The sequence below is a fragment of the Phoxinus phoxinus genome (assembly GCF_949152265.1).
Source record: "Phoxinus phoxinus genome assembly, chromosome: 8".
Classification (NCBI taxonomy): Eukaryota; Metazoa; Chordata; class Actinopteri; order Cypriniformes; family Leuciscidae; genus Phoxinus; species Phoxinus phoxinus.
In genome coordinates this window covers 16,413,595-16,485,683 of record NC_136883.1, presented here as the reverse complement: position 1 = coordinate 16,485,683, position 72,089 = coordinate 16,413,595, and the positions used below count along the sequence as shown (strand labels likewise).

The 72,089-nt window shown below is 37.6% G+C and overlaps 1 protein-coding gene across 4 annotated transcripts; it reads right to left on the bottom strand.

Annotated features, from left to right (window-relative positions):
• Positions 1 to 28,307: 28,307 nt before the first annotated feature.
• On the bottom strand, positions 28,308 to 42,039 carry LOC307002913 (uncharacterized protein). 4 transcript variants are annotated; one of them, XM_079620890.1, is made up of 11 exons: positions 41,932 to 42,039; positions 40,557 to 40,620; positions 39,710 to 39,909; positions 39,389 to 39,584; positions 36,898 to 37,770; positions 36,721 to 36,801; positions 36,544 to 36,624; positions 36,367 to 36,447; positions 36,190 to 36,270; positions 29,313 to 29,335; positions 28,308 to 28,939 (listed from the first exon to the last, which is right to left on the bottom strand). In XM_079620890.1, exons 3-11 carry the CDS (start codon positions 39,886 to 39,888, stop codon positions 28,477 to 28,479), a joined length of 2,058 nt encoding a protein of 685 aa, XP_079477016.1. In that variant the 5' UTR covers positions 39,889 to 39,909; positions 40,557 to 40,620; positions 41,932 to 42,039; the 3' UTR covers positions 28,308 to 28,476. The 4 variants fall into 4 exon arrangements, with proteins under 4 accessions (XP_079477016.1, XP_079477017.1, XP_079477019.1 ...); XM_079620891.1 differs by lacking the exon at positions 41,932 to 42,039 and adding an exon at positions 41,245 to 41,272; XM_079620892.1 differs by lacking the exons at positions 28,308 to 28,939; positions 29,313 to 29,335 and adding an exon at positions 35,289 to 35,894.
• Between the last annotated feature and the right edge of the window lie 30,050 nt (positions 42,040 to 72,089).

Here is a 72,089-nt window from a genome sequence, read left to right as displayed (position 1 = left end):
ACACCAATTTTGGTGTCTCCAACTCATTCCCTCTAGCGCCACCAACAGTCCAAAGTTTCACTCATGTCTATGCTGATAACTTTTGAACCGTAAGGGCTAGAATCAAAATTCTTTTTTCCTCTGATTCCTGAGCTCACGACGATTCGATTGCATCCTATGACGTAATTTTCCGTCATAATAGTTTTCCCGCCATTTTGAATTTTCCAAAAAACCTACTTTTTCGAACTCCTCCTAGACCGAACGTCCGATTTTCACCAAAATCGGATCGTGTCATCTCCAGACTGTGCCGAGTAAAAGTTATGGATTTCGTGTCGATAGACAAAACCGTTTTCGTATACCGCAGTGGCAAAGTTGAGGCATGATGCCAAAATGACTATTCAGGCTTTATATCTGCAATGCCTTGACATATTGACACCAAACTTTGTATGTGTCATTGTCACTTCACTCTGACCACATCACATCAGTTTCGTAACTGCGCCACCTATTGGTCGAAAGTGATAATCATATTTTTAGTTATTGTATATGATTTTTCAACCATTTTGCCAAAATTCATCTTCAAATGTCTTTAATTGCTCCTTGCTGCAGTGGGTCTCACACTCCCAGCCACTTTGGCATGTCTTGTCGTCTTGCTTGCGCTTGGCCCCGGTGATTGCTGCTTGCAGCTATATTTCTTCTTTTTTTTCTTCCGACTGGGCGTCTATGGCAGCCCATAGAAGCGTATGCGGGAAAGTTGTTTTGGTTTGACATTCTGATAGAGGACATTCCCAACATCAAATACACCAATTTTGGTGTTTCTAACTCATTCCCTCTAGCGCCACCACCTGTCCAAAGTTTCAGAAATTGTATGCTAATAACTTTTGAACCGTAAGGCCTATCAACAAAATTCTTTTTTCCTCTGATTCCTGAGCTCATGCCGATTCGATTGCACTCTATGACGTCATTTTCCGTCATAATAGTTTTCCCGCCATTTTGAATTTTCCAAAAAACCTACTTTTTCGAACTCCTCCTAGGCCGTTGCTCCGAATTTCACGAAAATTGAACCAGATCAACTCCAGACCATGACGACAAAAAGTTATGGAATTCAAGTTGATTCGAATTACCGTTCTCGAATACCGCGCAAATAAATTTTACGTAGCGCTTGCAAAAACAGACGTAAGGCCGTATCTCCACAACGCTTTATCGGATTCAGACCAAATTTGGTACATGTCATCACAAGCATGACCTGAGGCTACATGCTGCGTTTCGGCGCAGCGCCACCTACTGGTCCGGAGATATGAAGAATTTATATTTTTGCTTATAACTTCTGAACGGTTTGTCCAAAAATCACAAAAGTGGTCTCGTTAGATTCAGGGCATCGTGCTGAGTCGACTGATATCCAATTTTCCCATATCGGCCATTTTGGCTGTCGGCCATTTTGAATTATGTGCTAAAATGCTGTATTTTATGAACGCATGAACGTATCGTTACGAAACTCAGTATGGGTCATCAGTACAACGCCCTAAAAGTACTCAAAAATTTATGAGACAGCGCCACCTTTTGGTCAAAAGTTATAATGAAATTTCCAAAAATGCTAATAACTTTTGAATAAATTTGCCTATAGTAATGACACTGATCTCAATAGATTCCTTGGGTTATGCTGAAAACATAGATACCAATTTTGCCATAGTCAATCAAAGTTCCTGTCCGCCATCTTTATTTTCTTTTAAAACCTACTTTTTCGAACTCCTCCTAGACCGAACGTCCGATTTTCACCAAAATCGGATCGTGTCATCTCCAGACTGTGCCGAGTAAAAGTTATGGATTTCGTGTCGATAGACAAAACCGTTTTCGTATACCGCAGTGGCAAAGTTGAGGCATGATGCCAAAATGACTATTCAGGCTTTATATCTGCAATGCCTTGACATATTGACACCAAACTTTGTATGTGTCATTGTCACTTCACTCTGACCACATCACATCAGTTTCGTAACTGCGCCACCTATTGGTCGAAAGTGATAATCATATTTTTAGTTATTGTATATGATTTTTCAACCATTTTGCCAAAATTCATCTTCAAATGTCTTTAATTGCTCCTTGCTGCAGTGGGTCTCACACTCCCAGCCACTTTGGCATGTCTTGTCGTCTTGCTTGCGCTTGGCCCCGGTGATTGCTGCTTGCAGCTATATTTCTTCTTTTTTTTCTTCCGACTGGGCGTCTATGGCAGCCCATAGAAGCGTATGCGGGAAAGTTGTTTTGGTTTGACATTCTGATAGAGGACATTCCCAACATCAAATACACCAATTTTGGTGTTTCTAACTCATTCCCTCTAGCGCCACCACCTGTCCAAAGTTTCAGAAATTGTATGCTAATAACTTTTGAACCGTAAGGCCTATCAACAAAATTCTTTTTTCCTCTGATTCCTGAGCTCATGCCGATTCGATTGCACTCTATGACGTCATTTTCCGTCATAATAGTTTTCCCGCCATTTTGAATTTTCCAAAAAACCTACTTTTTCGAACTCCTCCTAGGCCGTTGCTCCGAATTTCACGAAAATTGAACCAGATCAACTCCAGACCATGACGACAAAAAGTTATGGAATTCAAGTTGATTCGAATTACCGTTCTCGAATACCGCGCAAATAAATTTTACGTAGCGCTTGCAAAAACAGACGTAAGGCCGTATCTCCACAACGCTTTATCGGATTCAGACCAAATTTGGTACATGTCATCACAAGCATGACCTGAGGCTACATGCTGCGTTTCGGCGCAGCGCCACCTACTGGTCCGGAGATATGAAGAATTTATATTTTTGCTTATAACTTCTGAACGGTTTGTCCAAAAATCACAAAAGTGGTCTCGTTAGATTCAGGGCATCGTGCTGAGTCGACTGATATCCAATTTTCCCATATCGGCCATTTTGGCTGTCGGCCATTTTGAATTATGTGCTAAAATGCTGTATTTTATGAACGCATGAACGTATCGTTACGAAACTCAGTATGGGTCATCAGTACAACGCCCTAAAAGTACTCAAAAATTTATGAGACAGCGCCACCTTTTGGTCAAAAGTTATAATGAAATTTCCAAAAATGCTAATAACTTTTGAATAAATTTGCCTATAGTAATGACACTGATCTCAATAGATTCCTTGGGTTATGCTGAAAACATAGATACCAATTTTGCCATAGTCAATCAAAGTTCCTGTCCGCCATCTTTATTTTCTTTTAAAACCTACTTTTTCGAACTCCTCCTAGACCGAACGTCCGATTTTCACCAAAATCGGATCGTGTCATCTCCAGACTGTGCCGAGTAAAAGTTATGGATTTCGTGTCGATAGACAAAACCGTTTTCGTATACCGCAGTGGCAAAGTTGAGGCATGATGCCAAAATGACTATTCAGGCTTTATATCTGCAATGCCTTGACATATTGACACCAAACTTTGTATGTGTCATTGTCACTTCACTCTGACCACATCCCATCAGTTTCGTAACTGCGCCACCTATTGGTCGAAAGTGATAATCATATTTTTAGTTATTGTATGTGATTTTTCAACCATTTTGCCAAAATTCATCTTCAAATGTCTTTAATTGCTCCTTGCTGCAGTGGGTCTCACACTCCCAGCCACTTTGGCATGTCTTGTCGTCTTGCTTGCGCTTGGCCCCGGTGATTGCTGCTTGCAGCTATATTTAGGGGCCAAGCACTGAAGGTGCGGGCACCTATTGTATCTGTTCCGGTTCTTCTTCTTCTTCTTTTTCTTCCGACTGGGCGTCTATGGCAGCCCATAGAAGCGTATGCGGGAAAGTTGTTTTGGTTTGACATTCTGACAGAGGACATTCCCAACATCAAATACACCAATTTTGGTGTTTCTAACTCATTCCCTCTAGCGCCACCACCTGTCCAAAGTTTCAGAAATTGTATGCTAATAACTTTTGAACCGTAAGGCCTATCAACAAAATTCTTTTTTCCTCTGATTCCTGAGCTCACGACGATTCGATTGCACCCTATGACGTCATTTTCCGTCATAATAGTTTTCCCGCCATTTTGAATTTTCCAAAAAACCTACTTTTTCGAACTCCTCCTAGGCCGTTGCTCCGAATTTCACGAAAATTGAACCAGATCAACTCCAGACCATGACGACAAAAAGTTATGGAATTCAAGTTGATTCGAATTACCGTTCTCGAATACCGCGCAAATAAATTTTACGTAGCGCTTGCAAAAACAGACGTAAGGCCGTATCTCCACAACGCTTTATCGGATTCAGACCAAATTTGGTACATGTCATCACAAGCATGACCTGAGGCTACATGCTGCGTTTCGGCGCAGCGCCACCTACTGGTCCGGAGATATGAAGAATTTATATTTTTGCTTATAACTTCTGAACGGTTTGTCCAAAAATCACAAAAGTGGTCTCGTTAGATTCAGGGCATCGTGCTGAGTCGACTGATATCCAATTTTCCCATATCGGCCATTTTGGCTGTCGGCCATTTTGAATTATGTGCTAAAATGCTGTATTTTATGAACGCATGAACGTATCGTTACGAAACTCAGTATGGGTCATCAGTACAACGCCCTAAAGGTACTCAAAAATTTATGAGACAGCGCCACCTTTTGGTCAAAAGTTATAATGAAATTTCCAAAAATGCTAATAACTTTTGAATAAATTTGCCTATAGTAATGACACTGATCTCAATAGATTCCTTGGGTTATGCTGAAAACATAGATACCAATTTTGCCATAGTCAGCCAAATTTCCTGTCCGCCATCTTTATTTTGTTTTAAAACCTACTTTTTCGAACTCCTCCTAGACCGAACGTCCGATTTTCACCAAAATCGGATCGTGTCATCTCCAGACTGTGCCGAGTAAAAGTTATGGATTTCGTGTCGATAGACAAAACCGTTTTCGTATACCGCAGTGGCAAAGTTGAGGCATGATGCCAAAATGACTATTCAGGCTTTATATCTGCAATGCCTTGACATATTGACACCAAACTTTGTATGTGTCATTGTCACTTCACTCTGACCACATCACATCAGTTTCGTAACTGCGCCACCTATTGGTCGAAAGTGATAATCATATTTTTAGTTATTGTATGTGATTTTTCAACCATTTTGCCAAAATTCATCTTCAAATGTCTTTAATTGCTCCTTGCTGCAGTGGGTCTCACACTCCCAGCCACTTTGGCATGTCTTGTCGTCTTGCTTGCGCTTGGCCCCGGTGATTGCTGCTTGCAGCTATATTTAGGGGCCAAGCACTGAAGGTGCGGGCACCTATTGTATCTGTTCCCGTTCTTATTCTTCTTTTTCTTTTTCTTCCGACTGGGCGTCTATGGCAGCCTATAGAACCGTTTGCGGGAAACTTATACAAATTGGCACAGTGATAGAGAACAGCCTGAACTATCACCATAGCAAATTTGGAGTCTCCAACTCATTCCCTCTAGCGCCACCAGCTGTCCAAAGTTTCACTCATGTTTATGCCAATAACTTTTGAACCACAAGTGCTAGAAACAAAATTCTTTTTTCCTCTGATTCCTGAGCTCATGACGATTCGATTGCACCCTATGACGTCATTTTCCGTCATAATAGTTTTCCCGCCATTTTGAATTTTCCAAAAAACCTACTTTTTCGAACTCCTCCTAGGCCGTTGCTCCGAATTTCACGAAAATTGAACCAGATCATCTCCAGACCATGACGACAAAAAGTTATGGAAATCAAGTTGATTCGAACAACCGTTCTCGAATACCGCGAAAATAAATTTTACGTAGCGCTTGCAAAAACAGACGTAAGGCCGTATCTCCACAACGCTTTATCGGATTCAGACCAAATTTGGTACATGTCATCACAAGCATGACTTGAGGCTACATGCTGCGTTTCGGCGCAGCGCCACCTACTGGTCCGGAGATATGAAGAATTTATGTTTTTGCTTATAACTTCTGAACAGTTTGTCCAAAAATCACAAAAGTGGTCTCGTTAGATTCAGGGCGTCGTGCTGAGTTGACTGATATCCAATTTTCCCATATCGGCCATTTTGGCTGTCGGCCATTTTGAATTATGTGCTAAAATGCTGTATTTTATGAACACATAAACGTATCGTTACGAAACTCAGTATGGGTCATCAGTACAACGCCCTAAAAGTACTCAAAAATTTATGAGACAGCGCCACCTTTTGGTCAAAAGTTATAATGAAATTTCCAAAAATGCTAATAACTTTTGAATAAATTTGCCTATAGTAATGACACTGATCTCAATAGATTCCTTGGGTTATGCTGAAAACATAGATACCAATTTTGCCATAGTCAATCAAAGTTCCTGTCCGCCATCTTTATTTTCTTTTAAAACCTACTTTTTCGAACTCCTCCTAGACCGAACGTCCGATTTTCACCAAAATCGGATCGTGTCATCTCCAGACTGTGCCGAGTAAAAGTTATGGATTTCGTGTCGATAGACAAAACCGTTTTCGTATACCGCAGTGGCAAAGTTGAGGCATGATGCCAAAATGACTATTCAGGCTTTATATCTGCAATGCCTTGACATATTGACACCAAACTTTGTATGTGTCATTGTCACTTCACTCTGACCACATCACATCAGTTTCGTAACTGCGCCACCTATTGGTCGAAAGTGATAATCATATTTTTAGTTATTGTATGTGATTTTTCAACCATTTTGCCAAAATTCATCTTCAAATGTCTTTAATTGCTCCTTGCTGCAGTGGGTCTCACACTCCCAGCCACTTTGGCATGTCTTGTCGTCTTGCTTGCGCTTGGCCCCGGTGATTGCTGCTTGCAGCTATATTTATTATTATTATTCTGCTTCTTCCGACTGGGCGTCTATGGCAGCCCATAGAAGCGTATGCGGGAAAGTTGTTCCGGTTTGACATTCTGATAGAGGACATTCCCAACATTAATTGCACCAATTTTGGTGTCTCTAACTCATTCCCTCTAGCGCCACCACCTGTCCAAAGTTTCACTTATATTATGCTAATAACTTTTAAACCGTAAGGCCTATCAACAAAATTCTTTTTTTCTCTGATTCCTGAGCTCACGACGATTCGACTGGACCCTATGACGTCATTTTCCGTCATAAAAATATGGCCGCCATTTTGAATTGTCCAAAAAACCTTCTTTTGCGAACTCGTCCTAGACGGTTTGTCCGATTTGCACCAAAATTGCACCAGATCATCTTCAGGCTGTGGGGACAAAAAGTTATGGAATTCAAGTTGATTCGTCAAACCGTTTTCGATAAACGCGCAAACAAATTTTACGTAGCGCTTGCGAAAACAGACATAAGGCTGTATCTCCGCATCGCTTAATCGTATTCAAACCAAACTTCCTACATGTCATCACAAGCATGACTTGAGGCTACATGCTGCGTTTCGGCGCAGCGCCACCTACTGGTCTGGAGATATGAAAAAAGGCTATTTTTGCTTATAACTTCTGAACGGTTTGTCCAAAAATCACAAAAGTGGTCTCGATAGATTCAGGGCGTCATGTTGAGTTGACTGATATCCAATTTTTCCATATCGGCCATTTTGGCTGTCGGCCATTTTGAATTATGTGCTAAAATGCTGTATTTTATGAACGCATGAACGTATCGTTACGAAACTCAGTATGGGTCATCAGTACAAAGCCCTAAAGGTACTCAAAAGATTATGAGACAGCGCCACCTTTTGGTCAAAAGTTATAATGAAATTTCCAAAAATGCTAATAACTTTTGAATAAATTTGCCTATAGTAATGACACTGATCTCAATAGATTCCTTGGGTCATGCTGAAAACATAGATACCAATTTTGCCATAGTCAGCCAAACTTCCTGTCCGCCATCTTTATTTTCTTTTAAAACCTACTTTTTCGAACTCCTCCTAGACCGAACGTCCGATTTTCACCAAAATCGGATCGTGTCATCTCCAGACTGTGCCGAGTAAAAGTTATGGATTTCGTGTCGATAGACAAAACCGTTTTCATATACCGCAGTGGCAAAGTTGAGGCATGATGCCAAAATGACTATTCAGGCTTTATATCTGCAATGCCTTGACATATTGACACCAAACTTTGTATGTGTCATTGTCACTTCACTCTGACCACATCACATCAGTTTCGTAACTGCGCCACCTATTGGTCGAAAGTGATAATCATATTTTTAGTTATTGTATGTGATTTTTCAACCACTTTGCCAAAATTCATCTTCAAATGTCTTTAATTGCTCCTTGCTGCAGTGGGTCTCACACTCCCAGCCACTTTGGCATGTCTTGTCGTCTTGCTTGCGCTTGGCCCCGGTGATTGCTGCTTGCAGCTATATTTATTAGGGGCCAAGCACTGAAGGTGCGGGCACCTATTGTATCTGTTCCCGTTCTTCTTCTTCTTCTTTTTCTTTTTTTTCTTCCGACTGGGCGTCTATGGCAGCCTATAGAACCGTTTGCGGGAAACTTATACAAATTGGCACAGTGATAGAGGACAGCCTGAACTATCACCATAGCAAATTTGGAGTCTCCAACTCATTCCCTCTAGCGCCACCAGCTGTCCAAAGTTTCACTCATGTTTATGCTAATAACTTTTGAACCACAAGGGCTAGAAACAAAATTATTTTTTCCTCTGATTCCTGAGCTCATGACGATTCGACTGCATCCTATGACGTCATTTTCCGTCATAATAGTTTTCCCGCCATTTTGAATTTTCCAAAAAACCTACTTTTTCGAACTCCTCCTAGGCCGTTGCTCCGAATTTCACGAAAAATGAACCAGATCATCTCCAGACCTTGACGACCAAAAGTTATGGAATTCAAGTTGATTCGAATTACCGTTCTCGAATACCGCGCAAATAAATTTTACGTAGCGCTTGCGAAAACAGACGTAAGGCCGTATCTCCACAACGCTTTATCGGATTCAGACCAAATTTGGTACATGTCATCACAAGCATGACCTGAGGCTACATGCTGCGTTTCGGCGCAGCGCCACCTACTGGTCCGGAGATATGAAGAATTTATGTTTTTGCTTATAACTTCTGAACGGTTTGTCCAAAAATCATAAAAGTGATCTCGTTAGATTCAGGGCGTCATGCTGAGTTGACTGATATCCAATTTTCCCATATCGGCCATTTTGGCTGTCGGCCATTTTGAATTATGTGCTAAAATGCTGTATTTTATGAACGCATGAACGTATCGTTACGAAACTCAGTATGGGTCATCAGTACAACGCCCTAAAGGTACTCAAAAATTTAAGAGACAGCGCCACCTTTTGGTCAAAAGTTATAATGAAATTTCCAAAAATGCTAATAACTTTTGAATAAATTTGCCTATAGTAATGACACTGATCTCAATAGATTCCTTGGGTTATGCTGAAAACATAGATACCAATTTTGCCATAGTCAGCCAAACTTCCTGTCCGCCATCTTTATTTTCTTTTAAAACCTACTTTTTCGAACTCCTCCTAGACCGAACGTCCGATTTTCACCAAAATCGGATCGTGTCATCTCCAGACCGTGCCGAGTAAAAGTTATGGATTTCGTGTCGATAGACGAAACCGTTTTCGTATACCGCAGTGGCAAAGTTGAGGCATGATGCCAAAATGACTATTCAGGCTTTATATCTGCAATGCCTTCACATATTGACACCAAACTTTGTATGTGTCATTGTCACTTCACTCTGACCACATCACATCAGTTTCGTAACTGCGCCACCTATTGGTCAAAAGTGATAATCATATTTTTAGTTATTGTATGTGATTTTTCAACCATTTTGCCAAAATTCATCTTCAAATGTCTTTAATTGCTCCTTGCTGCAGTTTGTCTCACACTTTCAGCCATGTAGGCATATCTCGTCGTCTGCTTTTGCGCTTGGCCCCGTAATGGCTGCTTGCAGCTATATTTAGGGGCCAAGCACTGAAAGTGCGGAGGCACCTATTGTTTTCGTTCCGGTTCTTATTATTATTATTATTAGGGGCCAAGCACTGAAAGTGCGGAGGCACCTATTGTTTTCGTTCCGGTTCTTATTATTATTATTATTATTATTATTCTGCTTCTTCCGACTGGGCGTCTATGGCAGCCCATAGAAGCGTATGCGGGAAAGTTGTTCCGGTTTGACATTCTGATAGAGGACATTCCCAACAGTAATTGCACCAATTTTGGTGTCTCTAACTCATTCCCTCTAGCGCCACCACCTGTCCAAAGTTTCACTTATATTATGCTAATAACTTTTAAACCGTAAGGCCTATCAACAAAATTCTTTTTTCCTCTGATTCCTGAGCTCACGACGATTCGACTGGACCCTATGACGTCATTTTCCGTCATAAAAATATGGCCGCCATTTTGAATTGTCCAAAAAACCTTCTTTTGCGAACTCGTCCTAGACGGTTTGTCCGATTTGCACCAAAATTGCACCAGATCATCTTCAGGCTGTGGGGACAAAAAGTTATGGAATTCAAGTTGATTCGTCAAACCGTTTTCGATAAACGCGCAAACAAATTTTACGTAGCGCTTGCGAAAACAGACATAAGGCTGTATCTCTGCATCGCTTAATCGTATTCAAACCAAACTTCCTACATGTCATCACAAGCATGACTTGAGGCTACATGCTGCGTTTCGGCGCAGCGCCACCTACTGGTCTGGAGATATGAAAAAAGGCTATTTTTGCTTATAACTTCTGAACGGTTTGTCCAAAAATCACAAAAGTGGTCTCGTTAGATTCAGGGCGTCATGTTGAGTTGACTGATATCCAATTTTTCCATATCGGCCATTTTGGCTGTCGGCCATTTTGAATTATGTGCTAAAATGCTGTATTTTATGAACGCATGAACGTATCGTTACGAAACTCAGTATGGGTCATCAGTACAAAGCCCTAAAGGTACTCAAAAGATTATGAGACAGCGCCACCTTTTGGTCAAAAGTTATAATGAAATTTCCAAAAATGCTAATAACTTTTGAATAAATTTGCCTATAGTAATGACACTGATCTCAATAGATTCCTTGGGTTATGCTGAAATCATAGATACCAATTTTGCCATAGTCAGCCAAACTTCCTGTCCGCCATCTTTATTTTCTTTTAAAACCTACTTTTTCGAACTCCTCCTAGACCGAACGTCCGATTTTCACCAAAATCGGATCGTGTCATCTCCAGACCGTGCCGAGTAAAAGTTATGGATTTCGTGTCGATAGACAAAACCGTTTTTGTATACCGCAGTGGCAAAGTTGAGGCATGATGCCAAAATGACTATTCAGGCTTTATATCTGCAATGCCTTGACAGATTGACACCAAACTTTGTATGTGTCATTGTCACTTCACTCTGACATTATCACATCAGTTTCGTAACTGCGCCACCTATTGGTCGAAAGTGATAATCATATTTTTAGTTAATGTATCAACCATTGTGCCAAAATTCATCTTTAAATGTCTTCAATTGCTCCTTGCTGCAGTGGGTCTCACACTCCCAGCCACTTTGGCATGTCTTGTCGTCTTGCTTGCGCTTGGCCCCGGTGATTGCTGCTTGCAGCTATATTTATTATTATTCTGCTTCTTCCGACTGGGCGTCTATGGCAGCCCATAGAACCGTTTCCGGGAAAGTTGTTCCGGTTTGACATTCTGATAGAGGACAGTCCCAACAGTAATTGCACCAATTTTGGTGTCTCTAACTCATTCCCTCTAGCGCCACCACCTGTCCAAAGTTTCACTTATATTATGCTAATAACTTTTAAACCGTAAGGCCTATCAACAAAATAATTTTTTCCTCTGATTCCTGAGCTCATGACGATTCGATTTCATCCTATGACGTCATTTTCCGTCATAAAAATATGGCCGCCATTTTGAATTGTCCAAAAAACCTTCTTTTGCGAACTCGTCCTAGACGGTTTGTCCGATTTGCACCAAAATTGCACCAGATCATCTTCAGGCTGTGGGGACCAAAAGTTATGGAATTCAAGTTGATTCGTCAAACCGTTTTCGATAAACGCGCAAACAAATGTTATGTAGCGCTTGCGAAAACAGACATAAGGCTGTATCTCCGCATCGCTTAATCGTATTCAAACCAAACTTCCTACATGTCATCACAAGCATGACCTGAGGCTACATGCTGCGTTTCGGCGCAGCGCCACCTACTGGTCTGGAGATATGAAAAAAGGCTATTTTTGCTTATAACTTCTGAACGGTTTGTCCAAAAATCATAAAAGTGGTCTCGATAGATTCAGGGCGTCATGTTGAGTTGACTGATATCCAATTTTTCCATATCGGCCATTTTGGCTGTCGGCCATTTTGAATTATGTGCTAAAATGCTGTATTTTATGAACGCATGAACGTATCAATACGAAACTCAGTATGGGTCATCAGTACAAGGCCCTAAAGGTACTCAAAATATTATGAGACAGCGCCACCTTTTGGTCAAAAGTTATAATGAAATTTCCAAAAATGCTAATAACTTTTGAATAAATTTGCCTATAGTAATGACACTGATCTCAATAGATGCCTTGGGTTATGCTGAAATCATAGATACCAATTTTGCCATAGTCAGTCAAACTTCCTGTCCGCCATCTTTATTTTCTTTTAAAACCTACTTTTTCGAACTCCTCCTAGAACGAACGTCCGATTTTCACCAAAATCGGATCGTGTCATCTCCAGATCGTGCCGAGTAAAAGTTATGGATTTCGTGTCGATAGACAAAACCGTTTTCGTATACCGCAGTGGCAAAGTTGAGGCATGATGCCAAAATGACTATTCAGGCTTTATATCGGCAATACCTTGACATATTGACACCAAACTTTGTATGTGTCATTGTCACTTCACTCTGACCACATCACATCAGTTTCGTAATTGCGCCACCTATATTATTCTGCTTTTTCCGACTGGGCGTCTATGGCAGCCCATAGAACCGTTTCTGGGAAAGTTGTTCCGGCTTGACATTCTGATAGAGGACAGTCCCAACAGTAATTGCACCAATTTTGGTGTCTCTAACTCATTCCCTCTAGCGCCACCACTTGTCCAAAGTTTCACTTATATTATGTTAATAACTTTTAAACCGTAAGGCCTATCAACAAAATTCTTTTTTCCTCTGATTCCTGAGCTAATGACGATTCGATTGCATCCTATGACGTCATTTTCCGTCATAAAAATATGACCGCCATTTTGAATTGTCCCAAAAAATCTACTTTTGCAAACTCGTCCTAGACGGTTTGTCCTATTTTTACCAAAATTGAACCAGATCATCTGCAGGCAGTGCCGACAAAAATGTATGGAATTCAAGTTGATTCGTCAAACAGTTTTCGATAAACGCGCAAACTAATTTTACGTAGCGCTTGCGAAAACAGACGTAAGGCTGTATCTCTGCAACGCTTAATCGTCTTCAGACCAAACTTGGTACATGTCATCACAAGCATGACCTGAGGCTACATGCTGCGTTTTGGCGCAGCGCCACCTACTGGTCCGGAGATATGAAAAATGGCTATTTTCGCACATAACTTCTGAACGGTTTGTCCAAAAATCATAAAAGGGGTCTCGTTAGATTCAGGGTGTCATGCCGAGTCGACTGAAATCCGATTTTCCCAGATCAGCCATTTTGGTTGTCGGCCATTTTGAATTATGTGCTAAAATGCTGTTACAAAACTCAGTATGGGTCATCAGTACGATGCCCTGAAGGAGCCTGAGAAGTTTTGAAACGGCGCTACCTAGTGGTAAAATATTTTTTTCAAATGCTTATAACTCTGGTTCTGGTTGACTTATTCTCACGGGAGTCATCTCCTTAGACTCCTGAATCATTGCTGAGTCCAACGATACCAGACTTGCCAGGTTTCGGCATATGGTTTGTGCAGTGTTTTAATTTAGAGCTTAAAAAACATTTGCGCATATCTTCGAAACCGCTAGTCCGATCGAGACAAAACCACCCTCAGAAGTTTGGAAACATAGGTCGATAGCTATACACCAATGCCCAAATGCGAAAATATTGATAGTAAGGGGTAGTAAAATTTAATCAAAGTCACGTGTCAGTCGTTTTTGACGCGTTTTTTCACATAAATGTCTATAACTTTGAATCGAATTGAGATATTTTCACCAAAATTGACACACAGATGCATGGGCTCAGTCTGAGGACACGCAAAAATTGTGGGATTGAGCCTCTTGGTGGCGCTAAAACGAAACAAAACATGAAATTCCCATTGACTTCAATGCAGTTTAGTGATGTAAAATGCTATACTTAACAAATGCATTGCTGTAACATTATGAAACTCAGTATGTGCCATCAGCACCATGCCCTGAAGGTGCTCCAAAGATTTAAAGACAGCGCCACCTTTTGGTCAAAAGTTATATTACAATTTCCAAAAATGTTAGTAACTTTTGAATAAATCTGACTATTGTAATGACATTAGTCTTAATAGATTCCTTGGGTCACACCGAGGACATAGATAGCAAGTTTGCCGTATTTGGTAGAACATTTGGTAGAATTTCCTATTTGCCATCTTGATTTTCATTTAATACCTACTTTTTCTACTTCTAGACCGTTTGTCCGATTTTCGCCACAATCGAATCGTATCATCTCCAGACCGTGCCGAGTACAAGTTATGTGTTATATAAAAGTATATTTTGCGTTGGTAGATGAAACTCTTTTTGTATAGCGCCGCAACAAATTTGAGGCATGATGCAAAAATTACTCTTGAAGCTGTATCTCTGCAATGCTTTGGCATATTGATAACCTTGCATGTGTAATTGTCATCTTACTGTGACCACATCACATTCATTTCATAACAGCACCACCTATTGGTCAAAAGTGATATACCATAAATCATTACTAGTGACTGTATTTATTATTTTTTTCAGGCATTTTTCCCTAAAAACATCTTATGCATCTTATGCTAGAAATGTTGGTGTGACTAATTTTCAAATTTGGCATGTATTGTCTTTGTGTGCATTGTTATCTAATTATGTGTACTTTGAGAAACATGGCTGCTATAGGTTAATTACATTTCAGCATTTATTAGACTGGGATAATAAAAGCTGAATAGAACAGTCATACTGTCTACTATAGTCAAGTCATCTTCATTTATATAGTGCTTTTAACACTGTAGATTGATTCAAAGCGGCTTTACAGTAATAAACGGATAATTTAAGGTAACAGAGATTGTCTATCAATCAAAAAAATGAAAAAATAAAGTGAAGAACATTCTATCTATATCTAGGTTTTTCAAGCATGCATCAATGTGAAATAGAGGTGTAAAATGTATATACTGTATATATATATATATATATATATATATATATATATACAGTATATATATATATATTATACTCTCCTTAAAAAACTGCCATTAGGTAGTAGCAATTTTTAATTAGAGAGTTATTGAATTATTCCTTAAAATTGCTGATATTGAAACAGCACTCTTGTTCACATGATAATGCTTTACTGTATCTTATGTTATTAATATAAAAATCAACAAGTCATTACTGTGGCATTTTTGCTCTCATAACTTAGAAAATAAGAACATTTATATTATCTTGAAGAGACCAATAAAAGTGTCTATTCATTTTAAATGGACAGCAATATATTTAATTATGTCAACTTGAAAAATATGAATTTTGAATATGTTTAATTGTTTTATTTTATTTATAAAGGTTTAACATCTAATGATTTTTCAACATGAGTTCTAGTTAGCACTAGTTATATAAAACTATGTTGACAGTACACCTTAGTTATTCAAATTAATTATATATATGCATTTATTTCCATTTAAATGGATGTTAACTGATAAAAAACAAAAAAACATTGGGCTTAAAAGTTTCCTTACACTGTGGCTCCCTCTATTGGACAACATTAATACCACAGCCTTTATATTTTAGTTGAAATGACATGTATTCAGTAGGGATTCAATTTGCCCTTTGTGCTTGGAAACCTCATTACAAAATATTACTTATTGCACCAAGATAAGACACTCTTTATACCATAGTCCAGTGGTTCACAAACTTTTTAGAGTGCTGTACCCCCCAACACATTTTTTTACTTTTACAAATTAATTAATATTTTAAATAAATAATATTCAATGGACAAATATGCAATGTATGATTTAAGTATTAAACTATAAACAATAGGTGGCAGTAAATCAATATCTTTATGATTGAGTCATCTACTGCTTGCCTGTATGTGTGTGCTTGTGTAGATTCAGTCACTTGTTCTGACCGCAAAAGAAATTAGATGGGATGTCATGTTATGGCATTTTGCCTGTTAGATATACGCACTTGGGTTAATATTATAAGCTGAGGTAGAATTAATGAATGGCAAAAATATAGTCCAGATTCTATGGATAAGATAATGATTTTATATAAATAGCAATACATGCTTTAAAGCTACCCTATTCATTTAATTGATGTTATAAATGAATGTGCTGCCTTCACTGAAGCACAGGCGCACACACTCACACACACAGTACATAGATAGTCACTGGATTTACAGCTGTGAACGAAACATTCAAGATCTCAAAATAAGTTCAAAAACAAAACAACCCTTTTCATAATTAACAATAAAAATAATGCATTGACAAGTTGCATTTCTGTATTTATTTAATTAATTTAATGAATATAATAATGAAAATACATACATTTATATCATCAGTCTGTAGAGGCATACAGTTTTTAAGTACGATAAATAATAAATAATTTTACAGTTTTAAAAATGCACATTGTAAGTAGACTGCTAGTTTATGTTTTAAAGTAAAATAATTTTATAGTACACCGTTTCAAATACAAAACTCCTGTATCCAGCCATGTTTAAGTGATTTGCTCAAGGATATTGTAAAATACAAGGCAAGGGGACTAGATGCTCAGTAAACAGTCATTTTATTAATCCAATACACAAAAGAGGATTCAAAGTACAGGCAAGAGAAACCTAACCAAAACAATATAGCTTAGCAAAGCTAAGACACTGATCTTAAATGGGAAAAAATAGTATAAATACATGGAAATAATGAATTCACCAGACACAGGTGATCACAATGGACATTGGATGAAACAAAAGAGAACACACTAGAAACATAGGCCCCTCAGAAAACAGGAAATAAACTTAAGTATAAACTATTGAATTTTTTTTTTTTTTTCAAAATATGAGTCCTAGAACAGACACAGAACATGACAGTACCTGCACTTCCGAAAGGCAGCTCTTCATGCCTAAATACAACAGGTGGTGTTGGGAAGAAGAGACTAAGATGGAGCGACAGAGGAAGAGACCACTGCACTACTAGTGGAGGATAAGCCCATGGGTGTGCAGTGGAGGAAGAGACATCTGCAAAATCAAGGGAGTTGCCACGGCAGAAATGGCATAGTGGGATGCCTTGATGGAGCCGAAGTAATGGAGGCTCATGGTAGAGGTGGTGCAGACCAGTGCAGATCATATGCAGACCAAAGGGGAGTCTGGAAGGCTGTAGAATCAGGGTAATATCACTGTACTGGAGGGCCACGGTGGACATAGAAGATCTTCAGATTGAGGTACAGATGGTGGGAGTGACAAAGATGGTGGAGCTGGAGGGATGGACTATAGTGTTTTGTAGCATTCATGCAGAGCCAGTTGTTTTAACTAGAGGGTGACAGATGATGTGTAGTGTCCTCATAGTCCTACAACACAATAAAACAAAATGTAGTTGTTTATTGCAGTTTTATATGATGTTAAGCAGATTTAAAAATAGTATACATATGACAAATATATGCAAAACAGCAATTATACATACTAAATATACTCACATCAAGACATTTTAAAGATGTTTTTGTTCAGTGAGAATGACACGGTGGGATGCGTTGATGGAGCCAGAGAGTTGGAGAATCAGTTTGATACCAGTGGACCAGACGACCAAGTGGAGATGGAAGATGTGCAGGCCAAGGTGAAGCTGGTGGGAATGAGGATGATGGTGAAGCTGGAGGGATGAAGTTCCCTGCGGAGCTGAAAGATCGGAGGGTGCAGGCATAGCGGTAGGCCTGGAAGTCTGTTGTGGAACCAGGCGGATCACAGACCAGGGCAGAGTCTGAATGATGAGGAACCCCGTTGAAGCGGAGTAACAACAGGCCATAGTAGAGCCAACGGAGTGAGAAGCCAAAGTGGAGCCAAGGCAACAGAAATCAAAACCAAACAGCTTATCAAAATAAGAAAATCGCTAGCAATGAGCTGAAAAAACAGAGGACTTTGAATATAGAAATAATAATGAACTAAAATAGACATAAGTAAGCATAATGTCTAACCAAGGAAACCAATAAGAACACACTACAAACATAGGCAACTCAGAAAACATGAAGTAACACAGGACAATTTGAACCAAATTAACATTACAATAGGAGTTCTAAAACAGAAACAGAACAAGACTTATAATGTTGATGCCTAATGGCTTCCTTGACCTGACTTAAGCTTGAACCAGCAAGTTTTCAGTCCTACTCTTGAGCCTTGACTATTATGCAAAACCACACCTATGGGATTTGTCACTACATAGTAGGTACATTTGTAATGTAGTTTTAAGAAACTAACAGTATCTACACACTTGTAAGTGCAATATAAATTTGTACACATTGCAGTTACAAGTATTCATCCAAATAATACATTTTATTAAAAAAAAATGCATTGAATATACATTGTATCCACATTTAAATACAAAGTCTATTGAAAATGTGTTATTTTTTGTACTACTGTCATTTTGTGAACTGTGTCTGCTGTGAATGACCTTAAGGAAGTATGCATGTTGTCATTGTTGTCATGACTATGCCACATCTGTGTATCATCCTGTATAATGTTGAAATGCCCTCATAGCATACCTACAAAATTTAATAAAACAAAATAGTTTTCAATTATGCTTTAAGTTAACAAAATACTGAATATTCAACTTAAAAGTTTATGAAAGATAGCATTACTAAAAAAACTATAAATACTCACATCAAGTCTGTATTTAGTAGCATAGTTTTAACGAAATGCAGTCTTTTTGTTGTGTGCTATGCATTAAATGGAGTGTTTTTTTTTTCTCTTAAATAGAAGATCAGATGGTCAGTTGTTTTGAACTAGAACGTGACGGATGACTTGTAGTGTCCTCATAGTCCTACAAAACAATAACACAAAATGTTGTTTTTTGATGTAGTTATATGCAATATTAAGAAAAATTAATACAGTATTTAATGAATAATATACTCACATCAAGTCTCTCTGAAGATGATGCTTTGTTCAACAAGAAAGCCTGCTTATCTTTTTTTTGTTTCCCTGTGTATGTAAATGGTAAGACATAAAATGTTCTTTTTTTAACAGGAGAAGGTCACTTGTTTTTGTTCAGATGAAGGATGAGATGGCAACATTTTTGAGCAGAGATTGAGAAGTTCAGTTGTCCATGCCCTCCAGATTGTTTGTGGCTTTAAAAAAGTTTCTGCTAAGGAATGTGGAAATAATACAAAAATTTTGGCCATCTTACATAAAAAAATAAATATTAAATGAATAAATAAAATCACCTGTATACAAAATGTATTAAGAGTATTACATCATAGGGAATGAAAACAGTGTTGTAAGTAGAACTACACAGCTTCAAAGTACTCAGCATAAAATTTCCTGTATGGTAATATTAAAGAAAAACATTTAGCTAGTTCAGGAAAATCACATTATAAGTCTCTAATTTACAATGTAATTTGATGTCAATTTATCTGACATTGGACCGTTTATTTTAAAACATTTTAGAAAATAAAAAATTATCACTTGCTAAACTGAAGATTGCTTGTTCTACTTACAAACTGAGAAGATTTTCACCAAATGCAACTACTTTACAGTATGGACATAGCTTGTGAGGAAGCCATTCTGAATATATTTTCAGAACTGATGCAAAAAAAGCCTGTTATTTAAAAATTTCAAGTAAATATGTAATTTCAATCCAAAAAATATGATAGTCTGGCCCCATAGTCAAAATGACAAGCTACAGCCATATTATAAAGTTATAACACTAATGGGTGTGTTTGCATAATAGCCAAAACTTGCTGATTCAAGCTTAATAAACATGCAGTGAGAAGAAAAAAAGAGGAGACTTGGGTTGGCTGACACAATTTAAAAAAAAACTTTTAAATAACCCCAGCAAAAAAAATAAAAAATAATAATATATAAAATATAAATAACCCATTGTACTGAATTCGGAACAAATGTCTCAACAAAATAAAAACTGTTAAATGGACAATAAGTCATTGGCATTTTAAGACAGCTGTAGTTTTGATCATTGCAAGTCCAGTCTTGTAATTTTAGACTCTATATCTATGTCTATAAATAAACATTATTTGCAGTTGCTAACATAATTTTATCCCCCAATTCCTGCAGCATGCCCAACTCAAAATCCACTATGGATTATGGGGTTGATTGGCACAGTTTTAAACTATAAAACAAATATATATATAAAAATAATATAAGTTAAACATTTTTAGAGTGGCCTCATGCCTGACTCATTGGCCCAAAAGCGTTGGTGAATTTAGATAACCTCAAGTTGATCACGTCCTCAAACAGTGGCAATAACTTATTCAAATGTCTGCCCTATAAACTTTTAGTGAAAATGTACACATGATGGTGACCACGGTAAAGGTGAATTAGGATTTCTATTCCAGAGAGGGAGCCTGATAAATGGCTAATATATAGGTTTACTCAAAATTAAAAAGACATTCAGTAGTTTGGAACAAACTTAAAAAGATTTTAAAATGAACCCTGTGCCAATCAACCGCTGTGCCAGCCAACCTGGTCTCCATCCTTCCCTCCCCCAGGGAGCCGCCTTGTCTGTTGCCTCCCTACCCACCCCCTCCCCCAATGGCAGGCGGAATCTTTACCACAAATTTGATCACAACAGTGAAATGAGTATTGCCTGATGAAAACTATAGTAAGTTTGCACAACGTCAACACTTATACCTTCCATATCTTTCGTATAAACGTGATCTATTAATGTACCTTTTTCTGTGGTTGGATATTGTACATGTTGACTATATCCATGGGCTTCCATTAATTTCACAACTGTAGATGAAGTAAAGATGTCTTCATTAAAGTCTCCCATGATTAGTTTCTTTCCTGGATGCTGTTCTATCTCTTCAATAACCTGTAATAGCTGCTGTCTGAACATGTCAGTTTTATAGGAATTGGGCCTATACAAGAGCACAGCAGTCAAATTGACATGTGGAACTGTAAAGGATAAACATTCTAAGTTCCGGTTCTCAGGAGTAAATATGTTACACTCAATTTTGTCAGAACAATATATTCCAACTCCACCTCCTCTCTGATGTTTTATTTCAGTAAAAACAGCAGTACTGTTGTCATAACACTTAGCTCTTGGGTTGTGCTTGAACACAAATTCTGGTATTTGTGGTTCCTGTGCTTGGTCCTCCGCATTTAGCCATGTTTCTGTCAAGCAAATACAATCAGCATTCATTAGAGCTTTATGCGCAAGAACATCCTCAAAGTGAGCTTTCAAGCTTTGTACATTAACCAGCGCTATTCTGAATGTACCGAGTGATTTAGTGGAACTGTTGTCTTCCAAAGGGAATTTTGGCATATCTTTCAAGGCCAACTCAATTTTGTCATTGCAAAATATAGCCGATTCTTTAAAGTCCTCAATTATTAAACCACTCAGAGATCTTACACGGCTCAATGCAACATATGCTTGCCCTGCAGTAAAGATTTTCTTAAGTGATACAACCGCTTTATCTACTGTGAGTCCTTGCACTTTGTGAACTGTACATGCCCATGCTAATCTGAGAGGAAACTGACGCCTTATACCACCATCATTTGTGACTTGGTCTTCTTGTACTTCAATTACTGTTGAATTTTGGGAAAATCTCTGGTGCGTTTTAGATCTCTGAATTTTACCAACATTTGGATTATCAAATTCCACATGAATAGCTGACGGGAAATCATCATCATTGTTTCGACTTTTACTGATATGAACAACCGTCCCACAAGCTCCGTTCACTAAACCATCAGTAACATCAATATTTTTTTTTAACATAACTTTTGCTCCAATACCCAGGGAAACGCATGCAGACAAAGATGAGTTGAAAACTTTCGTATGAAATCCAACTTTACGTTCCATTCGTCCAGTTTTTGAATTTTTCACATAATCATGGGCATGTATACTGATTGCCTCTGGGCAACATTCATGTAGTCTTTCAATGTTGTATTTATCAACTTCGGCATTTGTAGCAAATATGTGAAGATCATTACAATTCTCCCCTGTTTCACAGTTTTTCAACATAGCAATATCAGCTGTAGCAAGACATTCATTTTTCTTACGTACTCTGAGCCGATTTAACATTTCAGCAAAACTTGAATCTTGTTGTCGAACAACTTTAGTTAATTCAGCAAGTTCAAAGTTATTCTCCCAGAGGTTTACTCCTTTTGCATCAGCATAGAGAGCGGTTCCTTTAACAGGCGGAAGCTGAAAATAATCTCCAACTACAAGAATGTTCACTTTTCCAAAGAGAGAGTAGTCACCAGTTTGTTTTATTTGTCGCAACCTTCCGTGAATATATGACAAAAGACGATGGTCAACCATAGACACTTCATCAATAATCAAAATTTGCAAAGTACCCAATTTTGTCCTTAAAGAATTTATTTTGTCATCACCAAGAGGCTGATATGGCAGTCTGACGTTTGCACCAATTGAAAATGTATGATGTATGGTGGAAGCTCCGATGCTATATGCGGCGACTCCAGTAGATGCGGTCAAAAGTACAGTAATGTCATCAGGATTCTCAGACAGCTGAGATAACAGTCTGGAAGATTCATACTGTATTGCCTTAATTAGATGACTTTTTCCTGTGCCTGCTCCACCAGTAAGAAATATTCGAAATGGTTCAGGGTTTTGTCCAAGTATTTTCTCTAGACACCACTTTTGCACTTTATAAAACACGGCAGATTGTTCCTCATTTAGTGACCTCAGTAAATGCAGTGCATCATCTCTTGGCATTGTAGTGTGGTTTGTTTCAATGGTACACACAGTTTGAGGATTTCCTGTAAGATCTGGAATATGTTCTTGAGTGTCATTTTCATCAGCTAACAGTTTATCCTTCATCAGTTCTATGCATTCATCGCGCTGTTTTTCTGTTTCAGGACAAATCTGGGCCCAAGCATCTTCTAAATCCACATCTTGTTCTAAAAGCTGTTTAGCTCGCTCTAGTTTGTCACTTTCCTTTTCAAACAATTCTCTGTTGCTATCAACAATGGATTTCACTTGTTTCACGTCACAACCACTTTGTATGACACCACTTTTGTAAAAGTCCTCATATGTCTCATAGTTGCTCGGCTTCAGATTGGAGTCATCGTAATATGGTAAGAAAAGCTGCAGCAATGAATGGTAATATTTTTCTGGATCTTTAGTGGGTGAAAACCTTGGATACCTCACAACTGCAGGTTCAGTTCGTGTCCTTTGTTTGACATGGCCATTGTTGTTATTGAGTTGAATTATTTTATCTTGTGATGTTTTGTTATGTGAGGAAACCTCTGATTTTGTCAGAACTCTGTACTCAGAACAAAAACTGGCAAGACATAGATTTTCTACTGGTTCTTTCTCTGGTCTGTTTTTGTACCTGTCAATGAGACTTGTCATCCAAATACTGCTTTCATCATCAGACTGGTCATTTTCCATTTTGTTTCGGAGCATATTCAACGGCAAACTCATCTTTACAGGATTTTGTCCTACCGGAATAAATTGTACTTTACGAGAACATTCCTTCAAATGCATGCCTGTCAGTCTGTACACTGCCTCTTGAGCAGAGATTTCTCTGTTATGCAGATAGACACTTCCCAACTGTTTCAATGATGCTTTAGCATCAAGATTTCCATTCATTGCTTCATTTTGTGAACGCTGAAGCAAAAGACCCATTTCTTGTTCTGCTTTTGTGATGTAACTGATTATATAGACAACTACAGAAAAAGCATCTGTGACATACTGAATATCCATATTCCCTTGCCAAGCACGCAGTAAATCTCTATTATACTGGTTTACCCAAACATCTTTTGGATTTCTTTTCAAGACAATACTTTTCTTCTTGGTACACCTGTTGTATGCTTTTTCAAACATAGATTGATTAATCCCAATAGATGAAAAAAAGGCATCAACCGAATCAAAATTGACATCAGAATTTAAAGCAGTTTTGACTTTCTTTATAATTGCACTTGCTGTGTCATCTCCATCTTTACCTTTCAACTCATCTGCATCACTTGGTCTTGTAATAAAGGTACAACTGGATGGTGGTCGTGGAAAATTAAATCTACAAACTGTATTTTTCTTCCGACATGTTTTTGAATGTCTTGTACTGTGCTTCTGAACACGGTTCACTGTTTCGTAAAGTACAGTGTCATTTTCTGGTGGTATCTCACAAGTGATGTAAGTGTCAATGAACTCAGCAACCGCAGGATCATTGTCTGCATCATTATCATTGAGCTTCGGAGCATCTTCCACCCAAAACAGACAGTGAACATGAGGAGAACCACGCTGTTGAAATTCAACACGATAAAAGTAGTCTTTTATCTTGCCAATAGGCTTTGCTGGTGACATTATGACATTCTTTAGAAAACAATGCCATCTGTGATCAAATATCCTTGCTACAGTGACAGGATTTCGTCTTATAAGTCCGCATTTTTCAGACCAGTCAAGCTCATCAACATTTATTTGTTTCCCCTCTTGCTTAAGAATAGTGTTCATCATTTCAGGCCATCTCATATCAGCAGAACTAAAAGATGCAAAGAAAGTTGGTATGCCTAATTGTCTTATCAGGGCAAACAGATCTTTTTGCGTAGACATCCAATATGGAGGAGTTCCTCTTACTGGTCTTAAGAACTTATATCCTTCATCGTAATTTAGTACTCTTTGCAAGGAATCAGAGTTCATTAGCATATCTTGTGTTACCTTTAAGCAATTTTTTTCAGAACCTTTCCTCAATGCAATTGATACATTAGACACAATTTGATAAACTTCTGATATATATTGTGCATAAAAAATGAAGTCTGTGCTGTGTGCAAAACGTCCATCTGCATTTAGTATTCTTGCATTTAGATATCGTGACAATGTGATTTTTTCCTGTCTTTCATCATGAAATGTTGGACCACCAGTAGGATAGAGAACAGGGAAACACTTTGCCTCATTGTCTTTTTCAGTTAGCAGCCTGACAGGACTGTTACCTTCACCTGGAGCAACATTTAGTACATCATGAAAATGTTGATCAATTATTTCTGAACCCAAATCAACAGGTTGTAGTGATGTGTCTGACAAAAGACCACTTTGTTCTTTAATATATGTTACATCTTCCTCTGGATCTTCTCCAATTTCATTGTCATCTTCATTTTTATCAGTTACATCTTGTTCCTTCATTTCAAAATGATCAGCATCCTTGTCTGATTCATCAGTTGCATTCAAAGAATTTACCCACTGCTCATTAAACTGCACATCATTATACCATTTATTATGTCTCACCAAATAAGACAGTGCTTGTCTGACATGATCAGTGCTGACAAATTTATATTCATAATGGCCTTTATATGTTAATTTCCGTTTCAGTTTTATTCTTATCATGTGGTCATCACATTCATTACGTGGAAGAATATTTGACACGTCTGTGGTATTAACAGGAACACACACTACAGGTCCATGACAACCATTCTGTTTTCCACGGGGAAGACAAAGCAACTTCATAAAAGGAATATTGCGTGCAATAAGATGTTCTTCCAAAGAGTTCAGACCTTTTAGTTCTTCTGGAACGTCCACCAAATGCATGTTGTTGGCAACACTCTCTTCAGGCAATTTCCCACCAAGGATTTTACGATGGCATGTATAGCAAATCCACAATTTACAAGCCGGATTACCTGATAAATGGCATCTGTTCTCACATTCAGTATTGCATTCATGTAAATACTTTAATGTGATGCATCTTTCTGCCAGATCATTAATTTGTTGACCTCTGATTTTATAGCAATCTTTTCTACATTCAACAACCTGTTTTCTGAACAATAAACGATGGCAAACACAGCAAACAAATTCTGGACCTGTACTGACTTCTTGATGAAACTTATTAACAGCGAAATCAATGTCTTTCTGTCTGTCCCTCTGTTTTGCAGAAATTGCCAATTTTTTTATTATTTTACTTATACGAAAGTTTACATCATTGTTGTATTTCCTTTTAGAAGATTCACAAACACTGGCTTTAAAGGCTGGGTTTGTGTGATACTTAATCTTTGAATATTCACACACGCTAGCTTTAAATGAGAGGTTTCTGCGATATTTATTCTTTGAATATTCACATACGCTCGCCTTAAATGCAGAGTTTTTGCGATACTTATTTCTTGAATATTCACATACGCTCGCCTTAAATGCAGAGTTTTTGCGATACTTATTTCTTGAATATTCACATACGCTCGCCTTAAATGCAGAGTTTTTGCGATACTTATTTCTTGAATATTCACATACGTTCGCCTTAAATGCAGAGTTTTTGCGATACTTATTCCTCGAATATTCACATACGCTTCCTCTAAAGGCTTTATTGCTTTTATACTTGGTCTGAGAATAGTGGCGAACAAATTTTTGAAAATGAACATTTGTGGAATACTTTATCTTTGAATTTTCACGTTTTGACTGCCGTACATTAATATTGTTTTTATATTTATTTCGAAGATTTTCAAGTTTTTTCTCTTTATAATCACTGTCTACATAGTACTTCGTTTTAAGGTTGTCTATCTTTTTCTGTCTGTAATCACTGTCTTCACAGTATTTCGTTTTAGAATTCTTAATCTTTTTTTGCCTGAAATCGGTGTTACTGTGGTATAACCCACGTGCTCTTTTGCATTTAGAGTTGTCAACTATGTCATTCAATTTCCTTTTTCGCAAATTTACTATTCTCTGATCGTCCACTTCAACGTTACATGCTTGTGCACAAACATTTTCTTGATTTTTATGTTTAACACATGTAACAACTTCATAATGATTTCCATTGCAGTGCTTCAAATAGATTGCATTATCTGTAAATGACTGTTCGGTAGGTGCGTGTGCATTCCATCTGTCATCATTAAAGGTAATAACATTTGTTTTTAAAAAGTCAGCTAGACCAAATAATTCCACATGACTTCCCCATGTTCCTGAAAAATACATTTTAGATTGTGTCAGATAATCTTTCACTGATCTGTACTCTTCTCTTAAGTATCTGACAAATTTAGAACTGTTAGCTTCAAGGTGTTTCACAACTGCACGTCTGATTGTCAAGTGTTTCTCTTGATTGCCGCAAACTGCATGTGCTATTGATCTAAACAAGCAATTACCATCTCCTTTAATGCTTTTTGTTTTGCACGGTATTCCTATAGAGCACACATTAGTGGCTTGAACAGCAACACTTCCATTAGTCAGTTTTAAGCGTGTACACAAAGCATCCTGATCTGCAGATGTTAAAGGTTTGAAACTGAACTCAGTATTTACTGTAGGTCCAATAATGACATCATCATCCATTAATAAATCGTGTAACTTGCTCATATGTGGGAGTTTTGACTTTTTCTGCACACGTTTATTTTTCTTACTTGAATCCAAACAGCTGTCAACCGATTTGCACGTAGTTGCTGGTTTGTCTGCACGTGTTTGTTTACCAGGGTCTCTGGCACACTTACTCTGCTCTGCTGCTTTTGTAGGTGAAACATGTGTGACGCTGCTTTTTTGACCAGACTTACATGAACTTGTCTCAGCAGTAAAAGGTTTGAAACTGAACTCTGCATTTACTGTTGGTCCAATAATGACATCATCCATCAATAAATTATCATGCAACTTGCTTGCATGTGAAAGTTTTGACTTGTTCTGCAGACGTCTATTTTTCTTACTTGAATCTAGACAGGTCTCATCCGATTTGCACATAGTTGCTGGTTTGTCGGTGCGCGTTTGTTTGCCACAGTCTCCGAAAGACTTACTATGCTCTGCTGCTCTTGTAGATGAAACTTGTGTGACACTGCCTTGTTGACCAGACTTATATGAACTTGTCTCAGCACTTGTTGCCTTACCAATAACTGTTGCCGTCACACCCGTCACTTCAAATGATTTTCCCTGACCTTTCAGTGACACGGCAAGGTTAACAACATGATTAAACAACATGTAAATGTCATCACAATAAACTACTACGCTTGTGCCTGTTCTAGATACCATACCTTTGCCATCACGTGCATGGGAATCAACTACAGCAAATGTTGACCTCACCTTTATAACTGCACAAATGTAGCCATAAATGTTCAACAAACATGCATCAGACTGAAACAGGGCCCTCTGAAGTGCATCTTCAATAGACATGCTCACATCTCGCAATGCCCCATCATATACATCAACACCAAAAACACCACTCAGAGAATCTGACATCTTTATTGAGAATGTTGTGTTGAAGAGTGTGTGCACAGTTGGCAATTCTGCAACAGCAACATAACCCCGGCGCCATGATGGATCATTGATCTTTCCCTGCAAGTCCATAGATGTGTACAGCTTATCTCCATGCAACAGAACAGCATTCAGGTCCTCTGTTGTCCAGGTCAGCACATCCTTCAGCACATTCATCATGACTGCAGTGATGCTGTTTGCTGCACACTGTCTGCCACTGTTGAAACGAAATCGGGAATCACCCTGATGAAAGGAACCCTGTATGACTTTCTGTGGAAAATAATCAGAATTATTGACATCAAAAGATGAACACATTGAACGGTTATTGGAAGCCATTGGAAGGTTTTTGGAAAGTATTTGGAAGTTTTTGGCATTTGCCGGGATAGCCGGGAGGTTGGCATTTGCCGGGATAGCCGGGAGGTTGGCATTTGCCGGGATATCCAGGAGGTTGGCATTTGCCGGGATTTCCAGGAGGTATTTGGTAAATACCGGGCTCTCGATAGTAGAGCCGAAGGACGCTGCCTTTTTTTTAAGAGGTGGCATAACCTCAGCTGAGTCCATGGAGGAACTGAGCAGAAGGCGCTCAGCATTCCTCCTCTTGGCCGCCCGGGACCGACGGAAACCCTTTCCGCGTGGCATCTGCAATTACATAAAAACACACACAAGAGAAACTAATTTAGTACAGTACTTATTAAATTGAATTTCACCCACTAGCCAAAATTGTTTTATACATAACTTTCATAATAACTTCATAAGCAAAAAGTTCAACTAATAAATCATTATTTGTTCCCTTAACTTGTACCTCATTTTTGCCCAAACCGTTCTCCTGAACAAATTATAAATGTGTTTACATTCACAAAAAAAACACTGATACCAAAGTAATTTTTCACAATAACTAAAAATTACCAACTAGCAATTGATGCTTTCAATTAACTAACTGTAAAATAATATATTTAACTTATGGTATTGCCTATATTTTCACATAGACAAGCAATACTTTACCATGACTTACCTTGGATGAGTTCTGAAAATATTCTGAAAAACAAGGAAAAAGATCAAATACAGTTCAAAGAACATTGATAGTCAATTACATTCACCAATAATTATAATCAATTTCATTGATTATCAGTTTTAATTCAAATAGAAACATTCATAATTTCACCTAAAAAAAAAATATATATATATATAATTTCTCTTATCTATTAAGAACTGACTACTTAATGATACTTTTTTTCTTCAATTAATCACGATTTTGAGCTTTTAATATTTTTATATTGTAATAATTTCACAATCATCTCCAAATTAGAAACAAATGAATGGCAGTAGCATAATTTCACAGACAGGTCTTAACCTACACAAGGATCAAGCCTTGTAAGCCAAGTAGCTTTTATAAACGTGCCCAAGAAAAAAAAACATTACTAGTGTGCATCTTCAGACAAAACAATGTCATTAAAATATGTATATATATATTAAGATATATCAGTACAAGTTGCTTTCAGTTAAAATGGCTTAAACCTGCATTTTGATCTTGGACTAGCTTAAGCCTTGTATGTGAAACCAATGGAGTATATTTTAAATATTTATTTAATGCCATCTTTTTATGAAAGATGATACTAATACTGCTACTAATGTTTCTACAGAATTCATAAAACAAAAAAAAAAACAAAAAAAAAAACATTCAACAATACAATATAATTAAAACCTAACAATTTCAACATATTACTTTAAAAAACTTTTAATTTAAGTGAATTTAAAACAATTTTCACGTTCAATAAATAGCAATGAAGGCAAATATGTACTTTTACATTTTAAATTAAAATCAGTAGGTGGCGGTAAGTCACTGTCTTTATTAGGGAGTCATTAAATCTCACAATTCGTCCAAAACCATACAATACGACATACAATAGCCTACTGTTTTAACATCACTTAATGTTACTTTTTTATTCGTTTAACTGTTGTATAAAATCAATGTCACATTTTTAATCGTGTGGATAATATCCGATATTAGGCAAACATTGCATTCTTGCTCATATAACATGATCAACATTAAAAACAATGCTGAACATAAGCCTGCATTTTGATCGCAGATTTAGTCGCACAAATAGCGTAAGCTGCTCTTGGCAGAAGACAGATAAACTGAATGACACTAATTGAAGTAGAAAATCTCAAATGAAGGTCGCTGACAAGCTTACTTGTCTGTGTTTTCAGATCAGCGCGCTTCTTCAGCAATGTAGAGAGCACGTGCATGGTTGCCAGATAGCCTACTATTTAAAACACCGTGCAGAAAACGTCTTTTAGCCTGCTTTTAGCACAAAAAGTTCTGACTGGAGTTTAAAAGATTGAAATCTGGCAACAATAAACACTCCTAAAAACAGTCTGTAATGCGTTTTCTCCTACTTTATTTCACAAAAACAAGTGGTTTTGGTCAAGTTTTCTTTAAACAATTCAATCTCGTCTTCTTTCCTCACCGTTTTGCACGTGTTGATATAATCTGTTATTATTTTATGACGTGGTTATCATCTGTCATTGTCTTAGCCAAGAGAAAACAGGTCATCAACGAATATGTTTCATCATAGTTTTCGTTTTTTTTACACTACATTATAACAACTGTTTATTAGGCTGATCTGACTTTAGGATCTCATACTGCCGAACATGACGCAGATCAAATACGCATCTCATTTTCTCAGTAGGCTAACTCTTAAATTAATTTAAGCAGTTATTTGAGACTACTGTAATGACAACTCGACAAAACAGTAATGTTGGCATAATTATGCGTGTTGTGTTTATTCAAGCGCGAAAGAGACCTCGATACTCCAGTAATACACAGTTTAATACACAAAATGTGATAATATAACGTACATTTCAACTCAACCTGGCTTGTAAATTATACTATTTACGGACCAATATATTCTGTGTGAAATTTCACTTACCTCAGTACTGCTCCATTTATTCCCCATTTTACATAAAAAGCAAACACACATACATTAATGAACAAAGCTGCCTTCCTCCAATTAAAACATGCACATTTCGATTGAGCCTCATTCAATCTAAAGAAATATGGTTACGTAGCGACGAGTAAAGACCACTTGCACGACATATGACAACTAAATATACCTCACAGATGAATATGCACTTACAAATCTGTTGCATTTTGTATTGTTTTTATGAATCATATCATCTCTAAATGGTATAAATATGCACGTTTCCAACACATAATGAACTGATGCACTCTTCAACGAAAACGATTCCAAAATTCGAGAATAACATATTTTCTGTAATAACTCTGTTTCTCAACAAACCCTATCATATACTTTCACAACAACTGATGTACAGAACACATCATATATTATTATTTGCCTGCTATTTTATTCATATTATGTGATTTTAGAACGACAACAGGATGAGCAGGCCACATTAAATTAAAACACCACATAGCGCTTATTTGACGAAAATGAACATATAAACATATCAAATACTATACAAATACTTGAAACTATATTAGATATATTATGAATAAGTAGAATTAAAATACAGATTAAAAAGATGATAGACGAAACAAGAAAACACGTTCTTACCCTGGATATGAGAACAAAATGGCTTCCTAGCCTACCAACCGGAAATCTGCGCACTGACAACAATCGCAGCTCCCCTAGTGGTTGGGATTTATTTATTTACACTCCTTGCTCATAGCATATAACTTTTATTTTATTAGATTAACATAAATCACAATTTATTTATAAAACACTTACTATACTTATACTATTATTGCAATAGCAAATATGTGTTCATTTTATATTTTACTGCTACAAGTTCACATGCAAAACCAAAGTCTGAACTCCTCCTTTTTTAGTCAAAACAATTAATTCCCACATAAGACACACAGGATGGTGTTTCTGTTTTCCTCAAACACTTCTAATCATTTTTCTTTTAGGTCATTAAAAGTAAGCTAATTGTTAATGAGATTATTTTCATAACTTAATTAAACAATTACAGTAAAATATGTACAATACTTCCAATTTAATTGTCATCTCACTGTAACTCACATTTCTTCCACTCTGACCATGGCACACATAGTGCTGCATAGTCAAAACGACATCAATGAATTTCATGACATAATGGCAAACTGCATCTTGCATCTGAGGCTGTATTTCTGCAAAACTGACCTATTGACCCCAAACTCAAATGTAATAACCTATATACAATTCCACCGCTATATTTAGCAAGACATCACTGACACAAAAGGTTGTTTTTTCTTTTTTTATACAATAATCAATTGCATATTAAGTAATCACTCCATTTTCATCAGAAATTTTGCCAAAAAAAAAAAACACCTCTGTAGGCTACGGTCTTATCCTATTAAAAATGTATTCTACTCCTTTTTAAATAAACTCATTACTCCAGGCATACGTATAATCCAGAAACTTACACTCTGCAAGTGAACATCCTCTTGTCCTGCCATAATCTCAAAGAGCCACACAATCACTTTCATAGACCTTTACCTTGACTACCTGATGATAAAATGACCTGCCCAATTCAACCTGAGCTGCTAAATCTGTGGTCATTTAATAAAAAAATTTTTTTAAACGGCTGAAGACGCACCCTTTTCCCAAACAGTTGATCCATTAATAGCAACACCTTCTTTTCAATGCTATTCTATATTTATCTAAAATAATCATTTACATGTATTGCGTTAAGCTAAACCGCTAAGTCATGTTATTGTTCTCCTATTGTTATTTTAAAATGTTAGTGCTAAATGATTAAATGTAAATATAAAACTTTCTACTGGCAAGACTGTAATTATATTCAAGTATGTTACAATTCCCCAACCACATTCATCTTACATTACTTTGATTAATTGCAAACAAAATGTTGTATAAAACCTGTTTTACATTTTAAAAACAAATATTACATTAAGGCAGCTTATGCCTACTTATTGGCTTTAAAAATGTTGTAACAGGTTGAGAATGTTTCCCTCTAAATTATATGTAGAAAATCAGAAATAAGGTAGTGTTTAATGTTTTTATAAAGTTAATATTACACTACCTTATATTTCGCCTTGATTAAACAGTTTCAAATGTGTCATCGGATATCGTCCAACATACACACTACATTGATATAATGTATTTAAATGTACTTGGTTGTTGAAAAACATTATACAAATTAAGCAATGAAATAAAAACTATAACACAGATTATAAAGTGTATAAACATGTTAAGGGAGAAACAGAAACCATTATGCCTTTCATCAGTGTTCGAACTTTGAAGTATACCGTGTTTTTAGGGGGAGCCCATTTGTTTCGTTTTTTTGTTTGGAGGGGGATCTAGTTTAAGATGTTTGTACATCACTATACACAGAATTTAGACTACTATACTTTTATCGACAACAATTGATAGGTCAAACAGCAAACAGCCACCCACAAATAGTCTATAAATAGGCTGTCTTTGATTTCACATGAACAACGGTTAAATTATCAGGCTAAAGAAGAAAACCATAATTCCTTCATTCAATTAGGCCTAAGACATATCAAGAGTCACGCAAACCTTTAACAACCTAGCCATATTTTTGCTATTTTACACATAATAATCCACGATGATCACATTATACAAAACTGAAATTGCATGTCAAAATAACACATTGTTAATATTTTTTGAGATCTGCAAAATTTCACAAATCATGTTTTCAGTGGAGCCCATCTATTAAGCAAAGTTGAGGTCCCCCTAGCTCCACTGTAGTTCACACCTATCATTATTACAACTCAAAACTGGACAAAAAAATAATAATTCGAAACGCAACATTTTTTACTTTTACCCATTTCACTCTATACACTAAACAGACGATTAATCATTGTTTTAAAACATGAATTCAATAAGCAACAGTTGATCAAATTTACCTTTTTCATTAAGACTTTTTGAAGGTAATTAAGCACTTAAGACTTTTTAGGTTCCACAGAAACCCTGTTAAACATTACTACTACACCCACACCAAGCTGACATATTTTGCACTATTGTTGTAAATGTTCATGAAAAGTTCACAAGTAAAACCACGAAATGAAACTATTTTGCCACCTTATAGACTATTAGTACATATTAACACTCTCATAAACAACATACAATTAAAAAGAGTGCACATAACAAAATTCAGCCTACATAATCCTTTTTTCACAAACATTTATTGAAAAATGAAAAATATAAATAAAACATTTTGTGTTCCTCAGTAAACAAGACCAACCTTGCAAAAGTACTTTTAATATACAACATTTCACATTTACTTAAAAGATTACTTCCCCCAAAAATGAAATTTCTGTCATTCATTACTCACTCTCAGGTCATTCCACACCTGTAAGACCTTTGCTCATCTTTGTAAAACAAATCAAGATATTTTTTATAAAATCCAAAAGCATCTAAATTACACATATACAGCAACATCATTGCACCTATTGAAGTCCAGAAAGGTAGCATAAACAGGATTAAAGTATTCAACATTACTACAGTGGTTTAACTTTAATGTTATGAAGCAACAAATACTTTGTGCAAAAAACAACAACAACAACTTTATTCAACAATTTTAAATGGTTACCATACGTATTTGTCAGTCAACTCAATGCAGGCTCATTTACGTCCGAAAACCAAGTCAATATTGGCCAAAGCTGAACACATGAGCACCACAACACATGGATGTTATACTGACACAGGAGCCAATAAAAGTCGAAAATCAGATGGAAACAAGGAAGGCTGCACTGAATTCACTGTCAAATACGTATGAAAAAGGTTCAAATTATCCAAATCTTTATTTTTTGTGCACAAAAAGCTTCATAACGTTAAAGTTAAACCACTGTAGTAATGTTGTATTCCTTAATCATGTTTATGCTACCTTTCTGCACTTCAGTAGATGCAATGATTTTCCTGTCTATGTGTAGTTTAGATGCCTTTGGATTTCATGAAAAATATCTTCAATTTGTTTTCCAAAGATGAACAAAGGTCTTACAGGTGTGGAACTACATGAGGGTGAGCAATTAATGACAGAAATTTCATTTATGGGTGAACTAACTCTTTAACACTTTCTGTTCATAATACTTTTCAGTACTCCATTACTAACATTTAAGGAACACAAACCTGTATGTTCTACTTTTGTTACTGTCAAAATGTATCAAAACACAAACCATGTTTGATAATGAACCATTAACACAATAATATGGGATTATATAAAATAAAAATTAATAAAATAAAAACTTCTTCCAGATGTCAGAGCACAACATTTCCTCTATCAATGTTACCAAAAATGCTTACATTTACAATCAGTTGTTTATGTAATGTATTGTGACACTATTCAAACAAAAATACACTTTACTGTTTTAAGCAAAATTAAAACAAGAAAATTACTTATTTAAATTATTCAACTGAACATCTTTATTTTTTGTTGCCTCTCTTAACACATTTTCCAGTTTTCTCATTTGCTTTGATCGCAACTTCAACAGAAACTGTAGCCTTGCTGTTAACTTCTGGACTCCCTTCTTGTCTCTTATATGTCCTGCAGTTACTTTAGACCTTTTGTTGCTTTCATCACCTCCTATTCCCTTTTCCTCCAAAGCTGGACTCTTAAAAATAATTAGAAGTTTAATGTGTAAACTGTTAATGTTATTTCCCCTCTACACTGTTCATTACGGCACACAGGGCTTTTACACTGTTGAATAAAACCCGGTGTACCTGAACATTAGCACATGAGGAGTGCACTTGTCTATAAAGCCAACAGTGATAGTACTTGTCTTAAACTTAGCTGTACACTGAATAAACTATAAACATTGTATTTATTTTAATTAACATAACCAATTGTTCAAGCATCACATCTTCAGACATTGATTCTGTAAATTGTTACAAGCTTAAACTACTTACCACAGCTTTCTCTTTGGTCTCTAAACACTGATTTGGTGACTCAAAGTCTCCTCCTTTACCCTTCTGCTCAAAACACTGGCTCTGTGAACATTCAGAAGATTCATGTGTAAACAATTGTTCAAGCATCAAATCTTCGGACATTGATTCTGTAAATTGTTACAAGCTTAAACTACTTACCACAGCTTTCTCTTTGGTCTCTAAACACTGATTTGGTGACTCAAAGTCTCCTCCTTTACCCTTCTGCTCAAAACACTGGCTCTGTGAACATTCAGAAGATTCATGTGTAAACAATTGTTCAAGCATCAAATCTTCGGACATTGATTCTGTAAATTGTTACAAGCTTAAACTACTTACCACAGCTTTCTCTTTGGTCTCTAAACACTGATTTGGTGACTCAAAGTCTCCTCCTTTACCCTTCTGCTCAAAACACTGGCTCTGTGAACATTCAGAAGATTCATGTGTAAACAATTGTTCAAGCATCAAATCTTCGGACATTGATTATGTAAATTGTTACAAGCTTAAACTACTTACCACAGCTTTCTCTTTGGTCTCTAAACACTGATTTGGTGACTCAAAGTCTCCTCCTTTACCCTTCTGCTCAAAACACTGGCTCTGTGAACATTCAGAAGATTCATGTGTAAACAATTGTTCAAGCATCAAATCTTCGGACATTGATTCTGTAAATTGTTACAAGCTTAAACTACTTACCACAGCTTTCTCTTTGGTCTCTAAACACTGATTTGGTGACTCAAAGTCTCCTCCTTTACCCTTCTGCTCAAAACACTGGCTCTGTGAACATTCAGAAGATTCAAGCACAAAGAATTCTTCAAGCATCAAATCTTCGGACATTGCTTCTGTAGATTGTTCCATGCTTGATCTCTCAGCCACAACATCTCTCACTTGTGCTTCAGCAGAGTCATTTGCTGACTCGGAATCAAACATAAATGATGCAGAAATAACACGTTGTCCTCTGTATTTTATACACAAATGGCCATGATCATCACTGAGCAACTTTGCTGCCAACTCATCTGGTTCCACCCGATTACTCATTTCCACATCCAGCAACTTACGAAGCACAGCATCTTGAATTACAAAAGTACTCAGTTTATTACTCTTGTCCTGTACAGTAACAGTTGCACAAAGAATTGACATCACTCTTGCTGTTTTGCAATATGCTGAACATTGTGGACATCTCGTCATCAGTGTCTGGAAATTGACCACAGGCAAAGAATGCAACTTCGGGCATTGGTACTCTACTTTGACCTCTGCTGTCACACATTCTCCCTCTTGGACTTTACAACTGTCAATTACTTGTGCAACATTGTGTGACACATCAGGCACAACTGTTATACAAGATTCTTTAGTAGTAGACAAACAAGTGCAACCGTCAAACTGTCTAACAGATGCATTCTTCATTGTATACCACTTCCCTATTTGTAGCATATCTCCTCCCCAGACAGTCAATGACAGACCACATGTTTGATCTGCCACATCATAAGACCTTCTTTGCAATCTTTGATTGCTCCGGGTCATGGATTGAGTATCTTCAGCCAACTGGAGCACTTTGACTGTCACATTCACCTAAAATACAAAATACAGGGCAAAAAATTGTTACAATAACCAACAATCTCTTTTCTTGGCAACAATAACAATGTTACACCACACACACAAATCCAACAAACAAGTACCTATATCTCTGATACTACATCTCCATAAATACTACAGGTAAACTATACTTTAAACTTTATCTACTATTATCATAAAGGACTGTTTAACAACCACTTCAAACTACTTGTAAAAATGTTATATATATATATATATATATATATATATATATATATATAAAACACCATCTTTAGAAAGCTTTTTTATTTATTTTTTAAATATACTCAATCAGCACTGCCAAGTACTGATTTTAACTGCAGCACATCCTGCCACATGACCAAAATGATGCATACCCTGTCTTTACCACCACTATTTATAGATCAATGTAGTTAATAGTGCAGTGCAATATGGACACAAAAAAATATATCACAACTTTTTGATCAATATTGCAATTTCGATTTTAATCAGGTCCTTATCCTGCCCTGAATTCACCTTCCCTTTTTTGTTTACTTTTGCCTATTTCACAAAAAATCTGTACATGTGATACAGCAGTAACAGACACTTATGTGTAGCAATATACCGCTGTCAAATTTTCATGCTGCGATTGATTAATTAATTGAGCTTTTATCACAGTATACGATATTATCACTATATTTTAATTGCACAAAAAAAAACTGTTAAAAAGATGAACAGACTTCATTGTTGTGCACTCAGTAACTTTAATAACTTTTTAAATAACAAAAAGAACCTCAAATATTTAAATAAAAAAATAAAAAATAATACACAATATAAAAATAAACTGACCAATTATATGAAAGACAATAATGTGTTAGCTGCAAATGAACAACATTGATTCCCCTGGCCTGGTCCATATGAACCCTGACACTGTAATACCTATTTGGTCTAGTTTACACTGTCAGTGATATGTAATGCACATGATACAAACTTTATAGCATGTAATACACACACACTCCACACCCCCAATCCTACACAAGCGGATTTCATGTACGCAAAAACTATATCAATATAACTATATAAACTATAAAGCATGAAAACTCTGACTTAACTCTCTTAGAAAGAGGATACATAATTGGCATAGTTCCTCCTTCCGCCACAATTCTTCTCCATGTGAGTATTGTTTACATTAGATTAGAGTGTGCAGCCATGCACTGCGCTGCAAGCACACTGTTTCTACGTGTTGGAATTGTTTACGTAAGACTGCACACCCGTGTTTTGAACATATACACAATGTTTTTTAAAGCGGTTGATGAAAAATAAGCTAATGTGCATTCTACAAATCTAAATTCGGATCTATTATTATTCAAGGTATTTTAAAGTGCTTATTTTGAAGTATTTAGATTAATGGTTTACAAATTAAACCAATTACATTTCGATTAATGGGCTAAAATAACCCGAAACCTGAAAATAGATGAAATAACTCCTTGTAACACATCTTTCGCATAAACAGCTTTCATGTGTTTGTGTGATCTAAAAACAAACATATTAATAAAACACTACAGTAAAAACACACAGCTTCTCACATGAAATTTTGATTTGTAACATTCATGTGTGCATGCCATTAACATCAACCTACCCTTTGATATTCCCTGGGATTTTTTACAATTTCCTGTAATGTCCAGTCTTCTACAAGTTCACGAGAACAGTCATCAAACGCAAAGTCCAGTCGACGCACACATCTCAAGGAGGATGAACTATTTACAATTATATCGACCTCTCCATTCTTCTGGCGTGAAGGGGACAATTCAACCTCACACAGCCTTACAGGACTCCTAGAAAAATAACAAACCAAAACTTCCATTAATATTATCCTACATAGACAAACATAAAAATAATACTTATTTATAGATAAATAAAAAACGTTCTGCTTTTATCTAATCACACATCTTACAATTACCTGTCTTTCTGAGCATTGACAAATAAGTGATGACGTTGTACATCAAAAATAACTACACGGCTATTCCTTCCTGCCTCCTGTAAAACTGCAGTAAAATACTTGTGGCAATTTGCTCCTTCAGTAATATTTGACACATTATGAAGGAATCCTTCGACCTCACTTTTTTGTCTTTTCTGCATTGTAAGAACTACAAGTAATTTCTGTGGAAAAAACAACAACAAGTTCACTATGGATGTGACAGCAAGTACATTTTCCCACCAGTTAAGCAACATGACAACACCGATAATATTGGCATGACTGGGACAAGGCATGGCAGATGTTTTTACACTTCATTTAAAATCACTTATGTTACATGTCATCAAATGCAGAGCAAGCATTTGCAATAAATTTCTATGACAGCTCAACTTCCATCAGAATAAACTGAAAATATTTGCTTTGCTTAGCACCAGTGGACATGTACCATTATGAATGCCCACATGGCTATGAACATTATACTTCCAATTTACATTTAGCACCAAATCAAGAGCCACAATTGCATAAATAATACGTTCATTATTATGATATATTTGGAGAATTTATTGTTATTAACAAGACAAATCAATTTTCATAATCATTGCAAAATAATAAAACTGTCTCTGTCGGATGATTTTGTCTAAAAGAAGAAAGTCATATACATCCATAGGATGACTTGAAGGTCAGTAAATCAATCATCAACTTTCATTTGAAAGTGAACTCCTTTAAACTACATGTAAAGATAGTTACATCTAAACCAATGCCAAATATTTTTCCCGTTCGCTATAAAACATTTTCAAACTTAAACTCGCCAATTATATACACAAATCCTTACCTTCTTTCATTCACTAATTGAACCTGGTACACTTGACGTCAAATTCGGATATATTAACTCAAACCTGTGAAAACAAACAAACATTATGAATTACCACAATATTGTAGACTAAGCTACAAACCTTCTATTTTATCTTATATTAAATATATCACTTCATAAACTTTTTCTAAAACATAACCATAAAATGTTATGTTTAGAACATTATGCTTGATGGGAACATATACATTCGATTAAATGATACAAGTTTAACACAATCACCTAGGAACCATCTCTATAGAGACATAAACATAAAACATGAGACAATACATAAAACGTATACATTCAACATTACAGTACAATTAAAAGCTAACAATTTCAACATATTACTTTTAAAAAACTTTTATTTTAAGTGAACTTAAAACATTTTTCACGTTCAATAAATATGCATGGAAGGTAAATATATGTACTTTTACAATTTAAATTAAAATCAACAGTAGCTGGCGGTAAGTCAGTGTTTTCTTATACACGAGTCATCGAGTCATTAAGTAAGAAGCAAGTAGCAGTATTTACGAACAAAAGATTTAATTTCACAATCGTTCAAAACAACCGATTTCTTCACGAATCATCAGTATTTGGTTGCAAAATAGAGCAATAATTGCCTACATATAATAGCCTACTGTTTTAAATGTACTACATCATTTAATGTTACCCTTATGAAGAGCAAAAACGTCTTCCAGATGTAAACATGCACATCAAATAGACGTTTCCATGATGTATGTGTGCAGGGGCGCAACTACCCAGTGTCAGAGGGGTATGCAGCAACAAATTAGGCGCCCCCCCTCCCTCAGTCCCTCTAGGGGGGTTCGGGGGCATGCTCCCCCGTGAGAAAATGTTGTGCTTTTTAATGTTAAATTCATCAATCTGGTGCACTTTGACAGTTAAAAATGAAAAGCTCCAACCCATATTCAGTGTGCAAATTAAACAAAGAAAAATTCAAACCTCTTTTAGTTACAGTGTCTGTCTACATTACACTACTACATAATAATAGCTATAATATTGATCCCATCCCATGATAGTAATAGCCATATGTTGTAAAACAAATGCACTGAAAAATAAAGGAAAGATTGGCCCAGCCCAGTGTCAATCAAGAAAATAACCAATGGGCCGCTGATCTACGTGTTACTTGAAAAATGTCAGAAAAAAAACAACTAACGCTGAGTTTTTTTGGACCAATGCATATTACACCGGCACTAACCCAGCGGCGCCAATTAAGCAAAACAAAACAAAACGAATGGGCCGCCGATGTGTGAGTTTTATGGGCCGTTAAGACAAAAAAAGCAAAGACAATCGGCCCAAAAAGCACTGGGAATCTCCCGGTACACACTTTAAATCCTACCTGTTGCTTTTCACCACCCACTTTAGCTGCTGTCGCATCATTTGACATGCCATCTCCCTTTTCCATATTTATTTTTCTATTTTTAGCCCCGACAGGTTTTTTACTTTATTCATCTTTTTCGACGACAACTCACTACTCGTTCCTGCTCGCTCAACGCTCATGGCGCCCGCGCCCGCTCGCGATATTAACTCTATTAACCTCTTCTATGTCAAAATTCTATGATGGAATCTTATGAGGGCGCCTACTCTATCCTGTTAGTCATCTAAAAGGTTATATAACATTGAGGAAATGATTTAGAAACGCACAACAGCAGCTATATAGCCTATAGAAAATACCCAAAAAATATATTACTTTTTTTTTTCACCATCGCTTTGGCGCCCCCCCTGGTGCTGCGCCCCTACGCGCCGCATATAACGCATACCCACTTTTTGCGCCACTGTATGTGTGCTATCTGGGGTTCGTTTAACTGTTTTATAAAATCATTTTAAATCGTGTGGATATTCGCGAAACATTGCATTATTGCTCATATAACATGATCAACATTAAAAACAATGCTGAACATAAGCCTGCATTTTGATCGCAGATTTAGTCGCACAAATAGCGTAAGCTGCTCTTGGCAGAAGACAGATACTCAATGACACTAATTTAAGTAGAAAATCTCAAATGAAGGTCGCTGACAAGCTTACTTGTCTGTGTTTTCATATCAGCGTGCTTCTTCAGCAATGTAGAGAGCACGTGCATGGTTGCCAGATAAAATTTGAAAACACTGTGCAGAAAACATCTTCTTTTAGCACAAAAGCTCTGACTGGAGTTTAAATGAAATCTGGCAACCATAAACGATCGTAAAAATCTGTAATTTGTTGTTATTCGACAAAAACAAGTGGTTTTGGTCAAGTTTTCTTTAAACAATTCAATCTTGTCTTCTTTCCTCACCGTTTTGCACGTGTTGATATAATCTGTTATCATTTTATGACGTTGTTGTCATCTGTCATTGTTTTAGCCAAGAGAAAAAAAGGTCGTCAACGAATATTCATATATATGTTTAATATTATATATATATACACATTATATATATATATATATATATATAATATTAATATGTTTCATCATAGCTTTCATTAACGAAATTACACTGCATCATAACAACTGTTTATTAGGCTGCTCTGACTTTAGGATCTCATACTGCCGAACATGACGCAGATCAAATACGCATCTCATTTTCTCATAACTAAGTTAATTTAAGCCGTTATTTGAAACTGCTGTAACTCGACAAAACGGTACTTTTGCCAAAATTATGTGAGTTCTATTTGTTCAAGCGCGAAAGACAACTCGATACTCCAGTAATACAAACGAAATGTGATAATATAACCTATTTCAACTCAATCAGCATTGTAAATTATACTATTTACGGACCAATATATTCCGTGTGAAATTTCACTTACCTCAGTACTGCTCCATTCATTCCCCATTTCACATAAAAAACAAACAAACATACACTTAGTGAAAAATGCTGCGTACGTTATTCCAATTAAAACATGCATTTCGATTGAGCCTTATTCAATCTTAGGAATTATGATTACATAAACGTAGCGACGACCACTCGCAGTACATGACAGAGAAATATAGCCTAACTCACAGATATGCACTTAACATAAATTTGTTGCATTTCGTATTATTTTTATGAATCATGATATAATCAACTTGCACGTTTCCGACTGATGCTCTCTTCAACGAACACGACGATAACATATTTTCGGTAAATAATCTGTTTCTCAACAAACCTCATATACTGTCACAACACCTGAAGTACATAACAGGTCATGTAGTATTAATTGTCAAAAAGAAACATGTAAATATAAAATAAAATAAAAAATACTTATTATTATGATAAATGAGCAGTAATAAAATACAGATTAATAAAATGATATAAACGAAACAAGAAAACACATTACCATTTCAGAGATGAGAACAAAATGGCTTCCTAGCCTGCCAACCGGAAATGTGCGCACAGTCGCAGCCCCCTAGTGGTTGGGATTAATTTATTTGCACTCCTTGCACATAGCATAACACTTTTATTTTATTAGATTAAAAGTTCACTTTCAAAACCTACTTGTCCTTTTTCAAACAATTAATTCCCACATAAGACACACAGGATGGTGTTTCTGTTTTCCTAAAACATTTCTTTATCAATCTAACAAATTTTTGCAATTACAAGGCCATGTCTTCCACTCTAACCATGGCACGTGTAGTGAACATAGTCAATACCACATCAATGGTATGACATAATGACAAACTGCATCTGAGGCTGTATTTCTGCAAATCTTTGACATATTGACCCCAAAATTAAATGTAATAGCCTACTTACAATTCCACCGTTCTATTTAGCAATACAACATAACAAAAGGTTATGATATTTCTTTTTTGTAGACTACAATGATCAATTCCTAGTTAATTACTATAAAATACTGCATTTAATGTTCAAAGATTACTATTTAGTGCCTACAAGATTAAGATTAAGATTTCCAAAAAATATAAAATATTATTTTAAATACAAAAAATTATGAAAACACATCAATTAAATCACCATAAAGTGCTTTTGAGACTTCATAATTTCCCCCGAAAAATCTGAGATTTTCCATTTAACTTCATATGTGTTGACCTTAGGCTGTTAGAAATGCATATTGGTCAAGCTCCAGCACTTTTTATAACTTAACTGCGCATATCTTCGAAACAACTAGTCCAATCAAGACGAAACCACCGTCAGAAGTTTGAAAACATAGGTCGATAGCTATACGCCAATGCCCAAATCTCAAAATATTGATATTTAGGGGTAGTAAAATCCAATCAAAGTCACGTGTCAGTCATTTTTTTCGTGTTTTTTCACATAAATGTCTATAACTCCGAAGCAAATTGAGATATTTTCACCAAAATGGACACACACATGTATGGGCTCACTCTGAGGACACACACAAAAAATTGTGGGACTGAGTCTCTTGGTGGCGCTATAATAGAACAAAACATGAAATTCCCATTGACTTCAATGCATTTTTGTGATGTAAAATGCTGTACTTAACAAATGCATTATTTTTTCAAACTCCTCCTAGACCGTTTGTCCGATTTTCACCAAAATCGAATCGTATCATCTCCAGACCGTGCCGAGTAAAAGTTATGGATTTCGTGTCAATAGGCGAAACCGTTTTCGTATACCGCAGCAGCAAAGTTGAGGCTTGATGCCAAAATGACTGTTCATGCTTTATGTCTGTAATGCCTTGACATATTGACACCAAACCTTGTACATGTCATTGTCACTTCACTCTGACCACATCACATCGATTTCATAATTGCGCCACCTATTGGTCGAAAGTGATAATCCATTTAATTGTATTTTTAATGACTGCTTATATGATTTTTCAGCCATTTCGCTTAAAATCCTCTTCAAATGTCTTTAACTACTGATTGTTGCAGTTGTTCTGACACTCCCAGACATGTTGGCTGTCTTGTCGTCTGCTTTTGCGCTTGGCCCCGGTAATGGCTGCTTGCAGCTATATTTATTATTATTCTGCTTCTTCCGACTGGGCGTCTATGGCAGCCCATAGAAGCGTATGCGGGAAAGTTGTTCCGGTTTGACATTCTGATAGAGGACATTCCCAACAGTAATTGCACCAATTTTGGTGTCTCTAACTCATTCCCTCTAGCGCCACCACCTGTCCAAAGTTTCACTTATATTATGCTAATAACTTTTAAACCGTAAGGCCTATCAACAAAATTCTTTTTTCCTCTGATTCCTGAGCTCACGACGATTCGACTGGACCCTATGACGTCATTTTCCGTCATAAAAATATGGCCGCCATTTTGAATTGTCCAAAAAACCTTCTTTTGCGAACTCGTCTTAGACGGTTTGTCCGATTTGCACCAAAATTGCACCAGATCATCTTCAGGCTGTGGGGACAAAAAGTTATGGAATTCAAGTTGATTCGTCAAACCGTTTTCGATAAACGCGCAAACAAATTTTACGTAGCGCTTGCGAAAACAGACATAAGGCTGTATCTCCGCATCGCTTAATCGTATTCAAACCAAACTTCCTACATGTCATCACAAGCATGACCTGAGGCTACATGCTGCGTTTCGGCGCAGCGCCACCTACTGGTCTGGAGATATGAAAAAAGGCTATTTTTGCTTATAACTTCTGAACGGTTTGTCCAAAAATCACAAAAGTGGTCTCGATAGATTCAGGGCGTCATGTTGAGTTGACTGATATCCAATTTTTCCATATCGGCCATTTTGGCTGTCGGCCATTTTGAATTATGTGCTAAAATGCTGTATTTTATGAACGCATGAACGTATCGTTACGAAACTCAGTATGGGTCATCAGTACAAAGCCCTAAAGGTACTCAAAAGATTATGAGACAGCGCCACCTTTTGGTCAAAAGTTATAATGAAATTTCCAAAAATGCTAATAACTTTTGAATAAATTTGCCTATAGTAATGACACTGATCTCAATAGATTCCTTGGGTTATGCTGAAAACATAGATACCAATTTTGCCATAGTCAGCCAAACTTCCTGTCCGCCATCTTTATTTTCTTTTAAAACCTACTTTTTCGAACTCCTCCTAGACCGAACGTCCGATTTTCACCAAAATCGGATCGTGTCATCTCCAGACCGTGCCGAGTAAAAGTTATGGATTTCGTGTCGATAGACGAAACCGTTTTCGTATACCGCAGTGGCAAAGTTGAGGCATGATGCCAAAATGACTATTCAGGCTTTATATCTGCAATGCCTTGACATATTGACACCAAACTTTGTATGTGTCATTGTCACTTCACTCTGACCACATCACATCAGTTTCGTAACTGCGCCACCTATTGGTCGAAAGTGATAATCATATTTTTAGTTATTGTATGTGATTTTTCAACCATTTTGCCCAAATTCATCTTCAAATGTCTTTAATTGCTCCTTGCTGCAGTGGGTCTCACACTCCCAGCCACTTTGGCATGTCTTGTCGTCTTGCTTGCGCTTGGCCCCGGTGATTGCTGCTTGCAGCTATATTTTTAGGGGCCAAGCACTGAAGGTGCGGGCACCTATTGTATCTGTTCCCGTTCTTATTCTTCTTTTTCTTTTTCTTTTTCTTTTTCTTTTTCTTCCGACTGGGCGTCTATGGCAGCCTATATAACCGTTTGCGGGAAACTTATGAAAATTGGCACAGTGATAGAGGACAGCCTGAACTATCACCATAGCAAATTTGGAGTCTCCAACTCATTCCCTCTAGCGCCACCAGCTGTCCAAAGTTTCACTCATGTTTATGCTAATAACTTTTGAACCACAAGGGCTAGAAACAAAATTATTTTTTCCTCTGATTCCTGAGCTCATGACGATTCGACTGCACCCTATGACGTCATTTTCCGTCATAATAGTTTTCCCGCCATTTTGAATTTTCCGAAAAACCTACTTTTTCGAACTCCTCCTAGGCCGTTGCTCCGAATTTCACGAAAAATGAACCAAATCATCTCCAGACCTTGACGACCAAAAGTTATGGAATTCAAGTTGATTCGAATTACCGTTCTCGAATACCGCGCAAATAAATTTTACGTAGCGCTTGCGAAAACAGACGTAAGGCCGCATCTCCACAACGCTTTATCGGATTCAGACCAAATTTGGTACATGTCATCACAAGCATGACTTGAGGCTACATGCTGCGTTTCGGCGCAGTGCCACCTACTGGTCCGGAGATATGAAGAATTTATGTTTTTGCTTATAACTTCTGAACAGTTTGTCCAAAAATCACAAAAGTGGTCTCGTTAGATTCAAGGCGTTGTGCTGAGTTGACTGATATCCAATTTTCCCATATCGGCCATTTTGGGTGTCGGCCATTTTGAATTATGTGCTAAAATGCTGTATTTTATGAACGCATGAACGTATCGTTACGAAACTCAGTATGGGTCATCACTACAACGCCCTAAAGGTACTCACAAATTTATGAGACAGCGCCACCTTTTGGTCAAAAGTTATAATGAAATTTCCAAAAATGCTAATAACTTTTGAATAAATTTGCCTATAGTAATGACACTGATCTCAATAGATTCCTTGGGTTATGCTGAAAACATAGATACCAATTTTGCCATAGTCAGCCAAACTTCCTGTCCGCCATCTTTATTTTCTTTTAAAACCTACATTTTCGAACTCCTCCTAGACCGAAGGTCCGATTTTCACCAAAATCGGATCGTGTCATCTCCAGACCGTGCCGAGTAAAAGTTATGGATTTCGTGTCGATAGACAAAACCGTTTTCGTATACCGCAGTGGCAAAGTTGAGGCATGATGCCAAAATGACTATTCAGGCTTTATATCTGCAATGCCTTGACAGATTGACACCAAACTTTGTAAGTGTCATTGGCACTTCACTCTGACCACATCACATCAGTTTCGTAACTGCGCCACCTACTTGTCGAAAGTGATAATCATATTTTTAGTTATTGTATGTGATTTTTCAACCATTTTGCCAAAATTCATCTTCAAATGTCTTCAATTGCTCCTTGCTGCAGTTTGTCTCACACTTTCAGCCATGTAGGCATATCTCGTCGTCTGCTTTTGCGCTTGGCCCCGTAATGGCTGCTTGCAGCTATATTTATTATTATTATTCTTCCTCCTCTGTAAGTCTATGGCAGCCCTATGAACCGTACATAGGAAAATGATGAAATTTGGCACAGTTATAGATATGACCATGAATAGTAATTGGACCAATTTTTGAGACTCTAAGTCAAACTCTATAGCGCCACCACCAGTTCAAAAATTGAACATTTAAATAGTTATAACTTTTGAACCCTTTGATCTAGGAAAATTAATCTTAGTACACCTGAATCCACTCATTATGGTGATTGCAATCAATATCGTACATTAAGACTCCGCCCATTACAGTAGTAGCCATTTTGAAAAGTACAGTATTAAGTTTTTTTGCTACTACTCATTCAAACTTTGTTCAATTCTTACGAAAATTGGCTCACATGATATTTGGACTGAACCGCACAGAAATGACTGAACAGATTTTTTTAATTCATCTTTGATCAAAAGTTATGCTGTTGCAAACTTAACAAACTCGACCCAATATTGGTTCAGAAGCTCTATCTCGGCCAAAGTTTGATCAATCGAAAGGAAAATTGGTACGCTTCATCGGAACCATGATCTCAGGGTCCATGCCAAATTCGAGAACAGCGCCACCTACAGGTCATGAGATATGAAAAATTGATATTTTGGCCAATAACTTTTGTACAGTTTGTCAGAAAATCATGAATGTGGTATCTATGGATTCCTTGGGTCATGCGGAATCCGAGGATGCCAATTTTGTCAGGATGGGAGGTACCACGTGTCCGCCATTTTGAATTTTGACATAATTTGCAATCATTTTTAAACTATTTGACATATCTTCACAAAATTTAGTATGGATCATCGACACAATGTCCTGAAGGTACATGAGAACAATGAACACAGCGCCACCTAGTGTTCCAGAGATATAAGGTATTTTTCAAAAACGCTTATAACTTTTGAAAACATTGTTCAAATTTGTATTGATTTATGTCATTATGTTCCTCGGCTTATGCCAATTCCGACGATATCTCATTTGTCATTTTCCAATAATGTGACTATCCGCCATTTTGGAACAAATGAAAAACAGTTTTTTCACTACTTCTCCTTCAAATCTTGCTAAATTTTGTCCAAAATTTGATCAGATGTTCTTTGGACTGAGACGCACAGAAATGACTGAATAGATTTTTTATATTTGCTACCGTTCCCGAGATATTCATCTTCGAAGTTGACCTAGCCTGTGTTTGTTGCCTTATGCTAGTTAGCTTAGCATAATAATTGGTTAGCATGCTAACCAGATGCCATTCTTTCTAATGTGGCTCTTCAGCTATCAGGATAACCATTAGCTTCATTAGCATTAAGCTAGCTTAGCATGCTAATCTCGTTAACATGATTTTGTGTGCTTATTCTTACACTGAAGCCTATCCTCTGCAGCTTTGAAAGTTACGTCCTCTGAGTGGCGCAATTTGATAAACCACGTGTCTCGAATCCCGAACCATTCTGGTCGTGGGTTCGAATCCCGTGTGACACATGCAAGAGATACTGTGGCCTTAAGTGGTGGAAAAGTTGTTTCAGTTCTGCACATGATGTGTATCTGAGAAAGGATCTCCATAAAAATAACATGCAGCAAATTTATATAAAAAATCTTCATTTTGAGTACATTTTCATAACTCTCTGTAAAATTAAGCAAACCACAGTGTATGAGTATAAAGCAAATGCTGAGTAAAGCAAAAGGCTATAACTTTGAAGATTGTTTAATCAAATCCGATGTGTAGCAAAGCATTAAACCATGTGAATTGTGGAATGTTCAAAAGATTCCTAATAAGGAAATAAGTGTTTTTTCCTCTTCATTCTGTGTTTGTTCTCATCAGAACTTCTGTTCATTTTTCATTTCATCCTATCTGTACTTCTGAAGATATCTGTTCTTCATGTATATTCTATTTCTGCTCTTTTATCTCTTCTGGCTCTGCATTGCGCTACAGCCCTTTCTGGGCTTGGCCCCGTGTTGCTGCTTGCAGCTATATTTCTTTTTCTTTTTCTTCCGACTGGGCGTCTATGGCAGCCTATAGAACCGTTTGCGGGAAACTTATGAAAATTGGCACAGTGATAGAGGACAGCCTGAACTATCACCATAGCAAATTTGGAGTCTCCAACTCATTCCCTCTAGCGCCACCAGCTGTCCAAATTTTCACTCATGTTTATGCTAATAACTTTTGAACCACAAGGGCTAGAAACAAAATTCTTTTTTCCTCTGATTCCTGAGCTCATGACGATTCGACTGCACCTTATGACGTCATTTTCCGTCATAATAGTTTTCCCGCCATTTTGAATTTTCCGAAAAAACTACTTTTTCGAACTCCTCCTAGGCCGTTGCTCCAAATTTCACGAAAAATGAACCAGATCATCTCCAGACCTTGACGACCAAAAGTTATGGAATTCAAGTTGATTTGAATTACCGTTCTCAAATACCGCGCAAATAAATTTTACGTAGCGCTTGCGAAAACAGACGTAAGGCCGTATCTCCACAACGCTTTATCGGATTCAGACCAAATTTGGTACATGTCATCACAAGCATGACTTGAGGCTACATGCTGCGTTTCGGCGCAGCGCCACCTACTGGTCCGGAGATATGAAGAATTTATGTTTTTGCTTATAACTTCTGAACGGTTTGTCCAAAAATCACAAAAGTGGTCTCGTTAGATTCAGGGCGTCGTGCTGAGTTGACTGATATCCAATTTTCCCATATCGGCCATTTTTGCTGTCGGCCATTTTGAATTATGTGCTAAAATGCTGTATTTTATGAACGCATGAACGTATCGTTACGAAACTCAGTATGGGTCATCAGTACAACGCCCTAAAGGTACTCAAAAATTTACGAGACAGCGCCACCTTTTGGTCAAAAGTTATAATGAAATTTCCAAAAATGCTAATAACTTTTGAATAAATTTGCCTATAGTAATGACACTGATCTCAATAGATTCCTTGGGTTATGCTGAAAACATAGATACCAATTTTGCCATAGTCAGCCAAACTTCCTGTCCGCCATCTTTATTTTCTTTTAAAACCTACTTTTTCGAACTCCTCCTAGACCGAACGTCCGATTTTCACCAAAATTGGATCGTGTCATCTCCAGACCGTGCCGAGTAAAAGTTATGGATTTCGTGTCGATAGACGAAACCGTTTTCATATACCGCAGCGGCAAAGTTGAGGCATGATGCCAAAATGACTATTCAGGCTTTATATCTGCAATGCCTTGACATATTGACACCAAACTTTGTATGTGTCATTGTCACTTCACTCTGACCACATCACATCAGTTTCGTAATTGCGCCACCTATTGGTCGAAAGTGATAATCATATTTTTAGTTATTGTATGTGATTTTTCAACCATTTTGCCAAAATTCATCTTCAAATGTCTTTAATTGCTCCTTGCTGCAGTTTGTCTCACACTTTCAGCCATGCAGGCATATCTCGTCGTCTGCTTTTGCGCTTGGCCCCGTAATGGCTGCTTGCAGCTATATTTATTATTATTCTTCATTGTTCCGACTGGGAGTCTATGGCAGCCCATAGAACCGCTTGCGGGAAAGTTATGAAATTTGGCACACATATAGAGGACAGTCTGAACTATCACCATAGCAAATTTGGAGTCTCCAAATCAATCCCTCTAGCGCCACCAACTGTCCAAAGTTGCACTCATGTTTATGCTAATAACTTTTGAACCCTAAGGGCTAGAAACAAAATTCTTTTTTCCTCTGATTCCTGAGCTCATGACGATTCGACTGCACCCTATGAAGTCATTTTCCGTCATAATAGTTTTCCCGCCATTTTGAATTTTCCGAAAAACCTACTTTTTCGAACTCCTCCTAGGCCGTTGCTCCGAATTTCACGAAAAATTAACCAGATCATCTCCAGACCTTGTCGACCAAAAGTTATGGAATTCAAGTTGATTCGAATTACTGTTCTCGAATACCGCGCAAATAAATTTTACGTAGCGCTTGCGAAAACAGACGTAAGGCCGTATCTCCACAACGCTTTATCTGATTCAGACCAAATTTGGTACATGTCATCACAAACATGACCTGAGGCTACATGCTGCGTTTCGGCACAGTGCCACCTACTGGTCCGGAGATATGAAAATTTGCTTATTTTACTTATAACTTCTGAACGGTTTGTCCAAAAATCATAAAAGTGGTCTCGTTAGATTCAGGGCGTCATGCTGAGTCGACTGATATCCAATTTTCCCATATCGGCCATTTTGGCTGTCGGCCATTTTGAATAATGTGCTAAAATGCTGTATTTTATGAACGCATGAACGTATTGTTACCAATCTCAGTATGGGTCATCAGTACAAGGCCCTGAAGGTACTCAAAAGATTGTGAGACAGCGCCACCTTTTGGTCAAAAGTTGTAACAAAATTTCCTAAAATGCTAATAACTTTTGCATACATTTGCCTATAGTAATGACACTGGTCTTAATAGATTCCTTGGGTTATGCTGAAAACATAGATACCAATTTTGCCATAGTCAGCCAAACTTCCTGTCAGCCATCTTTATTTCCTTTTAAACCTACTTTTTCGAACTCCTCCTAGACCGAACGCCCGATTTTCACCAAAATTGGATCGTGTCCTCTCCAGACCGTGCCGAGTAAAAGTTATGGATTTCGTGTCGATAGACAAAACCGCTTTCGTATACCGCAGATGCAAAGTTGAGGCATGATACCAAAATTACTATTCAGGCTTTATATCTGCAATGCCTTGACATCAGAAAACCCTAAATAAATTTTAAACTTTTAAATTAGTTTAATGTAGTGACAAATATTCAATAAATGCATTAAGCCACTATGTTTTATCATTGGGTCACCTAACCAACTTCCATCAGTGAGCTTACTGTGCTAGTAAGGTAGCTAATGCCTACTTGAGGTAATTTTTTCATGTTTTGTTCAAATATTTTGAGTTTACCACCTATTTATACTGTATTAAGTGCAAAACAAATGATTTGATAGATATAAATATGTTATTATAGTAATTATGATTACTATAGCGTTTTACGTTTTAGCCCTGGCGTAGCTGACTTTCTAAAAAAAAAAAAAAAAGTATTTGATTTATTTAATTATATTAGTTATAAATAACATATGCTCTATTTATTTCTTTGTTTCTTTATTTGTAAGGTTGTTTGAAGTTTATTTATTTTAACTTTTAGGGGTCCTCTTACTACGTGTTCGGAAAGAGCAGTGTTGTAGTGATGGGAAGTTCGGATTATTTTAGTGACTCTCTTCGGTCTCGTTTATCAAAATGAAAAAAAATTTATACGAGTTGTCCATTATGGACTTTAAATGTAATTTTTAACAGGCAAATTACCCGAATTCATATCCAAGTTATTATAATGCTGTCAAAAATAATTTACAGGGAACATAAATAATTACTTAGGCACCACCTTCTGAATCGTTCGTTCATTTGTCACGTGATAGACGCATGAACGGATCGTTCATGACATGAACAACTCATCACTGCTGTGGTAGGACGCCAATTTGTAGCCTAAGCGACGGTAAGTGTTGTCTAAGAATCCGAATTATGTCTATATTGGTAATTATTTTAACTAAAGTAAGGTGAAACGTGCATGTTAGTTGATGTTTGTACGGGTATGTGGTATGGTACGTGTGTTGTGTAATGAGTGTAACGTTAATGATTGTGTAAATATGTAGCCTACGTAACGTTAGGCCTTTACGTAGCAAATATTCTGCATCTATAAGAGGTTTGTAAAAATGTCTGAAAATAGTTGTATGATGTGTTTTATTTTTATATTTAAACTGTCGTGATGGGTTTTTGTTAAGTGATAATCATCTGACATAGGCCTTACTATACACGATTCGTTATGGGAAGATAGAATGTGTACGTTCAACCAGATTTAGTCATTGTGTTTGGTACATGACTTTATTAAATTCTTTATAGTACGAGTTGGTTGTGTGATTTGAGATAGTGAGGTTGTGTATTTATTGTGCTTTATGTAACGTTACAGACAGTGTGCGATGTCTAGATGGCAAACGTGTGTTTTGCATAGACCGTAAACGGTGTTTTGCACGGGCGTCGCCGGCGCCATCATGCTTCTCTTTAACTTAATCGTATGCAGAGTTTGAGTCAATCTATCTTTGTGTGTTATATCTGAGTGAGGGTTGTAATGTTGGTCGAAAAAATGTATAGGCATAGGTACAATTTTTGATTAGGTTAATATGGATAAGTTTTATTGTAGATTACTAAAAAAAATGTTTCGTGATATTTGGGTCTGATGAGTATTGCTGACAGTGTAGATAATTCGTTTTGAATAATTGCAGGAGGTATGGAAAAGGGAAATAAGTTTCTTGGATACGATTTGCTTGGTAACAGTTACAATGTAAGGAAATGTCTGTTCGTAAGGCGGGATGTGTGAAGTTTATTCATTTAGGGGGTCGTGTGACGTGTTTGGAGAGATCGTGGTAGGACGCCATTTTGTACAAAGCGACGGTAAGACTGTTTTTGTGTAGTCTCAAGAATTCAAATAATTTTTGTATTGGTAATTCATAAACTATAATGTAGGGTGAAACATTTGCATGTTAGTAGTTTGTGTGTTGGTATGTGTGGTGGTTTTGTACGTACGCTTTTTTTTTGTAGTTTATTCCGCATAAATTTGTAAAAATGTTTGAAAACAGTTGTATGATGTGTTTTGTAAATTAAAATAGTCGATGGATTTTTGTTTAAGTGAATCGAGTAATCTAGCATCTGACATCTGCACGATGTGTTTTTTTTTTGCATTGAGTTACGGCTAAGTTATTGTGGAAAGTGTAAGTTAACCAGAGTTAGCCATTTGTTTGCGTTTTGTATGTTTGATTACTTAATTCAATTGTTAATAGTACTGGGTTGTACATTTATTGTGATTGTGTGTAGCGTCAAGCGTGTACAATGTGTAACGTTAGATGGCACATTTGTGTTGTGCACGGGCGTCGCCGGCGCCATCATGCTGATCTTTAGTCCTTATATTTGCAGAGATAATTTGACGTAGTTTATCTTTGACTGTAATATAAGAGTGAGGGATGGTTTTAATGTGGGTAAATTTTTATATAGGTACTTGATTATGTTATTATAAATGAGTTAAACTGTATTACTAAATTTCTATCGTTTAGCATGATTGTCTTTTGGGTCTGATGAGTATTGCTGACAGTGTAGAGAATTTTGAATAATTGCAGGAATTATGAAAAAAGGAAATCTTAGAGTTGGATATATTAATATGATACGCTTGGTACTAGATGTAAGGAAAATTCGTGTTTTTTATTTATTTGTAAGGCGTCATGGTTATTAATTTTAACCAGGGGTCGTGTGACGTGTTTGGAGTGTGTCGTGGTAGGACGCCATTTTGTACAAAGCGACCAATTATGTGTAACGTTTTATTGGTTATTCATATCTAATGTAGGGTGAAACATTTGCATGTTAGTTGTTTGTATGGGTATTTGGTTAGATACGAGTGTGATGATTATATGTTTTGCAACAAAGTGTACACAGTGAAGAAATGGTATATTTACATAAAATTGTAAATTATACATATTTTAACGACATGTTTGAAATCTTTATTTAATGTGTAACAAGTTCTTGATAAGAGAATAACGTTACAACAATATATTTTTAAGTGTTATGCACATCAGATTGATATTTTGGATTTATATGTGCAATCAGGGTGTTCTAAGTGAGTCATTAAGTTACATTTGGAAATATATGTTTTGTTTAATTATAATACTATACATTTCTTTTGTCAATATTTACAACAGTGATGAGCAATATGGCAAAGAGAGAGAAAATTGAGGTAGAAGGATTTCTCCATGATGTTTCGGAGATGTGCCAGAGTGGAGACCGCTACAAATATTTCACAGCTTTGCTGCAGGAGGCACAAAGAAACTGTCGAGTGGTCATCTTTGACATAAAGAAGCATAATACGTTTCGAAGTGCTGAAAAAGACAGGTATGAATTGCACTTTTAAATTAGATGCAACATTTAATAGAGGTGGGGAATTTCATGTAGGCATAATATTAATTGTAGTTAATGTTTGTTATCTTGCTATGTTGTTGTTGTTTTTTTGCATAACTAATACAAAATTGTTGAACTGCTTGCCTGTTCATCACCTTCCTGATGTTGGTGTGAATTAATTGGCCAGATGTGGCACCTGTTATCTTACAGGTTAAATGCTTCTAGCAAGCTGTAGGCTAATTGGTTTGTGACTAATTCAGATAGTGTTCCAGATATGGCCTAGATTCAGTGATCTGTTTTGCTGGTAATAAATATTGTCATAATAATTAGATATTTATATAGATTAAAATATTCCTTATGTAGTTAATTGCCAAATAGCTAAAGATCATAGATAATTATCAAAATCTAATACAACATTTAAGGTAATTTGTAAAGCATATTTTACTTGTTTGAAGTTGGCATGAATGTTTTATTTACTGAAATAAATTAACTAAGGTAGATATTAGATATAATAACAGCATTTGTTTAATTGTATATGAACTGTAAATGTCAAGTATAAATATGAATCTTTAAGCGTTTTAAATAACAAATTGGTAAATGGAAAAAGTTTTGATATTCAATGCATTTTGTTTGAAATTATTAGCTGCATAAATAATGTATAAAAGTAGGTGGATCTTCAGGGACAGGATTGGGACATGACAACTTTGCAGTAATACTTAATTAAATTAAAATACTTTTCATCAAAATCACGTATAGCCTATAAATTATGTGAAGATGTTTAATATTTAGGGTAAAATATTTTTTTGCATTTTCCATATTTTGTCTAATATGTGTAGAGTCATTTTTGTGATACAGCTGTAGATGAGTACTGTATATTAATATCATTTTTATAGGTGTAAACAACATTTTATGCAGGGAAATGTATAGTGTATTAATGTCATATATTTTGCAGGTGTACCATTTGTTTTGACTTGTAGTCAAATTTAGTGTAAATATATTGTATTGTAAGGTCTGTTGTATGTTTCTTTAGAACTCCAGTTAAGCTGTGTGATGTCGCATTTTCTCCTTCACGGCAGAAAAAAGGTGAGTGTTTAGATAATGTCATGAGTTTGTATAATAATTTATATTTAATGCAAGTAAGATGTATTTTTCATAGAAATTGTCAAGTCATTATGGTCGATGGGTGAATATTACTTTTAAATATTTAAAGTTATTCTCATGGGTGATAACTTTTATTAGGAATGGGCAGATGGTTCTACGTATTTTTTTTTTAAAGGTTTTAAAATGTCATTGAATGCATTTGTTTTTATAATTTATGATTATTTAATGTAGCAGATTAATTAGATTGTGTAGGTTTAATGTTATTGTTCATCAAAAGATGGGAAAATTGATAAGTAATAACATAATTTTTTTAATGTATTAGGGCTGTTCTATTTGGGGGAAATATATAATTGCAATTTGGAGCAATTAAATAAAAAACAATTAATTATTTAGTTTTTGCCTCTGTTTTACTGAAGTGTAATTGCTAAACCCAGTTTTGTATTGAATTGTCAGTTTTGTGTATTGTTACATCAATAGTTAATATACATCTTGAAAGTGAAAATATGATACTAGGGCTGGACGATATGACCAGAATTTATATCACAATTTATTTCTTAATTTCGGCCAATACGATATAATTCTAATTAGGGCTGCACGATATTGGAAAAAAATTACATTGCGATATTTTTTACCCCAACGATATATATTGCGATATTGAGAGCCATAAATCCAGGCTAAAGTCAATAATTACCATTCCATGATATTAATAATTTCACTAATAAGCAAGCTTCATTACAAGGGACAAAGAGGTCACTTAATATTTTATTCCAAAATTAGAACATGTTTCTGTAAACACAAAAGCAGAACACATTTTTAAATAAAACAGCAGCTTTACACCAACCCCCCTGATTGGTTTACAACAATATAACTTAAAATAAATATTTTTTATAAAACAACTTAAAAACAAAAGATTGTGAACCAAAATGCTTATAAGTTAACTTTTCTTAGCAAAAGTGCCAAAGTAAAACAGTGTTGGTCATCATCATAATAATGGCTAAACAAAATGAAATAAAACTTCTATCTAACTTCTAAGAATACTGAGTATTCTTTATCATGATCATGCATGCTTATGTATGCTGTATGCTTTGCTTACTCAAGGTTTTTAGCTAAGAACACAAGTCTATCAACCTTTGCAGGCTTGAGACAGGTTCGTTGGCAAGTGACGATGTTGCCACTAGTACTGAAAAGTCTCTCCGACGGCGAGCTTGTCGCAGGAATACACAGGTATTTGCGGGCAAGTCTGGCGAGACGAGAAAAGCTTAGTTTGTGTACTTTCCACCATGCAAGTGGATCCTCCTCTTTGTCTATTGGAGGTGTTAGCAGGTAGGTGTTTAACTTTGCTTCCAAAGCATCCTTTTGGGTCAGAGAGGAATCACCCTTTGGTGCAGTTTCACTCTGTTTAAAGAAGCTTCCCAATGACTTCTTTGCTTTCTTTGCCTGGGGTGCACTGGTAACGTTGGGCTCCACGTCAGTGCGGCAGCTTGATTTCTCCTGGCATTCCATCATCTGTGATGCCACTCTGGCCTTAACTTGGGTCTTCTTGTCTGCACTGATGAAGTCCATCTTGAACCGGGGGTCCAAAAAAGATGCCATATCTAGCAACTTCTGAGTATCATCATCTTCGTATTTCTCGTTGAGGTAGTCCAGCATCATCTTCTTTATGTTCTTGGTCAGATCTGTGTCTTCCTCTCGCATTTCCTGTAGTGAAGTGTTGAAGAGCTGAAGAACTGGCTTTACAAAGGAGACACTGACATATTCATCCCCTGAAAGTGCATCAGTGAAATCCAGCATTGGTCCCAGTGACTTGCTTATAGATTCTAGGACATCTATATCTTGCCAGGTTGGAATTAGATGCCGCAGCTTCTTGTCTGCAGACAGGACCTGAGTTAAAGCCTGCTGCTGCTCTAATATCCTGCTGATCATCATCTGTCTGGAAGCCCATCTTGTTTGACATTCTGAGATGAGACAATGTGATGGTAGATTGAGTTCCTTCTGGACTTTTGCCAGGGCATCGCTGGCCTTCCAGCTGTGAGAGAAGTGGCTCACCAGCTTCTTGCAGACTCCTACAGCACGATCAATGCGGCCATCCCTTTTAACTGCATTTTCTAAGCGGAGAAAACAAAAAAAAACATTGCAAACTTAAATTATTGAAGCACACTGTTTTATTTTAAACAATAAATGAAGAGCTGTTTTCCCAAAACGCGATAAACGATAATAATAATTTCCTTGTTTAAAATGTACTGCAAGATGCAGTTTCTTTCCAAACCCCAATAAGCGCCGAACCTATTTTTTGCCTAAATGCGAAAAATCCTCTCGACTAATCAGAATTTGGTGAACGTTCTTCTCTCTCTCTCTCTCTCTCTCTCTCTCTCTCTCTCTCTCTCTCTCTCTCTCTCTCTCTCTCTCTCTCTCTCTCTCTCCTGATGCAGTGACGCGTTCATGTAAACGGCACATAAAAGCTGTCACAAAGAACCAGCTAAAGTAATAATTATAAATATGTAAAATATTGTTCCATATTTTTGTAACATTTTAACAGATTTTAGAGACATTTACATTTTTTATTAATAAACAAGTGTTTTCTGTGTGGGCTGCTGACTCGCGATCTTTGCAGTAGTGAACGCGCCAGAGAGAAATGCACATTTCATACGAATGACATAGTTTTATTTTGTTTTGAATGGTTCTATTTAAAAGCAGAGATTTCTGTAGATAATAGATATAGGCCTATTTCTATTTTTTTTAGGTGTGTGAGGCGAGTAGGCTACCTTATACGCTGAGTTTCGGTTCATGGATGATAGTTTAAGTTCCAGTTCAGGCGCTGTCGTGATTATCAATTTTCTGCTTTTTATTTATTAAAAGGAAATTGGATAACGAAACACTGATTGAAATTAAGATACAATTAATACAAAATGAAATTCTCTTTAAAGAAAGTGCCGCTTTCAGAGCGATCGCGTCCGTAATGGAGATCTGACACGTAGGGCCTAACATTGTTTTTTCCTCATAAATGCGAACACGAAAAATAAAAGCTCCTCAAATGTGCTCATAAAACTATTTTTTTGCCACTGATTCAATAATAAGTTTATTATTATTAATTAAGTTAATAATTAATTAATTAACCATAATAAATTGAATGTTTTGTGTCTGTATTTTTCTTACGTTTTAAAGCTCAACACACATGATGCAACACATTCATTTTACAAGTTTTGTCAGGTTCAGGACAGGTTATTAAGTAAAACAGCTGAGTAAAAATGTATATTTATTAAGGATAAAGATGGTTATTACTCATGGTTACAACAGTCTGTGGCCGAAGCACTGTAGCCTGGTCCACTTGTTCAGATCGGCATCTTTTACCATGTTCGCTGCATTATCTGTTGTTATACAGACTTGAAGTGTCTCATCTAAGCCCCAAGCGGTCACCGCTTCTCTCAGGGCCTCTGCGATATTCTCGGCTGTATGACTTTCGGGGAAAAAGGCCGTCTGCAAACAGCGACTTTTTAGCTCGAAGTCCTCTGTGATGAAATGGACCGTCAGACTTATGTAGGGCTCCGTCGTCCTGCTGGACCACAAGTCTGTTGTAGTTGCATAGTATTCCACGTGCGACAGTTCTGCTTTAATCTTAGATTTGCATGTTTCATACAGTTCTTTTATCGCAACTTGGGAAAAATATGTGCGGGATGGTATAACATACCGTCTGTCAAGCGTTTGGATCATTTTCTTAAATCCCTCTTTGGCGACAGTATTTAATGGCAACATATCTTTAGCGATATGAAACGTTATTGCGTCTGTTATATCTTTCTGTCGTTGAGAGCCTTTCTGGTAAGGTGTCACACTGGCAAAGGCATCGCAAATATTTGTTTGTTTTGGTTGACATCCAGATTTGACTTTGTATTCGTCATAAAGAGCTTTGTGGTGCCGTTTTAAGTGATCAGACAAATTGGTGGTGTTTCCATGTTTTGTGGCCACAACTTTACGACACTCCATGCAAAGTACCTCTTTTTGGTCAACATCCTCCTTTTTGTAGCCGAAATAATCCCAAATAGATGATTTCGACTTTCTTTTTGGTACGAATAAATCATTTCTTTGCGGCGGATCCTCTTCGTCGCGTATTTTTAGCAGTGAATGTTGGCTGTGAGCGGTGAGCAGCGGCACAGCGAACCAATCACTGTGCAGGCACGCGGAACGTGCATGTCACCGCAGCAACAAACCATACAACAAACTCGTGTTTACTGTGTGCGCTACCCTGGTGCTACTACCCTTCACATCGCACGTTCCGGCGATGTGACTATCGCGCACTCGCACATCGCGATGTCGATGGTAAAATCGAATATCGTTCAGCCCTAATTCTAATATTGATATGAACAATATAAAAGCCTCAAGAAAAACTGCCAGGAATGCCCACAATGAATATCTGTACTTATAAACTTCTGAAAAATTGATTTTCCAAGTCTCTGAAACCTCCTCCTATAAAACTATATAATATTTTAGGAATAAAAATGGTACAAATAAATTGTTAGTATTTTTTATTATTTTTTAGCCTTCATACAAACAAGAAATGTGAAATCACTGTCAAATAAACCAGACTAAACTTCTTAATATTAATATCTTTAACTTTAAACTGTAGAGTAACATAGGTTGATTGTATTATTCTTATCGATTAAAGAAAAACCTTCAGCCAGGATAAAGAATATGAAAAGTGCTTAGTTGCAACTAAAACACATGTAGCTGAGGGATATTTTGAGTGTTGACACCCTGAGTTCATTTTGATTGATGAGTCTGAATGTAGAATGAATATAGTGTTTACATGAACGTTAAACAAGTGATCGGGTTGATATCTATATTGTGTAACATGCTTCAAATCGGAGTTGATTTTTTGACATGCGCACACAGCACAAATAGAATTTCCAGCTGTTTGCACATAAGTATTATTCCACATTGATTCTTGATTTGTTTTAAACAGCAGACTTAATATTTAGCCATTTCTGGTCTAGTTGGGGTGTACAAATGTCTTTCTGTGATTAAAACAACATTCCCTCTGATGTTCATTCATGTTTATGTGATGCTTTAAATGCGCTACAAGGTAGAGATGATCGGTTCACGAGCAGCTTTAACTGAGGCTCTACAGCGATTTTGTCAGACACATTAAAGAGCCACAAAATTGTATTTATTGTTTACATTTTGACTTAATTGCCAAATTTGAAAGTTGAGACTTTTATATTAAAAGTAACCTGATCTGTCTGGCAGGACGTTGTCAGTGTCCGCTTTGCTGTGCAATGTATTTTTCACTGCGTGTCGTTACAACATGGTGTGTGTGAGAGCGGCGTAGCTTGTTGGACATAGCAACAGTAACTAAAGGGAGCGGGTCTTTTTTGCGAATGGTCAATTTGGAGACAATGAACATATAAACCGTTGTGCCGTGGTGCTTGTATTTATCATGCCGTAAAAATGAAAAAGTAAACGTAGCCCATGCATGAAATGTATATCGGAAAGGGGTTTAAAAATCATATCACTGTTATTGAAAAAATAATAATAATTGTGATGTATATTGATTTTCAATTATTGATTTCAATTATTATTTTCAATTATTACAAAATTCTGTATCAACATTTAAGACAAGTAGTTTGTTTAGGCATGGTTTGCAGGGAATTACAAACCTGCGCATATATATTCAACCACATATAACCATAGAATTAATTCTTGATGCGCACGTGAGCGCCATCAGCGTTTCTCACAGGTTCAGTGTAAAGTCTGTGTAGAGAGAACGCTGTCGTCTCAGCGGCCCCTAATTTAATAACTAATGATCCTTTCGACGGAAGTGAATCAATCAAAACTAACTTTAGCTGGAAAATAACATTATTTAAGAACCACTATAAAGACAAAAGAATCTCTGTTACCTTAAACTATACGTTTATCTCTGTAAAGCTGCTTTGAACCAATCTACATTGTTAAAAGCGCTATATAAATGAAGATGACTTGACTTGACTATTGTACAGCCCTAGATTAAACACAGAGACGCCAAATGTAACTTTAGTTCCAATGTTTTGCCTCATGATTGAAAGTAGCAGATAAATGCTGTGTTGGATTGAATGTTCATATAAACCAATGACATGATAATGAAGCAGAATACTGGCTTGTGCTCAGGGTTTGATGAGGGAATATTTAATAAATTAGTTGTTACCGAGTAATTTTTGGTAACTGCTATGAAACAGTCATGTATGGTTTTTATTTTTACAGTGTTCCTTAATTCTGCATACTGAATGGTTGCCATTTGCAAAGTATTACAAATAAGCTAATTTAGCTATAGTAAAAGTGTAGTAGGGAAACAAATATGAACAATGTTATTTAATGAATATTATATAAAAGTTAAGTCATAATATTTAGTTTTGTTTAAAAAAGATATACATTAAATAGATTTAAATATTATAATTTGAATTAATATATTTTAATGTAATAATTGCAACAAATAGTAATCGTTTAAATTTGAATTGTTAAAAGGGTTGATGTTTTAATCAACATGACTGTTATATAGTGATAATATAAATTAATATTTGATAGTTAGCCTAATACAAATATAATTGTAGCTGATGTGAGTGTTTTTATTGTACTATGTTAGTCTATAGGTAATATCTATTGTGAAGGACTTTGTTAAATACAAAGTTTATTTAGGTGTAATGAAAAATATTTGTAGAAAATTAATATTTTGCTTGTTCATTAGGAGAGATGGATATCATGGTGAATTCATCTTCGTCATTAAGATGTGTTCGACAGCTGGATTTTGTGTTTGATGACACGCTGCATAAAGTTGTTGAAGATGTGACTGTTGATTACATTTTGAAGGATCCCCGCGAGTATCAAAGGGTAAGACATAAATGTTATGGAATGTTTGTGAATGGTTTGGGTAAGGAAAACAATGTTAACACAAAATGGGGAAAATCTTTTTAGTTTAAAATTGGTTTATAATGATAAACTCTTCCAAAAAGAAAAGTACGCTACCAAACTATGTATAAGAAAAATATGTACCGTGTTTTCCATAGTGTAAGTCGCATCAGTCAAAAAATGCATCATGAACAAAAGAACATATATAAGTCGCACTGGACTATAAGTCGCATTTATTTAGAAGTTTATTTCTCAAAATCCAAGACCAAAAACTGACATTTAATCTGGAAAGGCAAGTTATTCAACTATACAATAGCACACAGAACAACAGCTGAATGTCCGGCTTGTTAGCATGTAACAGGGTTTCCCGCAGCGCTTTGGAACTAAGGCGGCCGCCTGAGCAACACACGCCTGCTGCCTTAACTACGCTGTCAAAAAAAGTATATGAGCGATATCCGCGCGTTACTCTGTCCTGTTTAGAGCTCAGATTCTCTGCCCGAGCCCGATATTTCCCGCCGCTATACTCGGGCCGGCCCGTGATCTTGAGCTGTGCGGCGCGGGACAGATTGGATGGCCAAGCGCGGGTGGTAATACACTCACTATGTGTGTGCGGGCTGCGAGAGAATGAAACGATTCAATGGAAACATCTATGAATAAAAACTAAGACATTGTTATTCATCTGTTGCGGAAAAGCAACAAGAACAACTAAAACAAAATAGAAATGATTTTCAGACCAGAGTTTCTATTTGTAACATGTTTGCGGCGTTGAGCGATGTAGCCAATCACAGACATATGTGTTGATTTCCTGAACGCAATGGCCAATCAGAAGCATTTAAAGTGATAGTTCACTTTGAAATTAAATGTTGGTATGTTTTAGCTTACCTGAAGTGCATCCAAGATGTAGGTGTCTTTGTCTCCGCAGTAGTTTCAATTTTGATATTTTTAGGTCAAACCGTTCTTTTCTGTCAGTCATATAATGCAGGTATATAGGCACTGTCTCCAAAAGCATGCAGAGATGTCTCTAATAGCATGCAGAGAAAAGTCCAAATTAAACAATTCCCCATCATAAGTGCACATTGATGGGCTAAGACACGAAACAAGCGGTTTGTGTGATAAAACGAACAGTATTTATATCGTTTTTATCTCTTTTACACAACAACGTCCAATATCTGTTTACTTGGTCTGCGCAAGCGCCGTAGAGCGCCGGAAGGCTCCAGAAGTGATCTCTCGCGCGTGTACGTCACGTAAATGTATTTTTTTTTACATCGGTGTAAACATCCCGGATAAGCGCAAACTAGTACCATTTCTATTAGCCGTCCTACCTACAATCTCTGTTCAGTGCATAGGCTCTGGTGTAAACAACGAGTGACGTATACGCACGAGAGACCACTTCCGGCGCTCTAGGGCGCTTGCGCAGACTAAATAAACAGATCATTAAAGCTATAAGCATTATTTAGTTAATTACATTAAACATTAATAGTTGATGTTAAAAATGTATTAATTGCATAAGTAAAGAATTGACTGATTAGATAAAAATATAGATAATTTGGGGAAAAATAAGCAATATAGTGTTTGACTAGTTAGAAAAAATTATTGATTGTATTATGAACAAAGAATAATTGTTAATTGTAGCGCGTATTATAGACAAATGTAGTTCTTGTTACATTTTTGTTGTAGTTCTTGTGTTTCCTGAAAAGGTTATATTGTGGAAAACCTAAATAAAAGATTACAACTTATTGGTTTTCTTAAATACATTTGTACAGATTTGACCAATATAACTCTTTTTTTTTCACAGATCCAAAGTCTACCTAGTTAAAATCTTTTAAGTATATATTTTCACCCCAAAATATGTATCATAGGTAGGACTGCAATTAGTTGTTATAAAAAAAACTGATTTGTATTAAGATATATGGTATTTTGCATTTGCTTGGCAGTAAAGTTTTAGAAATGTTTACGTTTGTACCGTATATACCCGAATATAAGACACGACCCTGAATATAAGACGACCCCCCATTTCCAGACTTATAAAAATCTGGTTCTCTTACGTAGAGTTCTCTCGTACTGCGTCGAAGAACGCTACGGGAAAGATATTTCTTTGTCGAGATTGAAGCCTAAAATTAATCCTTAATTTTGTAATATTGTAAAACGCTTTTCTGAAGCATACAACCTAGGCGGAGCAATACAGCTCACCCATTGGCTGCTCTGCCAGAAAAGCACAGCCTATGCGAGGCCAGAGACGCTGACCAATGAGGACGCTTCGCGCCCTTCTGCGTCACCTCCCGCCCAAACAGGCGTGGCCTAGGCCTATAAATACGAGCATAGCTGTCTAACACGCCGATTTTCTTAAATTCAACGAAGCTGCACGCATCGCTGGATTGATTCGAGCCGCCACAGCCGTTTGGAACAAGCACCTCAGCAGGACGAGCCCTTACCTGAAGCCGCTGGTCATCGCCGCCTTCAGCCGCCGTTCCCTGCTGCGCTTCTCCGGCGTGGAATATCCTTTCAGTTTTGTGTGTGTTTTGTGTGTGTGTTCGCCTACCGCGGCACACATTTTTTCCTCACAAAAGAGCAACGAGTGTCTTTTTAAAGATGTCTCGCGTTTCCTGCGGCTCCTGCCGAGCCGCGCTCATCGACGGGGACCACCACGAACTATGTGTTTCCTGCTTGGGCGAGGAACATGCAGCTCTCGCTCTCGGTGATGGCGGCTGCCATCACTGCGACATGATGCCAATCGCGACTCTGCGGACTCGCCTTGCATCTTTCGCCGAAGCTGCTCAACCGCCCCCTGTAGCGCCGCGCCGTAAGAAGCGCCGCGCTCAGCGGGTCCCGGAACCTCCCTCCACGAGGAGCTCGCCGCCGCCACCGCCGCTAGCTCCTCTCAACGTGTCGCTTGAGTCGCTCACCGACGGACAACAGCCGCAGCACGCCGCTTTGTCCGTTATGGAGGACGACCAGCAAGCCGTATCAGAGGGGGATGACGACTGCTGTTCGCTTCTCGCTTCGGAGAGCGAGGGATGGGCGAGCTCTGTGGACCTCCCCTCCCCCGCCGTTCCGGAACGTCGAGGAGGGAAGATCAGCATCGAAGCAGAGCTGATGCGTCTGCTCACACAGGCCGTATCGAGCCTCGGCCTCGAGTGGTCGACGCCCGAACAACCTGCACTCAACCGGCTGGATGGCCGCTTCCTCTCTGGAGACCGCGCTGCGCCCCCCTCCAGACACGCACCCTTTCTTCCTGAGCTTCACGAAGAGGTAGCGAAATCGTGGAAGGCGCCTTTTTCAGCCAGAGTACGTACTTCTGCCTCGCCAGCATTCTCCGTAGTGGACGGTGCTCGAGACAGAGGCTACCACGCTCTCCCTCCGGTCGAGGAGGCTGTAGCGACTCACCTTTGCCCACCCTCTGCTGGACGGCGGGCTAAGGGAGTCCTACCATCTAAAGCTTGCCGCACATCGTCAGCTCTGAACGGCCGCGTGTATTCCGCCGCCGGACAAGCTGCATCGGCGCTGCACACCATGGCGGTGCTCCAAATCCACCAGGCTAACCTCCTCTGCAAGCTAGACGAGGAAGGCCCGGGCGCGATCAGTGTTCCGGACTTACGTAGCGCCACAGACCTAGCTCTTCGCGCTACAAAGTCCGCCGCACACGCCATCGGCAGGATTATGGCCTCAGCTACTGTTTCCGAGAGACATTTATGGCTGACTCTCTCCGAAATGGCGGAGTCGGAGCGCTCTGCGTTCCTCGACGCTCCCATTTCACCGACTGGCCTCTTCGGATCCTCCATGAAGGACTTCGCGGACCGATTCGCCGAGGTACAGAAGACTTCGCAGGCCATGAGACATTTCCTGCCAAAGCGCTCCAGTTCCGCAACATGATGCCGGTGGCGCTGCACTGCTTGCGACCCGGGCTCCTGCTCTTACTCCACTGCAATCGTCATTGTTTGTTTGTTCAGTTTTATTTCGTATGTATCTGCTTTTAGCCCTTTATTTTTATTTTTTGTGACTGCAACGCTGACACCAGCATGACAATGCTAGTTCAGTTGTGTCTAGTGGTTGCGGTACTGGGATACCTTGCACGGTGCCAAACACTATACACGGGTGTGGCATCATGGACGTCAATCAGCTACACCAGAGAAGCATTGCTTGCGCTGGGCCATGCCGGACCACCTCCTTTGAACCTGCCTGTTTACGTGAGGTCGTCATCTGTACGCAATAGAAGGCACAGGAGACGAGGCCAACGTGGTGGAATACGGCAACGTCTTCGACGACGAGGAAACAGACCACCTTTACCTTCGATGATGCTATGCAATGCTGTACATTGTGTCCGTATTAAAAAGTGAAGTGATGTCAAAGATTGATCCATGGCAGTTTGCGTACAGACAGGGCAGGAGTACGGATGATGCAGTGGGAAGTATCACTCATCTTGTATCTAAACATTTAGACGATTCAAAGGCATACGCGCGCCTACTTTTTATTGATTTTAGTTCAGCTTTTAATACTTTGCAACCGTATTTATTATTGGAGAAACTAAAACAGATGGATGTGAATCCTTCTATTATTAAATGGTATTTTTCTTTCTTAACGAACAGGACCCAACAGGTCAAGGTTAATAGGAGGATCTCCGATTCTCATGTCATTAGTACAGGAGTCCCGCAAGGGTGTGTGAGCTCCCCGGTTCTCTTCACATTGTATACAAACAGTTGTGTGAGGAATAATAGTAGCAACTATATTGTGAAATTTAGTGATGATACTGCGATTCTGAGCTTATTATACAAAGATCAAGACATTTCGTCGTACTGCTCTGAGATTAACCAGTTTATAGAGTGGTGTGACGCTATGCACCTGATTGTTAATGTGAGGAAAACTGAGGAGATGATATTCGATCCAAAGTCAATCGGTAATCATAGCCCTATACATATTCATGATGTTCCCATTTCACAAGTGTCCTCATATAAATATCTTGGTGTTTACATTGACTGTTCTCTTACATGGCAGGTTCATATAGATACTCTGTGCACTCGGCTACAACAAAGAATGTATTTTTTGAGAAGGTTAAGACTTTATGGTGTCAGTAGTAAGATCATGACGTTGTTTTATCAGGCTGTATTGGAGAATGTGATCAGCTACGGAATACATATTTGGTATGGCAATTTAACAGTAAATCTGAAATCCAGGCTTGGACGTTGTATTAAAACGGCCATGAAGATCACGGGCAGAACAGAGCCTTCTTATCTCCAGACCCTATATGAAAAATCTATATTGAGGGAGGCAAATAAGATTATGCATGATACAACACATGTCCTGTTCTCTGAGTTCGTAATGCTGCCATCAGGGAGAAGATTAAGAATGCCTAAATGTAGATTAAACCGGTTTAAGAACTCATTTATTCCATCAGCTGCTAAGTTAATAAATAATACCAAGTAGAATATAAGTAGAGTGGGTGATGCAAACTACTTGCCAATTGCTTTCATGTGTATAGAGTGGTGTGATGCCAATTACTTTCTTTTGTATACTGAGCTGTGATGCTTACTACTTCATGTGTATAGAGTTGCTGTGATGCCAATTACTTTCCTGTGTAAAGAGTGACGTGATGTCAATCAATTTCAAGTGTATAGAGTGACGTGATGTCAATTATTTTCCCGTGTAGAGAGTGACGTGATGTCAATCAATTTCAAGTGTATAGAGTGACGTGATGTCAATTAATTTTAAGTGTTTAGAGTGACGTGATGTCAATCAATTTTAAGAGGGTAGAGTGTTGTGTTGTCTACTACTTTTCTTTGCATACGAGTGGTGTGATGCCAACCACTTTCCTGTGTATAGAGTGTTGTGGTGCCTCTATTATTGTGTATTGTGTTTGTTTTATATGTTTGGAGATGCAGTGGATGTATTTGTGAGCCCAGAACAAATTTCCCATTGGGACAATAAAGTATACAACAACAACAACAACAACAACAGGCCGCCCTAAACAGCCGCCTGCTCGAACTCAGCAGCGCCCCGCGCCCGCCGCACCGGCCCAGCAGCAACAGGCCCGAGAGAGACCACGGTCTCGCTCCGCCGGACGCCGCCCGCCACCGCGTGGTCCTCGGCCCAAGATTTCACTCAAGCCCGAGGCCTCGGCGCCATCCTAGCCCTGCTAGGAAAAAGACGGTGTTCGGGTCCCGCTGCGGCCGGACTTCCACCAAAGATTTTCGCTTCTACAGCCCTAAGTTCCGTGTTTGTACCAGTGTATTTAGCAGCCAACAAACCGGCCGTAAAGCCCGTTTGCCTGCACACAAACGCCGTTTTCACGGCGACCCAGATAAATCTAAAAAAGAGTTTAATTTCTGGTGCTCCGGCCAAGGCCGATGGTGTAATGTGTGTAACTGCAATGCCCACCCAGTGCCCATTCATTCACACAAGCACAGCCCCGTTCAACACAGGGTTTGCACACATAAAATCGGCTCATGCCGGTTGTGCTTTACATGTAGTGAGCGTGCCCACTATCCAGTGCCCACAACCACTACACACTGCACGTTCCGCGGTTTCTGTAAAAACGAAACTAACGAACGGTCAGTCAGTTCACAAACACAGTGTCCCCGGTGTTATAAATGTGCCCGCTACCAAGCGCCCACGTTTATTCACAAACATAACGAGCCCCGTAGGGCTCGCCCCGCGTGCTCTCTCTCAACTCAGAGAGTCGAGCGCGCGCGGGACGCATACTGTGTTAAACATGTCCCCCGCCTCAGACGCCACGGCGTCCATGTTACAGCACACGGTTGCTCTCGTGTCGCCGCCATTTCGCGACCAGGGCCCAGATTACATTCAACCCCTAGTCACACGTGCACATGCATGGGAAAGACTTCCCGGGGTCTCAGAATGGGTGCTAGAGACTATAAAAAGAGGCTATTCGCTACAGTTTCATCGACGCCCTCCCCGTTTCACGGGAAAAGTCGAAACCACGGTAAAAACAGAAGTAGCACATCTACTTCGAGCCGAAATAGCGAAGCTATTGAGCAAAGGGGCCATAGAGCCTTTATCTCAAGCTCAGAGCGAAGGGGGTCTGTACAGCAGATATTTCCTGGTACCGAAGAAAGACAGGGGTCTCAGACCCATTTTAGATCTAAGGCGTCTGAACAAAACGCTAACAAAGCGGAAGTTCAGAATGCTCACGACCAGAAAAATCCTCGCGCAAATTCGCCGAGGAGACTGGTTTATGGCGATAGATCTGAAAGACGCGTATTTTCACATACAAATTGCGTCACGTCACAGGCGATTTTTGAGATTCGCCTTCGAGGGCCGGGCATATCAGTACACAGTCCTGCCATTCGGCCTGTCTCTAGCACCTCGTACATTTACAGTGTGCATGGACGCGGCGCTGGCACCCCTGAGACTCCGAGGCGTTCGAATTCTGAACTATTTGGACGATTGGCTGATTCTAGCTCAATCGCCGTCAGAACTCGCTCACCACAAGACACTAATACTCGATCACCTCGAGTGCTTAGGTCTGAGAGTCAATTGGGAGAAAAGTTCACTGTTTCCCAGTCAAAGGATCTCCTTTTTAGGACTGGATCTGAACTCACTGTCTATGACAGCACGCCTGTCATCACAGCGCAGGCGAAATACCCTGCAAATGGCGAAATCCTTCCGCAGC

Excerpts from the sequence above, each read along its gene's own strand:
- LOC307002913 (XM_079620890.1), bottom strand. The coding sequence starts at position 39,888 with ATGCAGAAAAGACAAAAAAGTGAGGTCGAAGGATTCCTTCATAATGTG. Across the intron at positions 37,771-39,388 it reads ATCCCAGGGAATATCAAAGG|GTGAATGTGACAGTCAAAGT; the intron begins GTAGGTTGATGT and ends TTTGTATTTTAG. Across the intron at positions 36,271-36,366 it reads AGACCAAAGAGAAAGCTGTG|AGCCAGTGTTTTGAGCAGAA; the intron begins GTAAGTAGTTTA and ends GAATGTTCACAG.